Genomic DNA, 65,449 nt, shown 5'->3' with positions numbered 1-65,449 from the left:
AAATTAAAACCACAATGAGATATCACCTCACACCTGTTGGAATGGCTATTATCAAAAAGACAAGAGATAGCAAGTGTTGGTGAGGATATGGAAGAAAGGGAATGCTTGTGCATTGTGGGTGGGACTCTAACTAGCACAGCCACTATAAGCAGCAGTGTGGAGATTCCTCAAAAACTTGAAATAGAACTATCGTATGATCCAGTAATTTCACTTTCGGTTGTATATCCAAAGAAAATGAAATCAGTATATTGAAGAGGTATTTGTACTTCCATGTTCATTGCAGCATTATTCACAGTAGCCAAGATATGGAAGCAACCTAAGTGTCCATTGACAGATGAATATATAGGGAAATGTGGGATATACACAAAGGATTACTAGTCAGCCTTTAAAAAGAAGGAAATCCTGTTGTTGGTGACACCGTGGATAACTATAGAGGACATTTTGCTAAATGAAATAAGCCAGGCACAAAAAGACAAATACTGCACAATCTTACTTACATGTGGAATCTGAAAAAGTTGGCCTTGTAGGAGCAGAGAGAAGAAAGTGGTCTTGGAAGGCTGGGGGTTGGGGGCAGAGTAGCGAGATGTTAGTCAGAGGATACTGTTGGGAAAATAGAATAGTTTGGTCAGGGCCCTTGCCTCGGGTCCAGCTGGGTGTGGTTCAGCATCCTTTGTAAGCAAATTGTGTGTGTGTGTGTGTGTGTGGAGTTAGTGCGCATGTGCACCAATGAATCCTTTTAGTTTTGTTGCTATTCTTGTGTTCTTGAGACAGAGAGAGAGAGAGAGACAGAGAGAGTTAGTTTTGTGAAGCAGGTGGGCGGGCATCGGCCTTGGGCATCTGCCCCGCACAGCCATGCTTTCCAACCTATGGCTCCAAGGACCTTTTGGCTGGTTACCTAGCTCATAGACCTGCGTGAAGGTGTCTGGTGACCCAGCCCGGCATATGAAGGATTTGTGACCCAGTCTGGACAATGGGCTTGAGGGGTCTGTGAGCTCCAGACCCAGCCCTAGCTCAACAATCGGCCCAGTCGGCAGGATTACCGGCAGGTAAAAGAGCACGACAACTAGCGTGGTCGCCTAGCTTTACAATTGGCATCACGAACAGGATTAAGAGCTAGACAATGGATGCTGTGAGGATTCCAGGCCACAGCCGTGGCACAACAGATACCAAATTTCAGTTAGGAGAAATAAGATCAGGAACTCTATTGTACAATATGGTGACTATAGTTAACAACAATGTATGGTGTTCTTGAAAATTGCAAGTAGATTTTAAGTGTTCTCGCCACACACACAAAAAGGTAAGTATGTGAGGAAATGATATGTTAAGTAGCTTGATTTAGCATTTCATAATATACACATATATCAAAACATAGTGTTGTATACCATAAATATATGCAATTGTTTTATTAGCTAAAAAATGTATTGAGCATGTACTCTGTGCCAGATCTTCTTTTTAGTGTATTAACTATCTTGTTCTTAATAATATCCCCACTATTTGGCACTATTATTTTCCCACTTCTCCATATGAAGAAATGGGGGCACACAGATGTCAAGTAACTTGCCCAAAGTCACCAGAAGAGGGGTGGGAGAGATGAGATTCAAAGGGGGTGTCCTGGACCCAGAGTTTGTGCTCTGACCACTTGGCTGTCCGTCCTTTGAGGGGCCATGTTTTGATGAAGTCAGTGCTTCCTCCCAGGGCAGCAGGGAATGTGTGGGTGTGTTTGGGTTTTCATTGTGAATGAGGGTGCTGCTGGCATTTGCTGCTTCTCATGGGCATGAGGTGGTCACCCAGTGAATACTGTCCTGCCCCAAATGCCAATGGCCTGGCTGAGAAACACCGGTCGTGTCTTATCCTGTCTCAGGTGGCCTGTATGGGGGAGCTCCCATAATGACATCCCTGCAATACATGTTCACGCAGATAGTTTCTTTTTCTCTCTCTCTTCTTTCCCTCCCTCTCTTTCTCCGTATTTCTTTCCTTTTTCTCTCTTCTCTGAGAGAAGAGGTGAAACGCACATAACATACAGTTAGCCACTTCGTACAATTCAGTGACATTTAGTGTATACACCATGTTGTGGAGCCATCACTTCTATCTAGTTCCAAAACTTTTTTCATCACCCCAGAAAAACACCCTGTACCCATGAACTAATCACTCTCTAGTCCCCTTCACTTAATCCCCTGGCAACCACTGATCTGCTTTCAGTCTCAATGGCTTTGCCTATTCTGGACATTTCATATAGAATGTTACAGTAGGTGACCTTTTGTGTCTGGCTTCTTTCACTTGGGGTAATGTTTGTGAGGTTCATTCAAGTTGTAGCAATTCGACAACTACCAACTACCATGTAATATCAGTACTTTGTTTCTTTTTGTGGTTGGATGACATTACATGTATGCATATATCAGGCAGATAATTTCCTATTTTGTAAATATAGGTGTTGTCCTGCTAAATTCATGCAGTCCCATCTAGTTTGTTTTCTCCCTGGCCATGTGGGGAGGTGGCAGTGGGCCTGGGCATTTTGGCTGCAGAACCCTACTTTTTCTTCTGGAAGATGTTCCTTTTTCTTAAGCAGTCAGTCACAATGACCACTCTGATTTATTGTCCAAAACTGTGCTACTTTTCCACTAACTTCCATTATGAAGTAAGAATGCAAGTGTTGGAAAAAACCCCAAGTTCAGAGACTTGGTGAGGAAGGCTGGACGGTGGTCAGCGGGTGCTGCTGGGCCTCTAGGGGTCACAGAACCCCATTTTACCAGGACAGAAGCGTAGCGGTAGGACAGATGCGCCACTCACAGCACTTTGCCCCCTTCTTTTAAAATCACCCACAGTTTCTGTGTCCCCTCCCAAGGCTTTAGGAATTTTTCCTAGCCCTTGGGATTTCACCCACCTGCTTTCCCATGTAGTTAGTGGCTTCTGCAGCAGCTGTGTCACTCTGAGGATGACTCACGCTCTCTGAACGCATCCTCAGTGGGTACTCAGGGACCTGTTGCAGCACCTTTATCACTTCCAGGATTTGGTGAGTCCAATTCGGGGAGAACAAGTAATGCCCAGACTTTGGATTTTTTTCTTTATGTCCGTGTAGCAGCAAACTACAAATGAGCATGTGTGATTCCCCCTTGTGAAGACCTTTAATAATTTAGCAGTCGAGAATGATTATGGGGAACATTAGCTCAAAGAGAAAATAAATATATAATTGCTCTCTTAGTTTGGAGATAAAACGGTACTTCAGAAAGTTTGTGGAAAAATAGAGTTAAAAGATAATATGAATCTTTCCATGAAATTTTTGAAGTATCCTGATATAAGGACGTTTTGTTTGGGATGTATATGCTCTTGCAAACAAATGTGAAGGAGAAACATTGAAACTAGAACACTTAAACCTTCGGAAGCACTGGAAGGGTTTGAGAGAGAGGGGCGAGATTCCGGTTAATGCTGGGTAGTGCATGGCCGTCAGGTAGAAAAGAGGTCTTTACAGTCCCGTTCTTCCACGTTCCTTCGAAAAGCCAGGTCTTTGGGGAGAAGGAAGTGGGGACCTCCGATGTTGATGCATTGTGACAGTGCCCTTCCCCCTCCCACGTGGCTGTGCTACTTGGCTGGCATCAGTGAAGTCCCATGTAGGGCAGCAGATGGGCACCCCCTAGCTTACTCCATGGTGTCCTCTTGGGGGTAATAGCACCCAGTAGTTTTAGGGGACTCTCCTTCCCCTGGGTATGGTTGGGTGCTGCCTCTGGGGTCCCTCAGGTGCTGACCTTGTCATGAACGTGACCCCATTCCAACCCCCATCCTGCTTCCTGCCCCTGCTCAGCCTGCAGCCCATGAACCAACTGGTACCTGCTCAGGGTACACACACACACACAGACAGAGACAGACAGACAGACACACACACACACAAAGACAGACAGACACAGAGAGAGAGAGACAGACAGACAGACACACACACACACACAAATACAGACAGACACACAGATAGAGACAGACAGAAACACACACAGAGAGAGAGAGACACACACACAGATCTCAAGTGAAATGAGTAAAACACTTGCTTGTAAGAAGCAGAGACCCTGTGTTCCTTGTTCACCGTCATGGGACTCTAGGTCCCAGAAATGTTATTGGTGGCATGATTTTTAATTCATTTAACAGTTAAAGATGGTAACAGTGAAGTTTAAGAAAAGAATCATTCTGGTGAAAACTGTAGAGAGGACAGGTGGTTAAGAGGTGGGATCTGCAGGTTTTGATAATGCTGAATTCTGTTTACTAATGTAATGTGAGAAGTCCACTTAGAGAAGATGGTGGAGTGGTCACACTTGCCTTGACTTCCTCATCAGGAGCAGTTGTAGTGAAGGAGGTCCTGGCCTCATATCGTGCCCCCCTCCCAGCATTACCTAGCTTTCCACTTGGACACACGCCCCTCTCTCACAGGTTGTGTGATTTGGGGAAAGCCAGCCAGTCACCTCGCCATAGGGGTTGTCTCATAACCCCTAGAGGAAGCCACTCCAGGCATGGCAGCCCTCTGGCCATGGGAGTTGGTTCAGGAATAGTCAAGGAGATGTGAGGGTTTTTTGGGTACTCCTGGGAAAGACGCTTTCGTACTTATTTGAGAGATCTGTCGGAGGGGCACACCTCTCATTTTGGACAGGGTGGAGTTTGAATGTGAAGCTAGCCCTGGTGTCACCATGAAGGAAGCCAGCCCGAGGATGAATTGACCCACAGAGGCAGAGCAGAGAGCCACTAAGCTTTGAGGACATCCTTGAGCCACAGAGTCAAACCTTTCCTGAAGCCTGCCCCAAATCTGGCCTCCCCAACTCCTTAAGGTAGTACGTCTCCTTTACCATTCAGGTAAATGGAACTTGGTTTTCTGTTTCTTGCAACCAAAAGCACCCAGTTAGCATAAGTAGCCACTCCTGTTTCAGTTGCAGAGTCAAAAATGCTCACACTGGCTTCAGGTGCAGAGGCTGGAATCCAGGTGCTGGGGTGACGCTGTCAGGAATCCCCAGCTCTGCTCTCCTCATGCTCAGACAGCTCCTGTCCCTCTCATGGCCTTCAGAGCTCCAGGTGCATGTCCAACAGCTCAGAAACCATGTAGGAGGAGTGTGACCCTCTTTGCTTTCCAGCCTGGCCCAGGCCACCCTCACTGACCCAGCTGGCCATTGCCCTTCCTTGAAGTGGTCACTGGGGCCAGGGACAAGGATTGGCCCTGTCCAGTTGGTGTCTTCTGGGGCAGGGTCACCAACCAGAACCACGTGGTTTGGGGTGAGGGAGTGGGTGACTGCTGAAGAATAACTGGGGTGATGTAGCTCAGAGAAGGGACAACAGAGGCTGGGCAGACAAAAGCTTTGCCTAATGTTCTGGATCAGTGCAGTGACTGAAGGGGAGGAGAACCCAGGAAGCACAGGTCGGGCATTTCTGCCTTAAGTGGGAAGTTGGGTGAGTTCCTTCCCTTGCTGTGAGTTTGATCGGAAGATTGGCAATACCTTTGCATTTCTGCGTAGAGACTTGCTGCCTGATTCCAAAAGAAAATGTTACCTATGTAAGGGACCAATGTCTGGGTAAAGAGATTAGGGGTCATTGACGCCTATTCCTCACTGCTTCTGGAGATGGCTGCAAGTCTGAGAAATCTGGGCCTGTTTTCTAACTAAGGCTAGTCTCAGAAAATTGAGCAACTGTTGGGCATCTGCCTCGCAGTTGGAGCCGTGCAGTCACCTCTGCCCCCTTCTCTCTCCTCAGGGGTCAAGAGTCTCCCGCAACCTCCTGTTAGTGCGCATAATTTTTATTTACCTTTTTGCACTGAGTTTTGATAGTACCTCTTCTTACAAGTTACTTCTCTGCATACTCTACCTTACAACATCAAGGCTGACCACATTTGCACCCCATTCTCTCTCTCGAGTTGAGAAAGGTTCCTGACAAGATTGTGACTGTGGCCATAAACAAATAGTGCAGGAGACTCTGATGGCCACCCTTTGCTTCATAATCATGCCCGTGTGTAACACATGCAAACCTCTCTCTTTCTTCTGACACTGTCTGTGGACTTACTGTGAGTGTTCGGACATCATGGGAGACCCAGGCCCTCAGTTTCTCTCCCCACCCACTCTTGGCAGCCGTGGGAGGGTACTTGACTCAAGCTTTTCTTGGCCCTTCAGTGATCTCAGGCCCTATAGTCCAGATTGTAATTGGCCCCTGAGGAATTCACCATATCCATCTTCCCATTTACTTGGAAATGGAGAAGTAAGTGGACAAGTGGCTCTCAGGACCCACTGTGGGACCCTGGTTCCTGACACACTGCCTGACTCACAGAGGGGGCTTCCTCTACATACAGTACCTGTCAAATGGCTCTCTTCTAAAAGATGACGATCTGGCACGGTAGACCCCTGCAGAATTTGTGCACCCTAATCTTCCACCAAGGACATCCTTTGGGTGACTGACCATGTCACACTTATACTTCAGTGGGAAGCAAGGAGTCCCACAAGCCAGCAGACTCAGCCATCCCATGGGCAGAGCACAGGCATAGGGGGAGTCAAGGCATGGTTACATCCATTGCCACAGGACTGGGCGACCCGCCCACACATTTAACTGTTGGAGCTACACCCCCATTTCTGCTTTCTCAGCTAACTTCTTGTGTGCCATTCCAGCTGCAGCACCTCCTAAATGCACCCCACAAGAGATAACCTTCCTTGTTTTGAGCACTGTCTCATTTCTTAGCTAATCACTGTCCTGGAGGTTGGACCACTGTGATGGCCTGAGTTCATCAGGAGTCGCCCCTGGGGTGGCAGTGGAGCAACTCAGAATCCTGGCAGAGGAGGAGCAGCCACCAGAAGTCTCTGCCACGCACACCTTTACCTAGGAAGAAACATTTTTGCACTTGCTTACAGTTTGTATTTTTGTCTTAGGAGATTGTCTGTGTTCATATCCTCTGCTCATTTGGCCCTATTCCTCCCTTCGTTTCCTGCCTTCTCCCTTCCAACCTTTTCCACCTTACATTCCCCCGCCCCTCATCCCTCCCATCCTGGGACATCTTCTCTGCCCACAGACACCTGCTTCTTAGCATGTCCTTGTGCAGAGCAATTAGGTTCTCACTCTGCCTTCTTGCCACCCTGCAGCTCATCCTGAGAGAACCAAGTAAAGGTAGTTGGTAAGCCAAAGGCTTTCCATTGCAGAAAACCACCATGTCATTCCCCGGGGAAGCGACAACAGCCCTGGCCCCTTGAGCTTTAATGGTGATGTGTAACATTTTTCCATGTGCCACTATGCACTGGGACCCTCCTGCCCTTCTGTCTTCTATGGCACACTCTGAGCTCTTTGAGAACAGGAATGGCCCAGCTTATGTTGAATTCTTAGTGCTTAGCCACGGGGTCGGCCCCTTTTGACCCTATTTTAACATGTGGTTGAAAAGCAGAATCTGGGTGCATCACAGGAATTCCTATTCCATCTAGCTTTGGGGCATCGAAGGTTCCTGGGATGGGGACAGCAGGTGACAACTCGCTTCCTCCCGCCCTGCGCTGAGCTGACTCCTGGAACCCCGCGCTCGGGTCCTGACCCCGCGTGTTGAGAGGGGCGGGGCGGGGGGCGGACGGGGAGGCGCCCGGGGCCGCAGCCGACGTGGGGCCGCAGCCGACGTGGGGTCGCGCGCGCGCGCGGACGGACGGGCAGAGTCGGCGGCGGCTCCCGGAGGTGGTGGCTTCACTTTCCAGGACTCAGGAGCGGCCAGGGCGGTAGCCGCGGGCAGCGGGCTCGGGAGTCGGAGCTACAAGGCCGGGCGCGGCAGCGGCGGCTCTGAGGGTGAGTCCGGGCGGGCGTGGCGGGGCGCTCGGGTGCGGTGTGCGTGGGTCCGGCTTTCGGTGACGAGACGGTCGGCGGGGACGTTCTGTTTCGGGGCCCCTCGCGCTTCAGCCGCCGTCTCTGCCCTGGCGACGTGTGGAGTCCGCGACATGCGCGGACACCCGTCCCTCCCTCAGGAGCGCGCTCGGCCGCACCCGCGCCCCGGCCGCGGGCGTCCTCCTCGCAGGCGTCCCTCGCACCCCGACCTGCTCTCCCCGCCGCCGGCTCTGCCGACACCGCAGGCGCCGGCTTCTCCCCTTGCAGGCCCCTCGGCGCCGGCTTCCCCGCGCCGCCTCCCGCGAGCCTCCCGCCCCCGGTTCTCGCCCTTTCTACCCCTCCCCCTCCCGTCCCCTGCTGCCTGCTCCCTCCCGGCCTCCTTCCCTCTCCTACCCCTTCCGCTCTCAGTTCCCCATCCTTCTCTTCCCTCCAGCCCCTTCCCTCTCCCAGCCGCATCCTGGAACTCAGTCTCTGCAAAAGTGCGGGATAAATGTCGCCGTGGAAAGTGCCCGGCTGGCTCTGTCGCTGCTCTCCCGACGGCGTGGTTGCTGCACATGGAGTCTCTCCTGGAGAGCGCCGGTCCGGCTGCGCCGCGTCCCAGTGGCCGGCCCGGGGAAGACCTTGCGGGGTCTATTTATATATGTCCTGGTGTGTGTGTGTGGGGGGGGGGTTGTGTTGGTCTTTTGTGATGCCTGGCGCTTGTGACAGTTGGGAACCGAAGCCCATTTCTCTCTGGTCTCTTCCCTGCAGCCCCCACCGGCCTGGTTTGGAACTGGATTCTGTCTGTTCTCTGCCTCCCCCGCCCCCCTCCTCTCCTAACGTTTTGATCCCTTTGACCGTTACTATTTCTAACGAAGATAAAGCGCGGCTTCGCGTGTGGGTGTGGGTGTGGGTGTGGGTGTTCGTGTTCTCCCCACGACCAGCCACAAATGTCCAATTCATCTTCTCTCGATGAAGCTAAGCCCGCCTGAGAAAGACCATCCCGTGGTCGCTGGCTGTTGTTCCTAGTTGCGTGTTTTCAGGATTCTTCGTTTTGTGCTGTGTTTCCTGGAGAGTTTACTCAGATGTTTTTATACGAAAGGAAGTGCTAGGAGTTACCCCCACATGATCTCGCGGTTCGGAAAGATTTTTAGCTCTTCTTAAGTTTTAATCCCTGACCCTTTAAAACGTATGTTTCTGAGTATGTGATGATTCAGCCTGGACCTTGGGAATCTAAATATTTGTCTTTCCTCAGACGGTTTGGATACTCCGTGGCTCTGGAGCTTTGTATGCGGGAGGATGCAGAAGATGAAGGCTTTCATATGTAATGCCTATCCCATGCTGTCCCCCCAGGACACAGCGCCCTTTCCTCCCAAATCTGGTGTTTCACTGTTATTTCCCGCATAAATAGCTTTACAGTTAAAAGCTGAATATTGCTGGATGTTGTGCACATAAGTTGTTTTGCTTTACGTTTTAGAGATTAGAAAAGTGAGGAGGAAGACAGCAAGATACAGATGACAGAGTCAAACGTTTTCCTGTTATAAAAGCCCAAACGAGCACTTCCTTTTGCAGTTTTATACGATCTAAGGCTTATCTGCATCGTAATCTGGATTTATGGAGTGACTATATTTGCTTTTATGTCATCAGTGATATTTATGGCCAGGGCATTTCATTTTTATGGAACATGTGAGTTTCATTCATTCTGTGTGGCTGATTTCTGGGACTGTAATTACAACATAGAGCACATAGCTAATACAGCTTAGACAATTCGTGTTGAAGGAACAGTATTTGAACTCATACCTTACTATTTTATGTTTAGAAACTAGGTTTTACTTTGAATATGAAGTAAAAACATTAATTTATATATCTCAGTATCTTTCAAACTATCATTGGAGAGTGGCCCTGTGTTTATAATCCTGAGATTTGTTTATCTTCCCTCTATATTAGATAATTACTGTTTAGGAATTAATTTTAAAATGTTAATTTAGAAGATAACGTTTAAAGAGTTTTAATTCAGGAACTTTTCTTCATTTATATTTTCGAGAAAACACCCAGTTTGTACTTATAACTAATTAAAATTATTTATAGGCTACTTTTTCTTCATAATAATCTGTCGCTCTGGAGTGGTACAATCATTTTTTTTCACACTTTTTCTGTAATTGGGCATTCAAAAAACAAAACCAGCACAAATTCCCTTTGTTTTTGATATTTGAAAAATACATATGAAAACTTTATTTCTAAAAGCTTCTATAGTGGTTATCAGCGGCCTCAGATGAATTTATCATTTGTAGTTGAAGATTTGGATGAGATAAGTCATCTTAGGTTAAGAGTGGTAATACGTTTTTCTTGATTTTGAAACTATCGAAATTATGCTTCCATGTGGGCATTTTTAATAGTATTTTTAGTAGTTCTGTAGTGAGACTAATTTTTACTTTATTCTTCCTCTGGTGCTCTGGAGTAGTTTATGAAATTGGGTTTCAGATTATGGTTCACATTACATCATTGGGTAGTCTTTTAAGTAATTGTGTCATCACAGCGTTTTTAGATTGTATGAGGATGTAAGTACACATTTATAATGAGAAGAATGTGTAACTTTATAACTAATGGGACACAAAGCTGAAACTCTAGGCATAGTTTATTAAATTATGGAGTATTAAACTGAAGCTGCAACCTCAGTATAAAAAAACTTTATTTCATTTAAGCTCCTATATATTTGTCATGTAATGGATTGCTTCTGGTTTAAGATGTACACAATGATTCCTCAGTCATTTCACATTTCTTAAACTATTGCTGGCAGCATTTTGCTGTATATGAGCACCTTTCCCTGAGAATTGTTCTTTCTCACTCTCACGCACATGTGCTTTAACACATTTTGAGGTACATACCTACATGGTTTTAAACCTCTGATAAATTTTAACTGAAAGGAGTAAGGTGAGAAAAGCCAATGTTGAATCCTGGAATGAGAATTTAAAGTGAAATAGAAATGAAAAAAAAGCAAAAAATATGTTAGGACTTTTAGAGCTAAGTGTGAAACATACCGATATTAAATTTCAGTATTCTATGAAGTGACTTTCGTGCTCATAAAAGATGTCGCAGCTGTGGAGACTGATGCTGTCCATTCGCAGCATAGGTAGAAACGTCTTTAGATTTCCCATCAGTGTGTTTCAGAGCTGTTTGGGGCCGACCTATTTTTGTCTGGCATGGGGGAAGGGAGCCGTAGGGGTTTAGAGGGTGTTGGTATGCGTGGTGTCTCGGTGAAGGCATTCAGTATTTGCTGTTGACTCTTCACCTCTCTTCACCTCTCTTCACTGCCTTGTGTCTGAAACTCTTTCGTATGTTTTGTCTAGTTTTATTTGTTTAGGTGGGAGGGTAAATCATCTGGCTGTTGATACTTTATCTTGGCTGGAAGCAGACGTTTCCTTCATCCTTTTTTACTGAAGACTTTTTTCAAAGCCTGCGCTTTATCTGCCTTGCCATGTCAGATGTGTCAGCAGGCGCTCCGGTGCGTGTGCAGATGGAGCCAGTACAGAATGTGGAAACATGTATGACTTACCACGCCTTTCTTCAGAGCTGTGCTCCTTGTTGCCATTGCCAACTTGAACCTGTTTTTAGGGTTTTAAGTAATGCTCTGTTTGGGGTACGTAGTATTCTTTTCCTGCTTGTACTATGGGAAGCTTCACACTGGCTTAGGGAAGGGTGTGAGTGGACTGAAGCAAGATTCTCCTTAAGGGACCCTCTGGCAAGTCAGAAAATGAAGACAGAGCGTGATGCCTGCCCTACTTACCTTCTCCCTTTGCTCCAGGAATGACTTAAGCTTGGAAAGAGCCAATCTTAGAAAGTCATGGGTCTGGATTGGTATGTAGCAAACAGGAGGAAACGACCATGATGCCAAGGTCAGTGCCTTGTGGTGCCTCTGACCCAGGAGAAGGCAGTTGAACCAGGAAGGCTTTAGTTCTTCAGGCACTCACTCGTAGGCCTTCCTGCACAACTTCCATTGGTGGAAGCAGCCTGAGCAGGAGATTGGCAGTGACCGTAGAGCAGCAAGGAGGGGAGCTGCAAGCAGGGACAGAGGGAGGTGGAGCATGTGTGTTTCCAGGAAGGTCATTTTGAATTCTTTTTTTCCCCCAAATTAATTTATTATTATTATTACATTCTAAGATGTTGTGGAGCAGTTGGGGGAGATTGGGAGAGGGGAAAGGGAAAGGGATAGGATGGGAGGAGGAGGAGGGAGGGAGGGGGCGTGGTCAAGGCCCATGGCACCCACCTCATTCTAGCAGGGGAGCTCAGGGGGCCTCTGGTGGCAGCATGGTCCTGGCTGGACTGGATGTGGACTTTGGGGGGAACATGGTGTGGCTGAGGCCCCCCCACCCCAGCTTGGGAGCCTGGGCATATCCGGTGTTGCTGGGCTGGATGAGGGCTTGAGGGGACAGTGCTCAGGCCCTGGGCCCTCCCCTTCCTGGCTTGGGAACCCTTGGGAGTTGGGGGTTTCTGGTCCTTCTAGGTTTTCTAGGTGTTCTTTGGTGGTGGTAGACTGTTACTGGTTAATATCAGGACTTTGGTGTGTGGGTTTTTTGTGTTTTCTTTCAGTTCTGTGTTGGATTATTAGCTGCCCCCACCACTTAAACTCTGAACTGGAAATTTTGGTTGTCCTTTAGTTACTTCTAAAATGGGGGAACTTCCTGTGAGAACCAGCACTTGAGCCCTGTGGTTGAGCTAAATTGCTGCTTTGCTGCTGGTTCTCTGGGGAAGGCTTTCTGTGCAGCTCACCTTTTTTTTTTTTTTTTTTAAACTTTTATTTTGTCGATATACATTGTGGTTGATTATTGTTGCCCCTTACCAAAACCTGCCTCCCTCCTCCCTCTCCTCCCTCCCCCCTAACAATGTCCTTTCTGTTTGCTTGTCATATCAACTTCAAGTAATTGTGGTTGTTATATCCCCCCCCCCGGGTTTTTTGTGTGTGTGTGTGTGAATTTATGTATTAATTTTTAGCTCCCACCAATAAGTGAGAACATGTGGTATTTCTCTTTCTGTGCCTGACTCATTTCACTTAATATAATTCTCTCCAGGTCCATCCATGTTGTTGCAAACGGCAGTATTTCATTCGTTTTTATAGCTGAGTAGTATTCCATTGTGTAGATGTACCACATTTTCCGTATCCACTCATCCGATGATGGACATTTGGGTTGGTTCCAACTCTTGGCTATTGTAAAGAGTGCTGCAGTGAACATTGGGGAACAGGTATACCTTTGACTTGATGATTTCCATTTCTCTGGGTATATTCCCAGCAGTGGGATAGCTGAGTCATATGGTAGATCTATCTGCAATTGTTTGAGGAACCTCCATACCATTTTCCATAGAGGCTGCACCATTTTGCAGTCCCACCAACAATGTATAAGAGTTCCTTTTTCTCCACAACCTCGCCAGCATTTATCGTTCAGAGTCTTTTGGATTTTAGCCATCCTAACTGGGGTGAGATGGTATCTCAGTGTGGTTTTGATTTGCATTTCCCGGATGCTGAGTGATGTTGAGCATTTTTTCATATGTCTGTGGGCCATTTGTATGTCTTCCTTAGAGAAATGCCTACTTAGCTCTTTTGCCCATTTTTTAATTGGGTTGCTTGTTTTTTTCTTGTAAAGTTGCTTGAGTTCCTTATATATTCTGGATATTAATCCTTTGTCAGATGTATATTTTGCAAATATTTTCTCCCACTCTGTTGGTTGTCTTTTAACTCTGTTAATTGTTTTTTTTGCTGTGCAGACGCTCTTTAGTTTGATATAATCCCATTTGTTTATTTTTCCTTTGGTTGCCCGTGCTTTTGCGGTCATATTCATGAAGTCTGTGTCCAGTTCTATTTCCTGAAGTGTTTCTCCTATGTTTTCTTTAAGAAGTTTTATTGTTTCAGGGTGTATATTTAAATCCTTAATCCATTTTGAGTTGATTTTAGTATATGGTGAGAGGTATGGATCTAGTTTCATTCTCCTGCATATGGATATCCAGTTATCCCAGCACCATTTGCTGAAGAGGCAGTCTCTTCCCCAGTGAATAGGCTTGGTGCCTTTGTCAAAGATTAGATGGCTGTAGGTGTGTGGGTTGATTTCTGGATTCTCTATTCTATTCCATTGATCAGTGTGTCAGTTTTTATGCCAGTACCATACTGTTTTGGTTATTATAGCTTTGTAGTATAGCTTAAAGTCGGGTAATGTTATGCCTCCAGCTTTATTTTTTTTGCTCAGCATTGCTTTGGCTACGCGTGGTCTTTTATTATTCCATATAAATGTCTGGATAGTTCTTTCCATTTCTGAGAAAAATGTCTTTGGAATTTTGATGGGGATTGCATTGAATTTGTATATCACTTTGGGTAGTATGGACATTTTCACTATGTTGATTCTTCCAATCCAAGAGCATGGGATATCTTTCCATCTTCTTGTAGCCTCTCTAATTTCTCTCAGCAGTGGTTTGTAGTTCTCATTATAGAGATTTTTCACATCCTTTGTTAACTCAATTCCTAAGTATTTCATTTTTTTGGTGGCTATTGTAAATGGGCAGGCTTTCTTGATTTCTCGTTCGTGCAGCTCAACTTTTAATGGTTGACCTTGTATGTACTTTCAGGTCTTGTGAGGTATCCAGTACACTTGGGTTGTGTGGAAACTCTGGTCTGGGCCTGAGACTGTTCAGCACCCCCTGCAGTTCTGTATTCCTGACCAGTCTCCACTGGGTGGTCTTGCAGTGATTGGAGGGTAGATCAGCTGTCCTTGTTTTCTCCCAGTGTTCCCGAAGTGGGCCTGTCTCCCCCACTGTCCGCACTCCAATCACTTCCCATGGGGCGGGCCACGCATTGGTCCCTCTGGCGTGGCGGTAACTCACCAGCCTCTGAGTGGCTCCTTTTTTCAGTTGTCTGTGGCCCCTCACTCCTATATGGGTCCAAGGGAACCCTGTCAGTGGTCTTGCTGTCCTGGGGGCCACCAAAGCCCTCTTCTCCCCTGCTGCCTCCAAGCAACTTCATCCAAAGGGCATAGCTGCAGCTTTGTGTGGTCCCCAGGGCCTGCCTCATAATGTTCGGCGCAGTCCTTTCTTTCTCTCATCGTGGCTTCTGCCACCTTCATGGTCTCTCCTCCTCTTCCCCTGAGCTCTCACGGTCCCAGGTTGGCAGTCATTGCTTCTTAATAGTTGTAAATTGGTGGACTGTGAGAGGGTGATGCTGGGGACCATCTATTCTGCCATCTTGATCAGAAGTCTCATTTTGAATTCTTATAGGGCTAACTCCTCTATTCTAAACTTTTGTCTTGCTCCCTCTGGGGTTGTGGGCCCAGGGCCAGTTTGAGAGGTGTGACCTGTGCTACTTCAGTGAGAACCTCCCTGTTGCACAAAGCATGGGTCTCACACACCCGGTGATGTAGGCACTCAGGCAGCATCTGAGTCATCAGATTTTTCTCAGAGATCTTACACTTTGCTTTTCTAACCAATGTTGATTTTCTCTTTTCCTGGACATCCTCTCTTCTTTCTCAGTTAAATCCTGCTTTCCTCTCATTCTCATGCTACCTGGAAATCTTCTTTAACCAGACTCTTTGCAGGCAGTTTGTCATGCGTGTGCCACAAGGAATGGAATGCCGTTGCTGGCTGGTGGTTTCTTTCCTGGGTGTGTGTGAAAGAAAGGTGGAGACTGGTCAGCCCTCGTCATTTCAGCAGACCTGTGTCACCATCTCCTTCCTTAACTGACCCCCCATCCGCCCCTCACACAAACTGTGTTTCTTCCTCTGCTCGTCTTATTTTAATAAAGGAAATGGCTAGGGGAGGAGCTGAGTCTGAAATAACCTGCTGAGTGATGTTTTGTTACTGGGGTCTGTTGGACTCCCCTTAACCTCTTTGGGTTAGTGGATTCTCACTAAGTGCCATCTCAGAGCAGCACTGCTGGCCTGTATTCCTGTATTTAGTAATGTGTCCATGGCCGCGCAGAGCTGTGGGGTTGTTCGACGTAAACCTTTTCTGGCCTTCAGTGGGCCAGATAATTTGTATTTGCAAATGCTTTCTAGAAAGGAAACAGCCTTTCCTAGTAATTAGTTGAAATGTGAGTATCAGTCAATTCCATTTTTTTGTCCCACTTTTACAGATGAGCACATTGAGGCTGAAGGAAGTGGAGTGAATTGCCCAAGGTCACAGTGGGGGAGTGGAGCTGGGCTGCGCCCTCTGCTTGCTGCACTCTCTGTGCTGCCTCCCACATTCATCTTCACCTTTTATATTTCATGTAGTTCTTGCATAGCCATGAGTCCCCTTAAAGTCCCCAGATCTTGGCACGAGGATAAAGTGACCATGTATATCCTCCTGCTCCTGGAGGGACTGGGGACTTGTATTCCTCGTGTTATTGTGTGTGTGTGTGTGTGTGTGGAAAGTGAATTCATGCATGTCATTCAAAAGCCACACATTTTATTTTTATTTTTTCTTAAGGATGAAGAGTGAGGAAGAAATCAAACTGGAGATAAATATGCTGAAGAAATATTCTCATCATAGGAATATTGCAACATCTTATGGTGCTTTCATTAAAAAGAGCCCCCCAGAACATGATGACCAACTCTGGGTAGGTAGGTATTTTCTGAGCATTTTTTGGACTTTCCTCTGGGGTTGCACTATAAGGACTTTCTAAGGGGTGGGAGAGAAAAGCAAAGAGGGGTCAGTAGCTGGTAGATTCTAAAGGCTTCCTTGGCCTTTATCTCTCAGTTGAAAATACATCAAATGTTTATTTTAATGTTGATTTTGCGTTGCATGGATAAAAGGTTAACTTAATGTTTCAGGAATAAAATGGCATCTTGTAGAAGGAATATGACCTAACTGTAAGGTAATTAGGAACTGGAAAGCAATACATAAAAACATTATTTATGGGAACTAATTAATATGAAAGCTCAGTAAATTTAATTTTTCTTTACTACCTGGAAGTGAGAGATAGATGTTATTAAGAAAACAGACTTCTGTCAGTAATTTGTTAATAATATTAATAATACTAGTTAATTAAAAATAGTATATTCCGGGGAAATTTCTGGAATTGACATGTTCAACCTTATGGTTTTTTGAACATATTTATATTCGAGGTGATGACACTTAGATACTGTCAGATCTGTGGTTATTACATTAGTTATGCTCAATGTATTGGATTTATAAAGCAGGAAGATAGATACTTTTCTAATGGTTTTCTTTTAAAGGCCCTTCCAGAAAATGTTTGCAAAATTGAGAAAGTAGAAGGGAAAAAAAATTACCCTTATTTCTATTGCCCAAATCCAATCATAGTTAAAATTTTAGAATAGTTCAATTCGGTTCATTTTCTAGGTAATTTATAAATACAAGGATGCTTCAAAAAGTTCGTGGAAAGATTCATATTATTTTTTAAGTCTGTTTTTCCATGAAGTTTTGAAGTACCCTCACTGAGTCGTGATCATATTGTTCAAACATTTAGATATTGTCAATATTGCATTTTAAAAAATGCGTAACTGCTTACAAATAGCGTTCTTTCTTTTGCGTTAAACCCAGTCAATGTATAATAGTTTGAGGATCATAATATGTGAAAAATAGAACATCCCTGAGGCAAAGTCAGAAAGAATGGTAGGGTGTATTTGAGTCAGATTTCTCATTATCGGGCAGTGACGAGGTACACATGGTCCTCCCTTGCCCGTCTGCTTGTGAAAGAGCGCGAGCACTCAGGAACCGCCGCACTGGGAGCTTCTGCAGAACTTCAGACACTCTGAATCTCCTGGGCCAAATGTGCACTGTGAATACAATGGACTGGGAAATGAGCTTCAGTAATTTGGATGCCTCCCAAATGATCACATGCCCAGGCCTTTAGGAAAGGGGAAGGTGGGGGATTAGACTGTTTTTTCCTAACTTTTCTTGGATGTACACTGAAATCTGGGATGTGTTAGTCACAACGTGTCTTGTCTCCCTGTAGCTTGTTATGGAGTTCTGTGGAATGGGATCCACCACAGACTTTGTGAAGAACACCAGGGGGCACACGTTCAGAGAAGACTGGATCGCACCCATCTCCAGGGAGATCCTGAGGGTAAGGAGAGTGCACAGCTGCACTGTGCCTGCCTGTGTTTTGTGCTTCCGTTTTCATTTTCCTACCCCCAGTATTTCTGTGCATCAGTTACACCTGTACAGATATTTTCTTTTTGACAGTTGTGGGCTCTGTGTAGCTAGGCAAGTTGTTAAGCTACATCATGGTTTGACTCTGGTGGATATCTAAAGGTAGATTTGAACAAGAATACTTTTTCTGTGTTTCCATGAATTTATCTTCCAGGTCATCATGACATACCTAATGACAACTTTTCTTTGGAATTAAAAAGTGTAAAAGAGTAGAGGGGAAGAGAAATAATCTCTAACTACTGTTTTAATAGGAATCCTGTGTATAAGCTTATAAATCAATACTAATGGTGCCAAATACTGATTTTCAAAATTAACTTCTGGACTTTCGCATTAGGTGTTAGAATCTGTTGCAGTGTTTATGAAGAAAAGTTTTAATGTTTAATGTTGTTGACAGCCAATTGAAAAGCTAGCTAACTATCCTAGAGTAAGTTTCTGAACTGCTGTTTTAGCGCCTTTCTAATAAATAGTTCCTTTCAGTAGTGAAGCCATCCTGACAGTTCAGGCGGAACGTTTTTCGGGTTTCGTATTTCAAAGGTGCATGTGAGTTTCCGGTTGGTCTGTTTCTTTTGTTCTGCCATCACAGTTTTTCTTTCTACTTCAGCCCGAAATTACACACTTAAATTGCTTGATTGCATTTTATTTACCTAGCACATTTTATAAATAAAGACTACGGAATTAAACTGAAGTCCAATTCTTATGCTTCTCTCACTAATATAAAAAATCTTGTGAGTCATTTTATTTTTTATTTATAGGTAAAGTTACCCCACTTTTTATATTTAAAACTCATAGAGGGCTGCGGGTTTTAAAATTGCCATCTAGAATTCCTAGAGAAATGTTTAATTTCTTTTTATTTAGATATTTTAAAGAGACACTTCCCTTTAAAAGACTAGTTGTGGGGCGGGGTATAGGGTGGTGGGAGAACATCTTTTTATAATCACACGCAAGCATCATTATTAAAATATCAGGTTCTCATCTTTTATGCTTATTATTGGAAGCAGAGCCTGAAAGTGGGAAACTAAGCATCCTTCCCTGTATTACTACAAAGGAAGAATTCAGTAAATGGGCACATGTATTTATCATGTTAGTAACTAAAACAGCCTGGCAGGCAGGATAGAACAGTGGTTAAGAGGTTCCGCACTTTATTAAGCCAGACTTAGGTGTGAGTCCTGCCTCTGCCACTTATCTGCTGCCCACCCTGTAGTGTTTACCTTTTTCTTAGGACTTATTTTTCTCATCACATTTTAGATACTACTCCTGTGAAATTACTGTTGTCAGAAGAGTTAAGTGAGCTTAGTGTACACGAATCATTTAATGTAATGAGGGTACAGAGCTAGCTCTCAGTAACTATTAGTTGTCATTATTCTGTTTTAACACACACACACACACACACACACACACAGACACACACGCACACACACATGCTTTTCTTGTATATAATTTCAGTATCTGATTTTTCATGAAGAGAACTAGCTTTTTAACATAATGTCCTAGATTTTAAATGGATTTCGGCTTTCAAAGGCATTAAAGATAATTTCCATGTTTTTGTATACCCAGGCAAGGATTATTAACTTATTATTAATATCATATGCAATATGTATATTTAAACCTTTTGCTATCATTGATGTTGGGCAAGATTTATAAGAAGCCTGGGTGGTTGAGGCCCTGAGTCAACTTGAGTATGGTAGGTGAACGGACATCTTTTTGAGATGCAGCAAATCTTTTCCACCTCAGTAGCATCTGGATCAAGAGCTTCCTTCACCTACGTTTCATGTAAAATGGGACTTTTTCCTATAACTAAAGATTAAATTAACTAGAAACAAACAGATGCCTCAGAGAGAGTTAAGTATTTTTCACTAGTGTGTGTTTATTATTGGAGTTACTAAGAGTTGGTTTTGGTAAAGGGAAAGCAAGATGGTAAGATGGAAGTGAGGTCTCACAGGAAGGGAAGGCAGCCACCCCCACGAGGATTACCTGGGGCATCAAAAACAGTTGTGGGTGGCTCTTTCGGTAGCAGCAAAACCTTTGCTCATTTCTCAGTAGATGTTAGATTTAGACACTATGTTAAGATCCTCAAAAGGGTGAGGGTTGTGAGCACGTAAGCCTCAGATCAGTAGAAATGCTGTCTTGGGCCAGGACACTGAAATCCTCTGGACCAAAAGGTTTACCAGCAAAGCCAGCCTGTTCCTTCCGGCGCACTTCCCTGTTCACATTCTACAGAGCAGTTTTCTCGTTGTGGTAGAAGCCAACATTTCATATTGAGTACGGGAACTTAGAGCTTGCCACAACCAATAGTGGGAGACAGTCTTGACTGCTCCTTTGCTCTGTCTACAAATGAAAGAGTTCCAGGAAACAATTCTTGAGCTTTTCAGCATTGACTCTTTTGTCCTAGGATGAGGTATTTACTGAGTATTTGGACTTGACATTCCTGCTAAGGAGGCATAATTGTGGCCTAACTTCTGGCATGGGAGTAGTGGAGCACACACACACTACCAGGCACTTCTTACAGGAAAACGTATGCACCTTTTAGAATAATCATAACTCAAGCTAACATTGTTGTAGAGCTGTTAGACACACTTAAGAGGGTTTCTGTAGTGATCCTTTAGAAGTATGGACAGGGAAATTGACATCGTTTCATACATTTACTGCTGGTAATGAGCAACACTGCATGTGGGCCACATTTGTTTGAGAAGATGTGGGTGCTCATGTTTGTTGCTAAGATAATCCTGTAAAAGTGTAAGAAGGTTTGTGCAAGTTAGAGAACAAAAATGAAATGAAGTAATAGAAGTAGGAATGACAAAAGAATTAGGGAAGGTCCATTTTTTTGTCTTTTCTTTTGCTGTTTGAACTTATGCCATGCTGAAAGGAAGGACCTTCTTCTCAACTGTAGCACTTCCTAACTACAGCACCGTGTGTTTTTAGTGCTTTTCCCCCTAGTCAGTGCTTTGTGGTATAACACTGCATGTCCTGTGTTGTGAAAAATAGCCATCCAATAAGCTCTACTCTTTTACAGGCAGACTAGTAAATGAATATCAGAAACCTCCTGTGTTAGAAAAATTAGTGTTGTAGAGCAGCTACTGTATTTAACTCATATCCTACAAAGTAATGATAACAACAGTAAAACTCCACAAGAAAAGTTAAGCAGGAAAATCAAATAAACCCTTCCTTCTAATCTGCCCTTTTTGGATTGAGACATTTCAGAGTAAGCAGGTTGCTGTGTCTTAAGGAGGCACGCTATAGATTTGGCTTCTCTAGCTAAGAATAGAACAAGTAAATGAGTTGTGAAAATGAGGAATTGCTGTCTTTTGGACCATATTTGGATGCAACATGTGTTTTTCGTCTTCCACCACCTCTCAGGAGAGACAGGCTCTTGGGCCTCATTCCAGATAGAAGGTCATCACAACGTGCTATATGCCCAGTAGGGTTTGTTTCCTTGGGAAAGAAAGATAGTTTATTTGAACACAAGGCTCTTTTGACAGCAGAATCCTTTTACGCTTTGGTGGAGGCGGGATTGATCAGCACTTAGCAGTTTGTCGCTATGCAGTGGGAAGACTAGCCAGTGTTGCAGAGGCAGATTTTAAACCCCTCTCTAGCCCTTTGCTTTCCCCCTGAGATGTGTCTAATTCAAATATGCCCACGGGGTCACCCACTGAAAGATAGATGTTTAGCGTGGGAAAGGAACCACCCTGTGTAGAAATAGCACAAATTATAGCAGAGGAACTGCAGGTGGTAATCTAAAGTGTCATAAGGCACAGCTAGAAAGTGGTAATGTTGCTCACACGGGGAACCTAACCCTGTTGGAATTGTGGGGAGTTGGGGTGGGGGGGCTTCTTTCATTGTGCGTGGTTAATATTGGTGATGTCTCGCTGGGAATGTACTAAGAATAAATTTTATGTTCTAAATGTGAATTCACAGAAACTTTTGGCCCATGTATGCACTCTGTTATAAAAGGTGTGTTCCTGGCTGTTTACCCTTACAGCAACAAAGAACTAAAGTTTAGATCTGTCTTTCCTATTCAGGGACTGACACATCCTCACATTCATCATGTGATTCTCTGGGATATCAAGGGCCAGAATGTACTGCTGACCGAGAATGCAGAGGTGAAACTTGGTATGTGATAGACTTGCAGCATGATCTCATACTTGCCCTGGCACAAACCGTTGACACTCAGTGCACCCACGTTTTCTGTTTCTACTCCACGCAGGAATGTGGGAAGTGGGCTAATTGCTTAGCCTGGCTCCAACTTCCCTTCTCCTGTGCTTCTGTCTGTTGCTCTGTTCTCTGTATAGCCTCCAGACTGATTTTAAAAATCAGACGATACCACTTTCCTGCTTAACAACACTTACTGGCTTTTTATTTTACTTTGGATAAAATCCACAGTTCATACCCTGGCCCATAAAAAGCCAGATAGGATCTGGCCCCTGTTGACTTTCCTACCTCATTTTGTGTCCCTCTTCCTGTCTTTGTCATGTCTTTTTTTTTTTTTTTTAACTTCTTGGAACTTGTTTCAGGGCCTTTGTATGTACTGTTCCCTATTGGGGAACACTTGGCCTCAGTTTTGAAGTTCCAATTTTTTCATCATTTTCGGGGGCCTTCTCTGACCCTCTGATCTGTCTTGGAACCCCTGCTTGTTTCTTACGTAGAATCGTTCACAACTTACCGTTATATGGTTATTTATTGACTTGTATTTCTGTCTCCTTTAACAGAATATAACTTCTAGAAGTGCACTGACCAGAATTCTTATCCAGCACTACACTCAAAGTGCCTTGAGTTCAGTAGGTGCTCGATAAATTTCTGCGTGGGTAGGTCATTGCAGCCCATTGTGTCTTCCCAAAGATGATTTTATGATGGTTCTTTTGTATTTCCCATTTCCCTTAGCTGAGTTTTGTTCCCATTTCACTTTCGTGTAATGATTCTGTCAAAATTTTAAACAGAATTATGGTCAAAGGGGGTCATGAATTTGAACTACAATGTATATTGAGAAGTTAAAATAAAAAAACAAAATTTTAAACAGAATTAGCGTTTATTTTTTTTCCAGTAAGCCATCACACACAAAATATTTCTTTATACTTGTTCTTAAAAGGATCTGGTCCATCTTTCTTTCAAAAACCTTAGGTATAGTAATTGTACTTTAAACATAAAATCTTCATCATTTCCTTCTTACATACTGTCTGCATTGATTGGTCATTTGTGGAGGAATAGTCTGCCCAGTTGGAAACTTCCAAAGCACTAAAGTTGTTCTCATACCTAACGACTCAGTGTGTTCCCTGCACTGACCTCACGGTGCTGGTCCCGTGATAGTCCCTGTCATCACTTAGCGATTGGTTGCTGTTGTCATCCATGTTGCTGGTAAGCTTGCTTAGGTTTTATCGGCTGACTGCATGGCCTGTGCATCTCTGTCTCAAGAGGACCATTCAATGAGCTCACCCCCAGCAGGTTGTGTGCTGCGCATGTTCTATGCACAGAAACAGAGTCTGTGACCCCTGTGAATCATCTCAGCAGTTCACGAGTCCTTTTGCCTGACCTCTTCCACCTTTGTAATTTTCTGCTGGGGTAATGCCAGTGTGTGCAGTGCTGATGTTGGCAGGTACTGAACTGGCAAACATTCCGTTAGAGATCGTGGGTTTCCTGACAACTCTGCTGCCCATCCTTGAACTTTCCTCAAGACCACCACCACCATTAAATTTGGTTGGGTGTAGAAGTTCTGAAAAATCGGCAGAAGTTCCAATTGCTTCTGGGGTACTCTTTGTGTATTTGCAATTTAGCATGATTCTGTTTATTTAACGTAGTACCATGTTCTCTCCCAGAAAACCTTTGTGGGTTTCTTTGTATGGTTAATAGGCTGCTTAAGTACCCAAGTCCAGCGGGTCTCAGTCAGTTCTCCTGAACTACAGGCTTTTTAGGACTTGATCTTGTTTGTGGCAGGTGTGTTCTCTGAGAGCACTGAAGATCTCCATTCATTGAAAAGGCCTTCTGCTGCTGGTCACTGTTTGGGGAGCTCAGGGAGGCAGCTGGGTCCAGGCCTCCCAGGAGCTTCCAGACTGGTAGAGGGTTTTGCAGTCTTGGTGACTCTGCTCTGGAAGGGGCACTCCTTTCCTGTGTTGCCTGCCTTGAGGAGAATCATATATTCATGAAGCACTGCTGTTTCCGTTTACTATGAAGACACCTCCTCCTCACATTTTTTTCTTTTATATCTGGTTTGTTAATTAATTGCGTTCCACTTTTCTTTTTCTCCTGCAGTTGATTTTGGTGTGAGCGCTCAGCTAGACAGGACAGTTGGGCAGAGAAATACATTCAGAAGCACCCCCTTCTGGATGGCTCCTGAGGTCATTGCCTGTGACGAGAACCCAGATGCCACCTATGACTACAGAGTAAGAGGGACCTGCCGGTGGGCCTTTGCTGAGACACTGACTTCCGAGGGACACGGGCTTTGTTTACAAATCGCACACTTTTTATCCATACTTACTTTCTCAGTGAGGAAGACATGGGCACCCTATTGTGGGTGCAAATTATGCAGGACAGTGTTTAGATGCCGTCTTTTTTGTCTGTTTGCATCAGCTTTGTTCTCATCTCTAAAGAATACTCTGGTTTCAGGGCAGTCTGGGCCACTTTGTTGTGCTTAGATCTTTTCATCATGAGTAAAATGCTTCTGCATATGTTTGCTGTCCTTTTTAACTTGAAGAATATATTAGAATCAATTATTTGTTCTTTTAAAAATATTGTCAGAACGTATAGTAGTAGCTCCATCTATGTGGAATTTTTGAGTATTCTTGTTAAAGGGCTTTATAGCTTTGATTCTGTACACGAATATGTTTAAATTATTAGAGTGACCTCTAGGGACTTGAATCAGTAATGCACTTTTTTGATCCAGATGTAAAAACCATGTTTGATAATCGGACTCAGGTTGACTATGCTTACAAAAAACTGTTTAAAAAATAATTAAACCCTTACTTGTAATTAAATGAGCCAGAGTGGTTAGTGTACCTGTTAATGATTTTCAGAATTGAGTTCATGTCTCAACAGTCTCCCAGTGTATTTATTAGAAGTATGTGATTAATGAGGCTTAATTTAAGGCTATAGTGCAGAGAAATTTTTATTTTTTGTTTTTATATGCTGAAGTGTTTAAAAATAGATTATAGACTTTGTGACTTTCCATTCTTTAATATAACATTACATATCTCTAAAATTTGAAAACATTTTCCAACACACTCAAAATATTATCATACCTCAATAAATAAGAATATTTCCTTAATACAACGTCCGTAATGAGACCTTGCTGTTTTGTTTAAGCTAATATCCAGTACAGGAAAAAGCAATGTATTTGGTTGTTTGGCCAATCAGTCTCTTTTAATCTAGAACCTCCCACTCACAACACCCCCCCCCCCCCCCCGTTTGTTTTCATGAGGCTGACTTGCTGAAGAGGCTGGGCCTGTTGTAAAATGTTCTACCCTCTACATTTGTCTGAGTACTTCTCTGTAGTGTCATTTAGCTTGTTTCCTGTGAACTGGGAAGGCTCAGTTAGTATTAAGGGAAACCTTCTCAGCAAGATCCCCTCACAGGAAATGGGGGTGTCTCGTGTTGCCTTACACCCCAGGGTATGTGCAGCCCTGATTATGCCACCACTGCCACTGCCACTTTGGGTTGCTGGGTTAAGGTGGTAAACACCTTTGCACTTGTATAGCATAGAAAATTTCAGAAAAATAAGGGAGAAATTTGTAGGCCTGTTCTTATTCTTGTATTCAAACATGTGTCTGAACTTTGTAACCTAATTATAGGTTATTTAGAAAATACACTGAGCAACTTTAAGTCTTAGCAGTTGGAACTTCTAAAATTAAAAGAGAAATATATCTACATAGCCTGCTTTTTAAAAAGCCATTAGTTTTAAATTTGGACTTTTATATGAAAATGTGGAGTATAAGTAATAGTCACTCTTGAAAATTATGTTCTGTGAATTGACTGAGTCTTAAAGTATCTCAGTATCGAAGAGTAAAGGGAAATGGAACCTTTTAACGTAAATTCTGCTGTGGATTCTTTTCTGTCTGATGTTGACGTTCATTGGCACTGGTGTGGAGACGTGGATAAGGCTCAAAGGGAGCAGTAGGGAAGCCCACCTTGCCTTCTGCCCGCAGTGTACACGGGGTCACCACTTTCTTTATATGTCATGAACTTTTTTTATGCATATGGCAGGTTGTGTACAGTTGGTGAGGCTCACTTCACTGTTCTTTCTCTTTTCTGTAGGTTTGAAATTTCTAATGAAAGTTTGAGAAAAAATAAATACTTTAAATTAGGCATATTTAGCTAGAAGCTTGCTTTCTACATAGTTCCCTTAAAAGAAGACTTTGTCATATAGACAGGTGTCTTTCCAACAAAGCCCAAGCATCTGTCTCTATACAATTGTTGTTCTAGAATTTTACCTTACATTTGAAAAAATGCTCATCATAAGCAGACTGTTATGTTTTTTACTGTTGTGGGATTTGATCTATATACAACATTTTTGACTTTTTTGGTCTTTTCTATCAAAAACTGACCTTCCTATGAAACTTGAAAGTACTCTACCAAACCGTTTTATAAAACTGATATTGTGGCTATTTGTTGATAGCTAAAATAAAGAACTCGTCATTCTTTCCTGTTTCCTTCCCATCTTCCTTTTTTCCTTTTTTGCCTTACTCTCTTTTCTCTATTCATGCACTAGGATTTGACTGCACTGGCCAAAGAGCTTCGAGCAGTGGAAGATGTGCGGCCACCTCAGAGCATGACGGATTACTCCTCGTCCAGTGAGGAGTCGGGGATGACAGACGAGGAGAACGAAGCTGTGGAACAGGAAGGGGCTGGTGAGTCCACCTCTGGACCCGAGGACACCAGAGCAACGTCAGTCCAGGGCGTATCTTAGAGAGGGTGTAACCCACTGAGCCTTCTTTCCACTGGGAGCCAGAACGTTTTCTCTAAGCCTGTCACTTGACTCCACAAGCATTTACGATTTAGTTGTCACATATTCAGCAGCAGACAGTCCTTGTGTTGTCCCCTTCTCTTCATTTGTGTGTGTGCATATCAGTGTCTTCCTCAGCAGCCCACTGCTTGCTTTACTTTTTCCCTTTGCTTTGAGAATATGCTAAAAGGATATTTCACTTTGGTATAACTACTTGAATTAACCATAAACATTTATTCTTTTTGCTCAAAAACAGACTGCACTGGAAGGCAATTATTTGTTGAAGGGAAAAAGCTGAGCACTTGCTTTCCTTGAGAAATCTTTATACCTGTAGCCTCATCTCATGACTTCGTTAAGGTGAAAAGTCTAAACGATATTCTCAGCTCATGGATTAGGGTCCTTTACTTCTGGATTTTGTCTCCATAGGTCATCTCTGAATTGGAGCAATGGTGAAACGGAGCCTGTGAAAACCATGATCGTCCATGACAATGTAGAGAGTGAACTGGCCATGACCCCATCCAAGGAGGGCACTCTGATTGTCCGCCAGGTACCTTTGTCTTCTCTCTGTTGTCAGAGGCTGAGCTTCTCCTGTAGTCATTAACCCACTTGCTCATTCACTCACTCATGCTGTGTCTACATCACCATCTGTTTTCGTGTTAACAGGAGCTGAGGGGCGAGTGCCCAGGGACAGGGAGGCAGGTGTGTGCTGCATGCCCAGAAGGTAGCGCCAAGTCTTCCACCCCACATTGCTGCTCCTCTGCATGTCTGCGGCAGCCCTCACGCAAGCACCACGCTGAGTCTCACGGTCTCTGTCTGAGTGGTAGACGAGCCACAGGGCATCCTTAAACAGCCATGTGAGGGTGGAAGCAGGCATGAAGGCTGTGGCAGAGTGGCCACAGTGGCCCTGCTGGGAGTGCTCAGCTGTGAGCATCTGCAGTGCTACATCAGGAGTAGATGGGCAGACAGGACAAGACTCGTCACAGCCCCGCAGACTCGGAGAGCATTAGTCTCTCTTCTGTGTTCCAAAATGCTAGTCTCCTCACTTGTTGAATAATTAAATGTATGCCACCCAGATGTGCTTAGTCTGGATTGCTAAGTTTTATGACTGTCTGTTCATTTCTTATCTTACGCTTCATTAAAAGATACGGTTCTTATTTCAGTAGAACAGGGCACCAGCTAGTGTTTTGGCCTTTGCCCGGAGTGTATTTCATGCCATGGCAATGCATTCAGATGGAAAGTAGGAACATGGAAAAGACTGGGATTCAAAGAAGCCACAGGGTACTTTCCAGAGCTCTAGACAGAAAGAAAAGAAAAAGAGTAGTGGTTTTGGTCACAGAAGTTAGTGTGATAGATAAACCGATTAAACTCTCAGTGCTTCAGTCATGCAGCTACCAAACTTTGAATTCTGTTGGCTCAACTTAGATGTTTGGCAAGGAAGCGTGAGCAATTCAGGCTATTTTTTTTGTTTTTTCCTTGGTAATTTAACAGAGTTTGAAAAGTCACACAGCGCCTTAAACAAAAGCAGTTATCAGCAGATCGTAGGCAATTTCAGCAGTGCTTGAGCGAGGCAAGTGTGCCTGTTTTTTCTGCAGAGTACAGTTGACCAAAAGCGTTCCAGCCATCATGACAGCAATGGCTTTGCTGGTCGCATTCACCTCTTGCCATATCTGTTACAGCAAAACCATTCCTCCTCCACTTCCTCCTCCTCATTCTCCAGCCAGCTGACACCCCCCATGTCCCCACAGACACCCCAGGACAAGCTCACTGCTAATGAGGTATGTCTCGCACCACAGCTGGCTGCTTTCCTGGGGTTAGACCAGCACTGCCTAGGAGCTAGTTTGCAAAAGAGACCTTTCCAACACCCTCACCCCTTTCCTACCCACCCTGCTGTCTTCTGTCACTTCCCCTTTTCCCCAATCCCCAAGTAACATGTTTCAGATCTGCATACAAATCCCCTAACCCTAGGTCAATTTCCCTCCAACTAGCCAGTTCATTGTTTACTTTTCTGTAGATGAGTGTAGTTGCACGGCTTTCTTCAGTTTATTTTTTAAAATCCTAAGTAAAATGATTGCTCTGTTCTCAGACCCATTTGGCATGAAATTCTTGAAATCATTTGTGGAATTTGCCTTTTTCATTCTTTTTATCCAATAAATAAAATGTAGGAAAATTTATTTAAGCAGACTTTGCCTTTGTGGGCATACTTGTTATCCTGTACAGGAATCTCTTTCAAACAGGGCTGGATTTTTATTTCCCTTCTTTTTGGGGGGGCGGTTGTTGGTTGGTTGGTTACTCTTACTTGTTTTTCACCAAGGCTGTCAAAATAATTTCTTTCCTTGAAATTTGCAATCACTCAGAGTTAGAGGAGCAGCCAAATGCTTTTTGGGGAGACCTAGAAAATCAGGATGTTGAGCAAGAAGGACAAAGGTCTGAGCCTGCTTTTAATTTAAAATTTCCTGTGGGAAATTCTATGTGCTTGTTCAAAGGCTTGGCTGTGGTGCTCTGTCAGGGCCTGGCTGGGTGATTGTTTGTTCAAGTTCGGTGACAGAGCACACCATGAACACCCTGTACTTAATTAAACAGGGGTTTGACTTCACAGGAAGCTTGGTTTAAATGCCTCTAACAGTTGAGGGAGGTTGACATGCAGCTTCAGCCAATCTTGTTAATATAAGTACTTAGTTGACTGCGCACTCCTACTTTAGTTCTCTTGTTAGGAAGAATCAGAAAAATCCTCTCCTGAGGAGCAGGAGCAAGTCAGCTGCATCCTGGGTAGGCTTGGCATAGGATTGCCAGCGGCTAGGTTGGCCACTGGCTCATAGGACAGGGAGGGGATCCTGCCAAGTGGCAGATGTGTCAGGCAGGGAGCTGAGGAGGGTGTGGGCTTTACGGCATGGTGACTTTCAGGTGTGTATGGAGGGAGTGAAATGGTACAGGACAAAAGCACTTGATTGGACTTGTTCTTTTTTTCTTCTGAGATTTATATATCTGCCTACACTCACATTCCTCTTTAAATTCATAATTTAAATTTTGCTCCATTTTGCTGTAATGTACGGTATTTTACTATAACCTGTTACTCACTAAAATGGAAACTTTATTTACTTTTCTGTTTGTTTTGTTTTTATTTTTTTTATTTTTCATGTTTACAACAAAACATTTATTTTATATAACTGAATCATCAGATATGCAACATCCTGCAATAAAAACTTAATGGACCCAACTCTACCTTCTGAATGGACCAATTTTATGATCCTCCTGGAAAGCTTTGTGTTGGGTTTAGTTTTTTTTTCTTTTCACACGGATTTTATTTTATTTATTTTAATTTTTTTTAACTTTTATTGTTTTGTTTTTAATTGTCATTACATTTCCACTTAACAATTTGTTTCACTTCCTTCATGTTTTTTTGTCTTAAGTTACATTAGTAACCAAACACTAGTGATCCTAAAAGATCAAAAGGGTACACCTTAGTTTGTCATTTGCACCTTTCACTAATGAACCCCTGTGTGGTACGGGATTAATGGTGATGCACCTAAAACAATGGCAGCCAAAGCTTCTGTAGCTTTCTGGCAAGAGGCTTAATTTAAAATAAATAAAATTAAATTAAGATTTCCCAATATCCAACATAGATTAATTGGGCTATTTTGGGTAGGACATCAAATTCAGAAATTGGTGAATTGGGACCAAGACATTTGAGACCTCCTTTAGGAATTTTTATTCTGATTATTTATTTCATTAAATCTAAGAGCTTGAAGTGTAGATTTTATTGGGAGCTCGCAGCATCGCTGTCCTAGGTGAGCGACATCTCTGAAGGAGGTGTGGCTCCTGCAGTGTTCCAAGTGGGGCAACCTGCCAGGGGAGTGCTGGGCCCATGTGGAGGCCCCCTGCAGGGCATTTTTAGGGAGTGATGCAGGAGGGCTTTGTACTGGGAAGTAGTGCAGTATAGAAGTGGATTGAAATGTTTTTTTATGTTCATGTTTAAAATGTCATTTGTATTAATGAAATTGAAATTTACGTTGCAGACTCAGTCCGCTAGTAGCACACTCCAGAAACACAAATCTTCCTCCTCCTTTGATCTTGTATAGACCCCAGATTCCTGTAGATTTCTCCATCTAGTGGGAAAACAGTGACTTCTGTGGGTAAGTACAGTAGCAACAGGAAATCAGGGGCCGTCCCCTGGTTTACTTGGGAGAGTATGGTGTTGGTAACACCAAGGCCGTGGGTTCGGATCCCATATAGAGATGGCCGGTTCCCTCACTTCAGAGAGCGTGGTGCCGACAACACCAAGTCAAGGGTCAAGATCCCCTTACTGGTCATCTTTTTTAAAAAAAAAAAAAAAGAAAGAAAGCAGCTGACAAACAGGACTCAGTCATGTTGCATTGCTCTTTCAACGGCTTAGGCACGGCATGATGGTTGTTCACAGGTGCAGGCCTTGGCTAGAGAAACCTTACATCCCACTGGCATTGCCTAACTTGCAATGAGCTGCATCGTCAATGACCTATTTCCATATACATCTCTTACAGATTTCTTCTCCTTGACAAAGTGTCAGTTATGGCATATGAGTATTTACCTGAGGAATAGTGGGGAGGGGGACAGGCATGGTATGTGTGTGTACAGAAAATAATTTCAAGTGTACTGTGTTTCAATAGGATTTTCCTGTGTTGGAATTAGACTGGAAGCCATAAAGCAAGAACCTACCCAGAAGGGCTCAGTGGTCAGTGTGAATCCAACCAACACAAGGCCACAGAGTGACACCGCAGAGATTCATAAATAGAAGAAGAGGTTTAACTCTGAGATTCTGTGTGCTGCCTTTTGGGGTAGGTGTCTTGCTGCTACTCTGACTCTTTTCATTTTTATTCTGAAGTGTGGGTTAGTCTTTTAGAGAAGTACTACCTTGAATAGTTGGGGGATTTTGTGAAGGGTTGGTGAGAGACAGGATGGGAGACTTCTGTGATGCCCACCCTCATGCCTCTTGCTGTCGGCTCAGCGGTGCATGAATAGAATGGTGTGGTACGTGTGTGTGCTTGCACCTGTGTCTGTAGTCAGATGTTGGAGGAGGAGAGTAAAAAGATGGGTCAGAAAGTTGGTCCATACAGGGAGAATGAAGAAGTACACTGAGATGCTTTTCTTTAAATGTTTCCATTTCACTTTTTCTTGCCTTTTGTGACTTTGGCATAACATCTAAATTAAAAGCTGTCTGCAGTTGACCAAAGAATCGGCAGAAAGGGACAGTTGAGCTGACTTTGCCTGTTGAAGACCTGTGGTTTTTGTGTAGCATCTTCCAAACTTAAGACACCATGGGAGGGTGTTGATAGAATTCTGCCTTCTTGCATCCTGAAGCTTGCCTTTCTGTCTTCCCTGCCCTTTGCCTTCCTCGCTTCCAGACAGACCCTGCTCCTTTCTTCGTATATTTTGGATACAAGGCTTTGATCAGATACATGTTTTGCAAATATTTTCTCCCAATCTGTGGCTTATCTGTTTATTTTCTTTAACAGTGAGTGTCTCTTGCAGAACAGAAGTTTAAAATTTTAAAGAAGTCCAACTTACCAGTTTTTTATTTCATGGATTGTGCTTTTGGTGTAGTATCTAAAATGTCATTGCCAAATCTGAGGTCGCATAGATTTTCTCCCGTGTTGTATCCCAGAAGCTTTATAGATTTGCATTCTACATTTAGGTCTACAGTCTGTTTGAGTTGATTTTTGTGAGTTTAGAAGTCTGTATATAAATTCATTTTCTTTTGCATGTGGATATCTAATTGTTCTAGCAGCATTTCTTGAAAAGATTGTCCTTTCTCCATTGAATTGCCTTTGCTCCCTTGTCAAAGATTAGTTCACTGCATTTGTGTGGGTCTCTCTCTGGTCTCTCTGTTTTGATACATTGATCTGTTTGTCTGTTCTTTTGAAGTCAGGTCCTATCAATCTTCCAACTTTTTTTTTTTTTTTTCAATATTGTATTGTCTATGTTGAGTCTTTGGCCTCTTTACATAAACTTTAGAGTCAGTTTATTGATATGAAAGAAAATAACTTGCTGCAATTTTGATTGGAAGTGCATTGATCACATTGGGAAGAAATGATAATCTTGAGTCTTCCTCTCTGCGAACATGGAATATCTTTCTGTTTATTTAATTCTTTGTTTTCTTTCATCAGAGTTTTGTAGTTTTCAAGTAGATCTTGAAAGGGCTTTTTTGTTAAACTTATACTGATTTTGGCTTTTTTAGTGCTAATGTAAATAGCATTGTGTTTTTAATTTCAAATTCTAACTGTTTGTTCCTGGTATATAGGAAAGGGATTGACTTTTATATATTAGGCTTGCGTCCGGCAGCTTCATTATAATTGCTTATTAGTTCCAGGAGTTTTATTGCTCATTCTTTGAGATTTTCTGCCAAGGCAATCATGTCTTCTGCGAACAGAGATAGTTTTATTTTTTTCCTCTCAGTCCTTCTACCTTTTATTTATTTGTTTATTTTCTTGTCTTATGCATTAGCTTAGGAGACCCAGTATGATCTTTCATAGGAGTTGTGAGAGGGGACATCTTTCCCTTATTTCCAATCTTAGGGGAAAATCATTTTGATTCTCACCATTAGGTATGGTGTTAGCTAGCTGTAAGTTTTTTGTAGATGTTCTTTATCACATTGGGGCAATTCCTCTCTATTCCTATTTTCCTGGGAGTTTTTATCATGACTGGGTGTTGGGTTTTGTCAGACACTTTTTCTGCATCTGTTGATATGATTGTAGGATTTTTCTTCTCTGTCTTGTTGATGTGAGTGTCTGGCTGCTTTTGCTCAGTATCATTTTGTTGTTGCTTGTAGCCATAGTTTGCTCTTCATTCCTATTAATGAGGACAGCACAGTTATTCATTCATTCTACTGTTGACATAGACATTTATGTTGTTTCCCTTTTGGGGCTGTTATGAATAATGCTGCTGTGAACATTCCCATTCATGGATTTGGGGGCTCATACACATTCATTTGTATTAGGAGAGAAATTGCAGGATCATATGTAGGGTACGCACGTGTCCTAGAAATGTTCTAACAGTTTATCACACTAGCTTACAAAGTTTCTAGTTGCTCCACATCTTGCCTACCTTTGATATGGTCAGTATTCTAGGTATTCTAACAGGTGCATGAAATTGTATCTCTTTATGGTTTTAGTATGCATTCACTGTTCAGTATGCAAAGCAAGCACTTTTTAAAAATGTATCTGTGAGATCACTTCTTTTGTGAAGTGCCTGTTCCAGTGACTTGCAACTTTTTCTATTGGGTTATCTCTCTATTTGATTTATAGGCATTATTTCATATTCTAGATGTGAATCCTTTGTCAGCTTTTTAAGTGCCACACATCTCCAGTTTGTGACTGGCCTTTCTCTAGATTCCTGCATTGGGTGATTAATGTAACCCTTCTGTGCTTATCTTTCTAATGGGATATAGCAGCTACTCTAGAGGGTTTTGAGAAGGTGGCATGATACATGTGAAAGCATCTTATAAGCTCTCTTGCTTGTATTGTTGTGCAGGTTTTTGTATTTCTTTCTGGATTATCGATCCTATCCATCTACATAAGTGTGAGTTCATTATTCTTTTAAAACCTTTCCTTCTAGCCTGGGCCAGCACTCAGTGATAATTTTGTAGGGGTTTCAATAGTCCACATGAATAGCCTGAATTGATTTTCCATTAAAACTTTGATACTAAATGGTTGCCTCAGGGGAAATAATATTTACCATTGTAGAAGTTTCTTTTGGTTACTGTTGTTATGAATGATGATATCTGCTTTTGAATCTGCATGTAACATATATGTATTTATTTGATAGGCGTAAAGGATAAGTTATGTGTCTACTATTTGTCCTGGTTAAGAAATAAAATACTTCACCATGATCTAGAAGTTGAGAAGAAGCAGGGATGGACAACTGTAGGGGATTTGGAAGGATGTGTACACTATAAAGTTGGTAAGTTCAAGGAGGGTCCTAAGTGTTTGTTTTTCCAGTGTCTAATTAGGGTAGTTTAAAATCCATGTGTTCTTTGACGCTTATATTAGTAAACTTGTTTCTGAAACATGTGACTCTTTTCTGGTATTCTGTTTCTAAGGCATCTTCTATTCTTAAGGTCTCATCTAGACATTGCCTGTGTGCACGTATAAGCATAACATCGTTGTTCCTGCAGCTTCCTCTGTCTTCAGTCTCCCTGACACCATTCATCTTGCAAAAGAGTCTTTTCACCCTTCTCTTTTGACAGTCCACTCTCTTCTCCTCTGTAAAATGTGGTGCAAAGTAATCTCTCTTTAAGGAAGCCTTGTCAAATGAAAGCCAGCTGACCTGAACTCCTTGTTTACACACCAGGCTTATTCTCCATTTAGAGGACTGTGGGTCCTTGGCAATCACTGATAGAACATTTGAGAGTTCGACCCAAAGCATTACATAGCTTGTCATTTTGAATTAGGTGCACTCTGCAAAGCTACTGTGCTCTTACTAGTAAATGACTGCAGCTGGCCAGTCAGTGTTTCCTGGCAACTATCTATCTATCTATCTATCTATCTATCTATCTATCTATCTATCTATCTATCTATCTATTTTTTCTTTTGGCATGCATGCAGTGATTCTCATGAACAATCTTACAGAAACAAAATCAAAACAAATTTCCTATTGAAAAAATCAAAATACTGGTGCTAATGTTGGAAATAAAGGGGAAATAATGGACCTTAGCCAAATAAAAGCTTTATGGGAAAGATGTTGTATCGTAGTTGAATTTGTAAGAGCTACTGAATGTTGATTTCTGCATGCGTGTTTTCCTTTTTCTGTGTTTATGAAGTATGTACTGTAGTTAGTTCCTCTGCTCCCAGGGTATTATAATCCTTGACATTGTCTTGTTTATGACGTCTGTCTTCAATCCTCAGCTCACTGACTAATAATAATTATGGGAGCAACCTCAGTATTTGGAATGATTCTGAGTGATACTGGAAAGTAGTACTATCTCCTTGGGATTTGGGGGTTAGGATTTTCTGTGTTGTGTTTCTGTGAAGTATTTGTATTTGTTGAGGTATAGCTAAAATTATCTAAGGCTAAATTTAATGGACCATCTCATAACAGCTGAAATGTACATGATTAGAGGATTCCACAGAGGAAGCTAGAGGTGAGTGTGTTAGATTGTGTGTACTGGGCTTTTCATCAGCACAAAACTGTCATTCTTACAGAATGAATCCCAAGTATTTCCTGGAGGTAAGCATGGGTAATAGCGTCTATTCATTATCTTTGTGGTTACCACCAAGAACCGGGTGCTATTTAAATGTATATTTTGATTAATAAAATTAAGTAAACCTTAGAATTTAGTTCCTCAGTGGCACTAGGACATTCTAAGTGCCCAGCAGCCACATTTGTATATTGGCAATTATATCAGTAGTGCAGACATAAAGCATTTCCATTATCATGGAAAATTCTATTAAACAGCACTGGTTTGGACAACCTCTTATAATCCTTTATTTCTTAATATTAATGCCAGTGATTTATTTGAATGACAATATGTGGAATTTAACAAGGAGAGTTTTCAAGTTTACGAGTCATCTCACACACAAAGAATCAAGTAGCAGTGTGAAGTTAGAGAGCTTACGAAGGAACCAGTGGATTTGCATGTAAGCCACGTGTGGTCAGGGATCCTCAGAGTGGCTGTTTTGATTAGCAGAGTTGCCTGGCTGTGAAGGAACTGAAACAGCTGTGGAAAGGAAACAGTTTTTGTTGTTATTTTTTTAAGTGGTTGAAATGAGATTTATTTTATTACTGCACGTCTGGTGCAGAACGTTTTGTAGCATCCTAGAAATGACTGACTTTGTATGTCAGGAAGAGGTCTGGAGTGATACTTGGACTTGTGCACCGACATTTCTTTCTCTTGATAGAATTTCCTGACTATTTTGTTGTCACCTTCTGTGTTCCTCTGTCTTTGTGAGGCCCGTGCAGGACTTGGGGAAAGCTGCACAGAAGACCTTGACCTCTTTTCTGTGGTTCAGGAGCCTCTTGGCTGATTGGTTCTGCCATTGTTCTTTTGAAGTAATGTTGAGCCCTTGAGACATTAGGATGATATGCCTGGTGTTGTCCTTGACTATCAACACTTGGCATGTATGAGGGCTATGAACATTAATGACAGTACTCATTGATGGTGTCCAGCATGTTTGAGTTGAGCCCAGTACAACATCAAAAGAGATGGGAACAGCATGGAGCATACATTAAAGAATTGGGAACGGAAACTGTGTGACTTGATCTCTCTCTGCATTTTTTCCACTGCTAGTTTAGATGAATCAATAGAAGGCATATTTATATAGTTTACAGAAGACAACTTAAACAATTTAGAATTCCTGTTGGTAGTGACCTGTGCTTCTTGCTTTTTATGTTTTTTTCCCCCAGTAAAATATGAAAGAATCAAATTTCTGGTAATTGCTTTGAAGAGTTCTGTGGAAATCTATGCGTGGGCACCCAAGCCATGTCACAAATTTATGGCTTTAAGGTAAGAACATCAAGTGCATTTAAAAGTAGTATCAGCCATGCAACTGTGACCAAGAGCCAGGGAGTAAGTTTAAAGAGTCTATATAGTTCAAATCCATAATATGAAAGCTAATGATAATATAAGAGCTAGTGTAGCATCTAACTTTATCATAAGAGGTCATTTTTAGTGTAATAAGCTTAGTTAACTGCTTTCCAAGCCCTCAGAGTGTCAAAGGGAGTGAGCTGGATGTTGGGCAGACACTTTGATTGATGTGCCAATATGGTAACACAGGAAAAGACAAAACAACAACACTTCCACTCTCCATTTAAAAAGCAGACCTTCACAGTAAGTCGTGGATTTGTATCAAGATTTAGATGTGTTTTTGATAACAAAAAAGTGTCCAACAACAGGCAGTTTTAAGGTGTACCTATTCAGTAGAGTACTAGTTAAAAATTAAATTACAGAAATTCTTAATGATATACATTAAATGGAAAAAGCAAGTTAAAAGTATGTGTAATATGATACCATGTTTGTTTAAATTAAGAAACTGTACATAACATCCAAACTAACGTATAAACTCAGATGGTTTTGCCATTTTGCCTGTACACAGTTTTAGGAAAGGAAGTGAATGGACACTTTGTTTTAAAATTAGGATTGTTTCCATTTGTGACTTTACACATACACGTGTAATTGTGGTTGTAAACCTACCTCACTTTGATTGGTGGTTAGGTTTCTAAAGAGTTGCAAATAAAACAATTTTTTAAGTAAAATTAGTGGTCTTTAATGTGTTTAAGTAAAGTTCTTTAGCAGATCTCCCCGCAAACCTATAGAAAATAGCAGTCATTTTCTGTGGGTATTTTAAATGTCTTTTTGATAATTTTAAATGTGTACTAAATACAACTTTATGAAATTCTTAAGTAAAATTGACATTACTCTGACATCGAATATTACAAATAACTTAATTACATCATTTCTAATACTAAAGATAAAACCTTAGTCATAGCTCCTAGGGCCATTTTAGTGCAGGGCAAAAAATTAAGAATTTTCATCCAAAATTCTTATTTTTTTAATTTAAATTCTTGTATGGTTATTTTTAGAAATAGTTTGAGTATGTCTTATTGAAAGGATAAGTTTGAGTTACTCAGAAAATTTACATTTTTGTATTGCTTATTGCTTGATTCACCAGTAAAGCAGGATAAATGGGCTTACTGTACTTATTTTAAAAAATAAACCTAAGTATATTGAAGAAAGGTAATTGGTTCTCAAATTACATTAACCTCTGAGATCTGGACTTAATATTGTTTATGTCCCGGGTAGCATAGTAATTACTTTTACAAATACTACCTTATTTAAAGCTACAGTCAGCCTTCTATATTTGTGGATTTACTCAACCAACCATGGATAGAAAATATTTGAAAAAAATTACATCTGTACCAAACACATACAGACTTTTTTTCTTGTCATTATTGCCTAAGCAATATAGTATACAACTATTTACATGGTATTTACATTGTGTTAGGTATTATAAGTAATCTAGAGGTGATTTAAAGTGTACGGGAGGATGCTACACCATTTTATATCAGGGACTCGGGCATCCTTGTATTTTGGTAACTGGGAGGTCCTGGAAGCCGTCCCTTATGGATACCAAGGGACAACTATATTCTGTTTCGTCATCATCCCAGTCTTGTGAGCTGTGGATGTTGATATTAATGAAAACCTGCGGCTGTCCAGTATAGTGCAGCACAGCTATCACCTGTCTGTATGGTCAAAAATTAATTCAGAAGCCTTTGTAGCTCAAGTAGTTACTAGGACGGTAACACTGATAGAATTCTCAGTGTGCGACTCCTCCTCTTGCTCTGATGCCTGCATGTGCGAAGTTGAATGGTATGCTGTAGAAAGTCCAGTTGTTTTATTTTATATGTTTTTCTGATCAAGACATACAATAAGATAATAAGTGACAGAGCAGAATTCTTAGGCTGGATAGGGGAGATATGGGACATAACTTCTGGGAGGAGTGTCTTCCCGATGCTAATTAACAGTCAAAAGCATAGTAAAGACTAATTTTATAACATATCTTTTGCCTTATGGTTGTTGGCAGTGTGGTTCCATAATCGAATAGCTGAGTCTAGCTTGATCCAGCTTGTCTAGTGTGATCTGTGAGAAATAAGTTCAGCTTCATCATACTGCTTTTTTCTTGGTGACTTCTTTGTAGTCATTTGGAGAATTGGTACATAAGCCATTACTGGTGGATCTCACTGTGGAGGAAGGTCAGAGGTTGAAAGTGATCTATGGATCCTGTGCTGGACTTCATGCTGTTGATGTGGATTTAGGATCACACATAAGAAAGAACCCACACCCTGTGGTTGATTGACTGGCTTCATTTTGTTTGGACTTTTTTCTTTACTCTGCTTAGTGAGGCAACATAAGCAGGGATTCTTCATTTCCCCTTGGTGTGGGGGTGAGTATTTAAATGATGTGTCATTTCCAATAGCTCCATGCTGTGAGACCAGTGGAAATCCACTCTCCCCACTCTGTGAAGCCCTCCTGAGAACCTCTTAGCCCCTGCTTTGACTAACATGGGATGGATTTGGGGCAGGTGCTGGCAGGCCAGAACACCCATGGGGTGGGAGTGATTCTCAAATGGAGCCCACTGTCCAGATATGTTTCAGGGGCCTCAGAAAATGAGTCAGAGTATAAAGGTAGACTGGGGATGTATGTCGTATGGCTGTTCCAAAACATTATCTAATTGCTGTATTTATCGTCAGGGATATGGTACGGGTGCATTCACCAAGACAGTCTTACTGAGCACTTTCACAGGGCTGGACATAGCCACAAACCTGCTTTTCTGCACTTTGTTCCTCTTTTCTAGATCCAATGTAGCATCAAACCCCATGCGGACATCATCCTCCCCAACACGGATGAGATGGAGCTTCTGGTGTGCTATGAAGATGAGGGGGTTTATGTGAATATATGTGGAAGGATCACCAAGGATGTGGTTCTGCAGTGGGGAGAGGTGCCCACATCTGTAGGTATGTAGAACTCAGGCAGTGTTTGTGAAAGTGGAGCCTTCTCTAAGACTGCATATATTTATCATACTAATTTTACCTGTGGTTTAACTCTTCTGGTCATGTAGCAGAGTGGTTGGCAATAGATAGTGGAAAGTTCAGTTGCAGACCATGGAAATAGTTATTGGTCTATTTTAGAACAAAATCCAATTATTTTATATTTTTTGAAACTCAACAGTCTCTCATTTAATTTAACTTAAGATATCTGGAGAAAACAGGACAGGTGTTTTTGCTGACCAATCTGTGGAAAGGAAAGGGAGACAGAAAGGGAAGCGATTTGCTCTTGGGAGTGGCAGGGCCACAGCCAGGCACACAGCCTCATACACAGTCTTCTGCTATGCATTTGAGAATAAGGGCTGATGTTTGAAATTTTCATAGGTTTACATTCATATCCCAAAACTATTTTTGTTTTATTACAATTAAGTCACGTCTGTCCACTCATCATTTCTTTTTTTTTTTAGCTTATAAATTTTATTGTATTTATAAACCTAGCAAACATAAATCACTTTTTTTTTCTTTTTTTTTTTTTTTTAATTTTATTTTGTCGACATACATTGTGGCTGATTATTGCTCCCCATCACCAAAACCTCCCTCCCTTCTCCCTCCCCCCCTCGCCCCCAACAATGTCCTTTCTGTTTGCTTGTTGTATCAACTTCAAGTAATTGTGGTTGTTATATCTTCTCCCCTCCCCCCGGTTTTGTGTGTGTGTGTGTGTGTGTGTGTGTGTGTGTGTGTGAATTTATATATTAATTTTTAGCTCCCACCAATAAGTGAGAACATGTGGTATTTCTCTTTCTGTGCCTGACTTGTTTCACTTAATATAATTCTCTCGAGGTCCATCCATGTTGTTGCAAATGGCAGTATTTCATTCGTTTTTATAGCTGAGTAGTATTCCATTGTGTAGATGTACCACATTTTCCGTATCCACTCATCTGATGATGGACATTTGGGCTGGTTCCAGCTCTTGGCTATTGTAAAGAGTGCTGCGATGAACATTGGGGAACAGATATACCTTCGACTTGATGATTTCCATTCCTCTGGGTATATTCCCAACAGTGGGATAGCTGGGTCGTATGGTAGATCTATCTGCAATTGTTTGAGGAACCTCCATACCATTTTCCATAGAGGCTGCACCATTTTGCAGTCCCACCAACAATGTATGAGAGTTCCTTTTTCTCCGCAACCTCGCCAGCATTTATCGTTCAGAGTCTTTTGGATTTGAGCCATCCTAACTGGGGTGAGATGGTATCTCAGTGTGGTTTTGATTTGCATTTCCCGGATGCTGAGTGATGTTGAGCATTTTTTCATATGTCTGTTGGCCATTTGTATATCTTCCTTAGAGAAATGCCTACTTAGCTCTTTTGCCCATTTTTTAATTGGGTTGCTTGTTTTCTTCTTGTAGAGTTGTTTGAGTTCCTTATATATTCTGGATATTAATCCTTTGTCAGATGTATATTTTGCAAATATTTTCTCCCACTCTGTTGGTTGTCTTTTAACTCTGTTAATTGTTTCTTTTGCTGTGCAGAAGCTTTTTAGTTTGATATAATCCCATTTGTTTATTTTTCCTTTGGTTGCCCGTTCTTTTGGGGTCGTATTCATAAAGTCTGTGCCCAGTCCTATTTCCTGAAGTGTTTCTCCTATGTTTTCTTTAAGAAGTTTTATTGTTTCAGGGTGTATATTTAAATCCTTAATCCATTTTGAGTTGATTTTAGTATACGGTGAGAGGTATGGATCTAGTTTCATTCTCCTGCATATGGATATCCAGTTATCCCAGCACCATTTGCTGAAGAGGCAGTCCCTTCCCCAGTGAATAGGCTTGGTGCCTTTGTCAAAGATCAGATGGCAGTAAGTGTGTGGGTTGATTTCTGGATTCTCTATTCTATTCCATTGGTCAGTGTGTCTGTTTTTATGCCAGTACCATACTGTTTTGGTTATTATAGCTTTGTAGTATAGCTTAAAGTCAGGTAGTGTTATGCCTCCAGCTTTATTTATTTTGCTGAGCATTGCTTTGGCTATGCGTGGTCTTTTATTGTTCCATATGAATGACTGGATAGTTCTTTCCATTTCTGAGAAAAATGTCTTTGGAATTTTGATGGGGATTGCATTGAATTTGTATATCACTTTGGGTAGTATGGACATTTTCACTATGTTGATTCTTCCAATCCAAGAGCATGGGATATCTTTCCATCTTCTTGTATCCTCTCTCGTTTCTCTCAGCAGTGGTTTGTAGTTCTTATTATAGAGATTTTTCACCTCCTTGGTTAACTCAATTCCTAAGTATTTTATTTTTTTGGTGGCTATTGTAAATGGGCAGGCTTTCTTGATTTCTCGTTCTGCATGTTCACTATTGGAGAAAAGAAATGCTACAGATTTTTGTGTGTTGATTTTGTATCCTGCTACTGTGCTGAAATCATTTATCAATTCCAACAGTTTTTTTGTGGAGGTTTTGGGCTGTTCGATATATAGGATCATGTCATCTGCAGACAAGGACAGTTTGACTTCATCTTTTACAATCTGGATGCCCTTTATTTCCTTCTCTTCTCTGATTGCTCTGGCTAGTACTTCCAACACTATGTTGAATAGGAGTGGTGAGAGTGGGCATCCTTGTCTATTTCCTGTTCTTAAAGGAATTCCCCATTCAGGATGATATTGGCAGTGGGTTTGTCATATATGGCTTTAATTATGTTGAGATACTTTCCCTCTATACGTAACTTATAGAGGGTCTTTGTCATGAATGAGTGCTGAACTTTATCAAATGCTTTTTCAGCATCTATAGAGATGATCATATGGTCCTTGTGTTTGACTTTATTAATATGGTTTATCAAATTTATTGATTTGCGTATGTTGAACCAACCTTGCATCCCTGGGATGAATCCCACTTGATCGTGGTGAATAATTTTCCGTATGTGTTGCTGTATTCTGTTTGCTAGTATTTTAGTGAGGATTTTTGCATCTATATTCATCAAGGATATCGGCCTGTAGTTTTCTTTTTTGGTTATATCTTTACCTGGTTTTGGTATCAGGATGATGTTTGCTCCATAGAATGAGTTTGGGAGATTTGCATCCCTTTCAATCTTTTGGAATAGTTTGTAAAGAATCGGTGTCAATTCCTCTTTGAATGTTTGGTGAAATTCTGATGTGAATTCATCTGCTCCTGGGCTTTTCTTTGTTGGGAGCCTTCTGATAACAGCTTCAATCTCCTTTATTGTTATTGGTCTGTTCAAATTTTCTACGTCTTCATGGTTCAGTTTTGGGAGCTTGTGTGTGTCCAGAAATTTATCCATTTCCTCCAGATTTTCAAATTTGTTGGCATATAGTTGTTTATAGTAGTCTCGAATGATTCCTTGTATTTCAGATGAATCAGTTGTAATATCGCCTTTTTCATTTCTAATTTTTGTTATTTGAGTCTTCTCTAATGGTTTGTCAAATGCTAATGGTTTGTCAATTTTATTTATCTTTTCAAAAAACCAACTTTTTGACTCGTTGATCTTTTGAATTGTTTTTTGGTTTTGAATTTCATTCAGTTCTGCTCTGATCTTAATGATTTCTTTCCGTCTGCTAACTTTAGGTTTGGATTGTTCTTGTTTTTCTAGTTCTTTAAGGTGAAGTGTTAGGTTGTTCACTTGCCATCTTTCCATTCTTCTGAAGTGAGCGTTTAATGCAATAAATTTCCCCCTCAATACTGCTTTTGCAGTATCCCACAGGTTTTGGTATGATGTATCATTGTTTTCATTAGTTTCAAGAAATTTTTTGATTTCCTGCTTGATTTCTTCTTGGACCCATATGTCATTAAGTAGAATGCTGTTTAATTTCCATGTGTTTGTATAGTTTCCAGAGTTTCGTTTGTTATTAATTTCTAGTTTTAATCCATTGTGGTCTGAGAAGATACATGGGATAATTCCAGTTTTTTTGAATTTATTGAGACTTGATTTGTGACCTAATATGTGATCTATCCTGGAGAATGATCCATGTGCTGATGAGAAGAATGAATATTCTGAAGTTGTTGGGTGGAATGTTCTGTAGATATCTGCCAATTCCAATTGGTCTAGAGTCTTGTTTAGATCTTGTGTTTCTCTACTGATTCTTTGCCTAGATGATCTGTCTAATATTGACAGTGGGGTGTTCAGGTCCCCTGCTATTATGGTATTAGTGTCTATTTCCTTCTTTAGGTCTAATAGAGTTTGTTTTATAAATCTGGCTGCTCCAACATTGGGTGCATACATATTTATGATTGTTATGTCTTCTTGATGGATCAGTCCTTTTATCATTAAGTAGTGTCCCTCATTGTCTCTTTTTATGGTTTTTAGTTTAAAGTCTATTTTGTCAGATATAAGAATAGCCACTCCAGCTCGTTTTTCTTTTCTGTTTGCATGGTAAATCTTTTTCCATCCTTTCACTCTTAGTCTGTGTGAATCTTTATGGGTGAGGTGGGTCTCTTGTAGGCAGCATATAGTTGGGTCCTCCTTTTTGATCCAGTCAGCCAGTCTGTGTCTTTTGACTGGGGAATTTAAGCCTTTTACATTAAGAGTTGTTATTGAAAGGTGTTGATTTATTCCTAGCATTTTATTGGTTGTTTGGTTGTCTTAGGTGTCTTTTGTTCCTTGCTTTCTGATTTACTGTTTGGTTTCTGTGTTTGTTGGTTCCTTAGGTTGTAGATAGTGTTTTTGTTTGCTTGTTTTCTCTTTATGAAGGCCATTTTTATTATACTAGTGGGTATTGATTTTTCTTGGGTTTTTATGGCAGTGGTAGTTATTTTTCAGGAACCAAACCCAGTACTCCCTTGAGGATTTCTTGTAAGGGTGGTCTTGTGGTAGTGAACTCTCGCAGTTTTTGTTTGTCTGAGAAATATACTATTTGCCCCTCATTTCGGAAGGATAGCCTTGCAGGGTAGAGTATTCTTGGCTGGCAATCTTTGTCTTTTAGTATTTTGAAAATATCATCCCATTCCTTTCTAGCTTTTAAGGTTTGTGATGAAAAGTCTGATGTTAACCTGATTGGGGCTCCCTTATAGGTGATTTGACGCTTCTCTCTTGCAGCTTTTAAGATTCTCTCTGTCTCTGAGTTTTGCCAATTTGACTATGACATGTCTTGGAGAAGGCCTTTTTGGGTTGAATACATTTGGAGATCGTTGAGCTTCCTGGATCTGTAGATCTGTGATTTTTCCTATACCTGGGAAGTTTTCTGCCACTATTTTTTTGAATATGTTTTCAATGGAATCTCCATTTTCCTCCCCTTCTGGAATACCCATGACTCGGATATTTGATCGCTTGAGGTTGTCTGATATCTCTCTCAGATTTTCTTCCATGTCCTTGATTCTTTTTTCTTTCTTTTTGTCTGCTTGTGTTATTTCAAACAGCCCATCTTCAAGTTCAGAGGTTCTCTCTTCAACTTCGACAAGCCTGCTGGTTAAACCCTCCGTTGTGTTTTTTATTTCACTGAATAACTTCTTTAGTTCAGCAAGTTCTGCTACATTTTTTTTCAGGACATTGATTTCCTTGTACATTTCCTCTTTCAGATCCTGTATACTTTTCCTCATTTCATCATGATGTCTAGCTGAGTTTTCTTGTATCTCATTCAGTTTCCTTAGAATTATCACTCGAAATTCCTTGTCAGTCATTTCAAGGGCTTCTTGTTCTATAGGATCTAGCGTTTGAGATTTATTAACTTTTGGTGGTGTACTTTCTTGATTTTTTGTATTTCTGGTATCTTTTTTTTGGTGTTTATTCATTGTTGCAGGGAGTTTCACAGTCCACTGGTTTGAGAATAATGACTAACTAGGATGTTGCTGTGGTTGCCACTTTCGTATGGCTGCCTCCGTGACTGCTCAGTTGGCCTCTAGTGCCTTGTGTGTGTGGTTGCCTCGGGTCTTGGGCTTCTCCGGGGAGCCGCCTTTCTGGTCAGCTTGGGCTCTGCTGGGCTGGTGGATCACGTACCACAGGGTGTGTGATCGCTGTTGAGCTTTCACTTCCTGTGCAGGACTTCTCCCTGTTCCGTGTGCTCTGGCCCAGGCTGTTAGATCGTGCAGTGGCGACCCCACCAGGTGTGTCGTTTCTGTTGAGTCTCCGCCTCCCTGGCCGCTCGTCTCCCCACTCTGTGCGCACTGTGCTGCGCTGGGGCATGTCTTCTGCGTCCCTCTTCTATCAGCTGGGCCTTCAAGACCCTGCTCGGCACCGCCTCGCCCAGGAAGTCTACCAGGTTTCTGCTAGGCACAGACGACCGGTCTCTCTGGGTGCCTTTGTAGCACTATGTAGATCTTTCTCGAGTCTTGTTCACCTTTGTATCACCCCCGGTATAAACCGAGTCTAGCACCCACCTGCAGCCTGCTCTCCAGCAGGTTCAAGTGGACCTGGGAACTCTCCTACCACACTATTCCCAACCAGAAATTCGTTAGGCTTTTTTCCAAACTGGAGGCCGCAGAGATGGTATCTGCCTCCCAGTAACAGGGAGTTTACCTGGGGCCGGAGTCTAGGGTGTGGTGGAGTGACAGTCGGCCCGCCCGTACTTTCTTGCCCTCCCGACACTGGTCTGGGACGCCCCCCGCCACCAGCCCCGCCAGAGAACCGCGGAGGGAGTGGGAGGGGAGGCCGGTCCGCAGGCTCCAGAAAGCCCCGCGCCAGGCCAAGCAAGTTTGAGGGCTCAGTGATGGCCGAGGGGGCGGGGCTGCCCGCACCTGGGAAAATGGAGGCAGCACCGTGCAGTGAGTGGCCTGGTGGTGCAGGCGGGAGCCGCGTGGGCATCCACCCCCCTGAACAGAGCTGTGCCAGGGATCACTCACAGTGCTGTGCCAGGTCGGGCGCTCACTCTGTCTCTGGTTTGCCGCCTTCCCCGATCTCAGCCGCTGCCGCCTCGGGCTGTTCAGTCGAGGCGCGGCTCGGGCACTCCCAGGAATCTTCAATGCCGGCCTGAAACCTCGAATCCTGAATAGGGCAGCTGGCCGCCTTCAGCGCGGCCCCGGTCTCCGGGATCCTGGCTGCATCCACAGCAGCCCTGGCACCGTGTTCCCTGTTTCGAGACTCGCTTTTGCAGCTAAGAAACAGTTCTTTTCCTGCTCCACACTTCAAAGCTGTTGCCTGTAAATGAGGCAGCCTCTCCTGCCGGGGGCAAAGTGGCAGTCACCCCCCACGACCGTCCAGGAGCAGCGGTCCTCCCTTAAGAGATGGCGAGAGTAATGTCCACAAGTTTCCCGGCTGCCTGAGGCCCAGTGGCCTCCTTTTCCACCTCAGCTACTCCACGCCAGCCTCCGCAGCCGCCGCCATCTTGAACCGCCGATCAAAGTTGTCTTAAAGTTCTCTTTTTTACTTCCCATTAACTTCCAGATCTAGGCAAATGCTGAACAATAGAAGAGCTGCTCTGATGACATATGCTGGCTCTGAAATATCATCTGTTTTTCCCTGGGAAGAATGACTCTATTTCTTTGAGCCATAGTTTTGTTTTCTGTTTCTAGGAGTTGGCCACAGAGATTGAAGAAACTCAGCATACTCTAGATCAGGTTTTTACTGAAAAATATTTTTATTTTTTTCTTGAAAAAGTTATGGAATAAAAAAAGGGAATTCATGGTCACAAAGTAAATTGTTTCAGTTGCAAACATTGCCTCAAATATTTTCTCAAGGCTCATAGAGAATTAGTTTGTAGCAGTAGAATGACTCAAAAAAGTCAATATCTAGTAGATTTTTAATAGAGTTTCGCTAATCTAGGTAATACATTCTTCTGTTAGTGGAAATGTGTGATTACACAGTAAAAGTCATTGATTAGCCTTGTTTAAAAATGTAAGCTCATCGAGCTTAATAATAGGCTTTTCTGACTTCTAAGAATTTATCCCCAAACAATTAAAAGCATATATGCACAAACTAATCATCCTAGTGTTCTGTATATTAATAGTAGAAAATTGGGGAAAAAACTGTGTATCCATTAATTCAAGGCTGTTTCAATAAATTACTGTAACAAGAATAATGAAACACTTTGAAGTGATTTCAATTGATATATTATTATTGATATGGGAGGATGTTTGTGGTATAGTTTTAATTGAAAAAAACTATAGAATAGCAGTATAGTATAATTTCTATATTGAAATTTTAATAAATTTCCCTTATTAAATTGGTGACAAGCTCATGAGTGATTTTAAATTTCATCTCTTTGATTTCTGTATTTTCTAATTATCTGCAATGGATATGTATTACTTGTAATACGGTACATCAGAATGTTATGCACATACTCTAATCTTATCAATCAAATATTTCAGTTAATAGAAAGTTTCAAGATATATTAGATATTGGTTCATTGGCTTTTTCATTTAACCACACATTATGAACATCTTTTCACATTAGTACATATTTATCAACCTCATTCTTTAAAAGCTATATTCTGTTTTATTGCTTAAATGTTCAGTAATTTAGCCTATTCTGTCTTGGTGGACAATATTGTTGTTTTAATGCTATAATAAAACTACTTGTATAAATACCTTTCCATACTTGTAGGAGTATTTCATAAATTTCTCACAGTGAAATTGCTAGACCAGAAGCAATACTAATATACTGATAGAAAAAAATTAGAGTTTGCTTTTTTTTTTTTTTTTTTGCCAAATATCCCTTTAAAATTCTATCAATTTTTACCCATATCATCAGGGTATGATTGTTGTCATTTCCCTAGATCCTCAAAAACACAGGTTATAATCCATAGCTGTGCTCTTCAAAATGGATAGATACCATTTGAATTTACATTAATTAAAATTCCATACAACTAAAAATTCAGTTTCTCGGTCACTGGTCATATTTCAAGTACTCAATAGCCACCTGTGGCTAGTGGCTACTATAGTGGAGACATAATACTACTAGACTTTAAACTATACTACAAAGCTATAATAACCAAAACAGCATGGTACTGCCATAAAAACAGACACACTGATCAATGGAATAGAATAGAGAATCCAGAAATCAACCCACACACCTACAGCCATCTGATCTTTGACAAAGGCACCAAGCCTATACACTGGGGAAGAGACTGCCTCTTTAGCAAGTGGTGCTGAGAGAACTGGATATCCATATGCAGGAGAATGAAACTAGACCCATACCTCTCACCATATACCAAAATCAACTCAAAATGGATTAAAGAATTAAATATAAACCCTGAAACAATAAAACTACTCAAAGAAAACATAGGAGAAACACTTCAGGAAGTAGGACTGGGCACAGACTTCATGAATATGACCCCAAAAGCATGGGCAACCAAAGGAAAAATAAACAAATGGGATTATATCAAACTAAAAAGCTTCTGCACAGCAAAAGAAACAACAGAGTTAAAAGACAACCAACAGAGTGCAGAAAATATTTGCAAAATATACATCTGACAAAGGATTAATATCCAGAATATGCAAGGAACTGAAACAACTTTACAACAACAAAAAACAAGTAACCCAATTAAAAAATGTGCAAAAGAGCTAAATAGGCATTTCTCAAAGGAAGATGTACAAATGGTCAAAAGACACATGAAAAAATGCTCAACATCAATCAGCATTCAGGAAACACAAATCAAAACCACACTGAGATACCATCTCACCCCAGTTATGCCTAATATCCAAAAGACTGTGAATGATAAATGCTGGCGAGGTTGCAGAGAAAAAGGAACTCTCATACATTGTTGGTGGGACTGCAAAATGGTGCAGCATCTATGGAAAATGGTATGGAGGTTCCTCAAACAATTGCAGATAGATCTGCCATACGACCCAGCTATCCCACTGTTGGGAATATACCCAGAGGAATGGAAATCATGAAGTCAAAGGTATACCTGTTTCCCAATGTTCATTGCAGCACTCTTTATAATAGCTAAGAGTTGGAATCAGCTGAAATGTCCATCATGAGATGAGTGGATATGGAAAATATGGTATATCTACACAATGGAATACTACTCAGCTATAAAAAAGAATGAAATACTGCCATTTGCAACAACATGGATGGACCTAGAGAGAATTACATTAAGTGAAACAAGTCAGGCACAGAAAGAGAAATATCACATGTTCTCACTTATTTGTGGGAGCTAAAAATAAATAAATAGATAAGTACGCAAACAACCCGGGGGCAGGGGGGAAAGAAGACACAACAATCACAATTCCTTGAAGTTGATATGACGAGTGAACAGATACGAGGTTGTTGGGAGGGAGGGGGGAGGGAGGTTTTGGTGATGGGCCACGATAATCAACCACATTGTATATTGACAAAATAAAATAAAACTAAAAAAAATTTTTTTTTAAATAATGCAAATCTAATCTATTATGTTAGAAGTAAGGATAATGGTTGTTCTTGGGAAGGGGGTTAGAACTGGAAGGGGGGCCTCCAGGATGCTAGTAATATTCTGTTTCTTCATCTGGGTGTGAAAAATTATTAAGCTATATATTTACAATTGCTTGCCTTGAAATCAATAAAAATTCCAAAAATTAAGGAAACTCCTAAAAATTAGAATTTACAAGAAACGTAGAACTTCTAAACTATGGACGGAGGTGAAAATGCACGAGTGATCAGCCCAATGATAAGTGAAAAAGGAAACACCACAGAAGGAAAAGGATGGTAAATCCAGCACAAAAAGTGATGTGGCAAAAATAAGTTCACACGGCAATAATTCCAAAACATTTAATGGCTCAAATTTATCTCTTAAAAGAAATCCCAGATACAGTTCAGTTTTAAGGATTATTTATATAATTTATGAAAGACTCATTTAAACAAAATAACACGAAAGACTTAAGATAGTAAATGAAAAATAACCTCTGAAACAGGTAAATACTAATAAAAAGAAATCTGAAATATTAATATTTCATAGCAAAAAAAGTAGATTCAAAAGGACAAAAAGGAACATTTCAGATTTATGAAGGGAATAATGTACCAAGCAGGAAAAGTCAGCTGTAACTTCAAAATATGTAAATAGAGAAATTGAGAAATCCGTGGTCATATCAGGAAACTTCCATACTGGCTCTTTCAGACAGGAAATATACTTTCTATTCAAATACAAATGGAATATTTACAAAATATAATTACATACTACATAATTTTATCAAATCTTGTAAATAAATGAAATTTAAAAACCCTTTACTAAAGATAAGCAGCCAAATTATTGTACAATTATAGGTATCTGTATCAGTCATGAGTGAACAGTTTACTCCCATATTAATTACATGGTTTTTCTGTCATAACCACCATCTAGTTTACTAAAGGATAAAATTATACAAGACTGTGATAAAGCTCAGGGCTGCCCGTGTAAAAGAAATGAACTATGTGAGTGAAATGAATGATGACCCAGGTCTCACTAGTTTATTAATAAGTAGCCGTGTGACAGGATCTTGGACTCGGCTGGTCTTCATATCAATCTTAGTAATCTCTAAATTCAATAACTTTCAACATGTACACTCTGGGGCAGAAGAGAGGAATGTCAGTATTGCATTGTGAAAGCTGTTTAGGCGTGGTCGATGCTAATGTGAGCTAATCCCCACATTACCCAGCCTTGCTGCACATACAAACGGCTCAGGCAGCACATGTGTGCAACTCACAGTACCCGCCCCACACTGACTGCTTTCCCCGTGTGTGCCTGTGCTGCAGTAGGGACAACGGAGGCCCTTATAACTGGTGACAACATAAGTAACAGTGTGTGGAGCAGCAGCAGGCCTTGAGGCTAACTCTACACTGGCAGAAGCACACTACAATTCTTCTGCTTTGCCAAGAAACGTTGCCTAATATTAAAGACAAGTCGAGTCTAAGTTTGGGTCCTTTTTTGAGGCAAGAGGAAGAATCTTATAAGAAATTTTCCCTAAAAAGAGACAGTTGTTCAGTTGCAAAAGGAGCCTTTATTTATTGAGATAATAAACCACTCATTCATGTTCACTGAACATGTTTTCAATTGAACAGAATAATCTGGAACAGTATGTTCTAAAACAAATTCATCCATTTTCTACAAGGCATGCATCTTTTGCCAGCCTTCATCTCTTTCTCCCAAGGATATAGTGCATTTGATGTACAACAACTTTACAGAAAATTTGAATAGCCAATTGGATATTAATCATTAAATTTTTTATCCCTAACCATACAAACGTCACGAGAGAGACATTTTGTATACATAAGTAATGTTGTGCTGTTTAGGAAGCCAATGCCTTATCCATTAGGCGACTGGGGCAATGTTGTGCTGTTTAGTGTTTAACAGTTGGAGGGAAAAAAATGATGGTTTGTAAGTCAGCTGGTTTCTGTGGTGTAAGTACTCCCTCGGTGACTGATTTCAAGCTACCAACATGATCCCTAAAAGAGTAACATTCAGCTCTCATAAGTCTCATAAGTCAGTGCAAGCCAGTTTCAGCACACCCGTGAGGGGAAAATGCTCCTGAAGCATCAAAATTGAATGGATGAAAGTATCGGCATCTTGCTCATCTGATCATGCAGTTTATAGCATATGATTTATGGTAAATGTAATCTTCCATATCCTATTCAATCATTTTTTTAGTTAGGCAAAAATTTCTGCAACAGATATATCATCCTTTTATACCATCAGGCCTCAGAGAGAGAGAGTTGAATATAATTGGACAAGAAAAAAAATCAATGATACAGTACTAGGTAACTGCAGAATATAGACAGATTTTACAGAAATATCTTAAGGGCTCTTTTGAAAGCAGAGCCTAAAGACAATAGGTAGGTCTTTGTGTTGGTTTGTTATTTTTTGTTGTTTTTTAAAATGTGAAGTAGATAATAACCATTCTCTTTACACTCCATTCAGCTCTGAAAAAAGCTTTCCAAGTTGTATTCTAGAAATGCTACATTAAAGTCATGCTGAGAGCTTTTCCTTTCAAAGCTTTTATAGATGTTAGGAGATGTCATTCAGTTGCACTTCTGACCTGTGATACTCCAAAAAGCTTTGTATGATTTTCAAATAGGAGAAATGATCTTACTAACATTTTCTCCCAACCTAAAAATGGGTTCTTTTAAATAGGGAAACTAGAGGGCATGAAGCCTCATTTTCCCCCTAACTAATTGTGCCATTTAATTGCTATTCAAATTTTTTAAATAAGGCATCATTTTTAAAAAGTTGGTCAATTTTGTTCTATTCAGTTTTATACATTTTATCAAACAAAACACACACACACACACACACACACAGAGAGAAACGTGGAAATATACAAGGGCACTTCAAAAAGTTCATGTAAAGATTCATATTATTTTTTAATTCTATTTTTCCACAAACTCTTTGAAGTACCCTCATACTAGATATTTTTCTATCCACAACATTAACTCTCCAAAGAAATTACAGCTTTTAAATATAAAATTTTAAGAATGAAAGAAATTCAGATGCTGCCTCAAATGTTAATTGACCCTGGCAGTTCAACAGACACTGCCATGGGATTTTGTAGTTAGGACTGGATTCCACCTACAGAAAGAACAGAGCGAGCTCAGGGATAACAACCACAGTAATGATGACTAACACATATGGAACACTTTCACATTACTTCACACCGGAAATTTTAAATTGCATTTTTTAAAGTTAATGAATTAAGGTTATATTTTACTAGTAAGAATAGCCTGCAGTATTGGTAGGATTAATTATCTAAATAAAGTAAAATTCAAGTAATGGGTGTTTATCTTTTGCTATTAATAGTGCCTTTTATTCAACTAATTTGTCATCATGTTCTAACACCTTTCCTGTCAGTGTATAAAAAGACTTCACGAAAGTGATTGCTTTACTTTTAAATGCTTGCTGCCATAATTTTGGTTATGTAATACTTGAGAATCTATTCAATTGATTCCACAAACATGAATGAAGTTCTTATCATGTGTCAAATACTATGCGAAGTCTAGAAGAAAACCTGGGCATCAAAAACACTTGGGTTCGGTGTTATGAAATATTTATATATCTTTTCTCCCACGGCATGATCTAAACCAGAGTCTATTGCTCCAAATCAGTCATTCCAAGGCATAACTTAAAATGACGAGCATCAACTATTCACCTGAGCATGATATATTAACTAGAAATATGTATTTTTAAAGTACGATTAAGTTACAAATGGACCGGAAGGGTCAAACTGCTTTAGTTTTGCTGAAATATATTTAACTGAATACCAATAAAATCAATAATATCACTAAAATATCACAGCTTCCAGACAAATGATCATCATTGACCTTTTTTTCCTTATTTCTGGGCTTAATCATTCAGGGAATTCTATTTCTACCATAGTCCAAATGCTGTTCATAAATAAATAACAGAAAAAACTAGTTAAGTACGAGGATAATAACAACAGTTTTCAAACTGGATATAACCAGTTCATGTCAGCAGTTTTCAAGCTGGATATAACCCCGAGGCTACCTAACACTTCCCCTGGGGTATAGGAACAAAGAGAGCTTTCAGGAAATAAGACCATTTAAAATGGTTCCCTCTCACAATTACCCTCCCTCTGCTTCTGGAAAGAAAGGAAATTGCCTTAGAGATGTAAAAACCTCTCGGGCGCCAAAGACACTATTTGAAAGTTGGTGTAGGTGTTCAGAAAGACTGGGTAACAAATCACTTCTTGCAATCAGGGTGTTCAGAAAGACTGGGTAACAAATCATTTCTTGCAACTGCTTGTCTTAAAAAAATTTAAAAAGAGCTAATCTAATTGTCAAATGATAGATTATTTAAAACACAGATGCTCTTTGACTTACGATGCAATTACAACCTGATAAATCCATCATAAATTGAAAATATTGTAAGGCAAAAATGCATTTAATACAAGTAACCTAGCAAACATCATAGCTTAGCCTAGACTACCTTAAACTTGCTGAGAACACTTACATTAGCCCACAGGTGGGCAAAAACATCTAACACAAAGCCTGTTTTATAATACAGTGTTGAATATCTTTTGTAATTTACTGAATACTGTACTGAAAGTGAAAAACAGATTGTTTATACAGGTACTCAAAGACAATTTCTACTGAACGCATGTCACTTTTGCACCATCCTGAAGTCAAAAAATCATAAGCCAAACCATTATAAGTTGGGAACCGTCTGTACTATTGATAAGAGAGTGTATTAGTCAGGGTTCTCCAGAGAAATGGAACCAATAGGAGATTAGAAATAGAGATGAGAGAGAGAGATTTATTGTAAGGAATTGGCTCACACAATAGGGCTGACAAGTGTGAAATTTGTAAGGCTGGCTTGTAGGCTAGAAATTCAGGTACAAGTTGAGTTGTAGTCTTGAGTCCAAAATCTGTAGAGTGGGCCAGCAGGCTGAAAACTCAGGCAGGATATCTATGTTGCAGATTTGAGGCAGAATTGCTTCTTTTTTGGAAACCTGTCTTTGCTTTTAAGGCCTTCAACTGACTCGATGAGGCCCACCCACATTATGGAGGTTAATCTCCTTCACTCAAGGTCTACTGGTTGTAAATGTTAATCACCTCCACAGATACCATCACAGCAAGATCTAGACTCATATTTGACCAAATAACTGGGCAGCATAGGCTAGCCAAGTCGATGCACAATCATCACAGAGATCATATATAATTTTTGCATGTGACTCAAGTCTAAAGAATGGAGTGACATTGTTGTAATGAAACTTCCATTTCCACCTGCTTACTTAAGTGAATAAAATTGTTCCATCTGTAAAGATGAAAAATAGAGCAGAATTGATGTTCAAACCTGTCTAGCAATAGGTAATTTTCATCCATGTCTACATAAGCTAATTGGCAGAACGTTTCCATTTATCCTCCTAAAAATGCATTTGCTTCATAATTATGTATCAAAATTTATAATACGTTTATTCCATTTAGTTTAATTTTATACTAATAACTGCTGTAAAACTCAGTCCAAAAGCAATGCTAGACACTTGTATTAGTCAGTGTTCTCCAGAGAGACAGAATCAATAGGATACATTATAATTATATGAGAGGAATTTATTAGGGGAATTATCTCATGTGACTATGAAGAAAAGTCCCACGATAGGCCGTCTATAAACTGGATGCCGGTAGCGTGGCTCAGTCCAAGTCCGAAGGCCTCAGAACCAGGAAGACTGATGGTGTCCTTGGTGTAAGTCCTGGAACCCAAAAGCTGAAGAGTTTCAAGCTCTGATGACCACAGACAGGAGAGAAGAGTGTGTCCCAGCTCCAGTGGATCGAGAGAGCTTCACCTCTTTCCTCTGTCTTTTGTTCTTTCCGGACCCCCAGTGGATTGGATGGTTCCCACCCACACTGAGGGTGGGTCTTTCCCACGCATGCCACTCAGACTCTCATACTGATCTCTGCTGGAAACACCCTCATGGACACACCTAAAAAGATTGCTTTACCACGTTTCTCAGCATTCCTTCATCTAACCAAGTTGACACCTAGAATTAACCTCCACAATCCTATAAACACAATTTAAAAAAAAAATTCGTTCCCAAATGGGTGCTCATATATTTATTGCAGAGTAACATAATGATTAATAAAAAAATTTTAAGTATAAAAATATATTAAATTAGGATACAATTCTGTGGAGGAAGTTGGAATGGAAATAAAAAGTATGAAAAAACCTAGAAGAGAAATTTCTGATGTGAAAAGCTTAGTCATCTACTTTTGAATGGATTATAGTTACTGACATATTGCTATGATTGTTCAGGTCATACTGAATGCTTTTTAAAAGCTTCATTTTTAAAGGTCAATGTTTATATTACACTGATAATTGTTTATAATTATAATGAGAAATATTAAATGTCCTTATATTTATAATTGTTTATAATTATAATAAGAAATTTTAAATGTCCATTTAAATGTTCAAGAGTATATACAGTTTTTCAAAATTCCTCAAGCAGGTGTATAAGAAAAAAATGGTAAAAGACTATTGTCATACACAATATGTCTTAAGAACACAGAAGACCCCTAAAACCTCTACCATCCAAAGGGGCCCCAGGAGTCCAACCTCCCAGCCAGGACACCCCAACATTCACTTTCCCAAAAGAGAAATGATAGGAGACAGTAGGGGATGGGGTCAAAGAAGGAGGCATGACAAGGATCCCTGGTCCAGGGCAACCTCAGAAGGCTCTGCCCCCTGCCACCCCCTCCCCACCCCCGGCAAGCCCCCAGCCCCACCAGTGCCCACCTTGGTCCGCTGCATCCTGGGCGCTGAAGGAAACTGTTGCTGGTCTCCCCAGTGCCCAGCAGAGGCAAATGGGACTGCTCGGCCCGGTTGGCAGCTGCCTCATGTTTGCTGGACCCGGATGTGATTGTCACCGGTGGCTTCTCTCCCGCCCCCTGCCCACCCCGCCCTCCCTGCCGGCTTCTCCTGCTCCAGCCTCCCTCTCCCTCTCCCTCTCCCTCTCCTCTCTCTCTCTCTCTCTCTCTCTCTCTCTCTCTCTCTCACACACACACACACACACACACACACACACACACACACACACACACACACTCACACACATCTGTCTTGCATATTTTTGGTCCCCATCCTGGGCTCTCTGTGTATGTGGTTCCTAATCCTGGCCTCTCAGCCTGTCCCTGTCCCTCTACCTGGCTTTCCTGGACTCCCCTGCTCCTGTCACTGGGTGTCTCTCTCTGTGCCTCCCCTGATGTCTGTCTCTTTCTCTAACACACAACTGTCTTCTCCCCCCCGACTTCTTGGTCACCAGGGAAGGGTGGGGATAGTGGGGGTGCAGGGAGATGGGCCCGGGGGAAAGGGGGCCTCCGGGAGGAGTTCCTGCTCCAAGGAGCGGGAGGGGCCGCAGTCAGCCCAGAGAGCCTCCCGCAGGCATTTTCCAGAGCCAGTCAGCCCTTCCCCTCCCTGCAGCTCTAGCCCTATCTGGCCGCCCCTCCTCACAGATACCAGGTGTTGTGATCTCCCTGAGGGGCCCGGGGCCTGTACCTGGCATCTGGAGCGTCCTCCCCTTGAGACCTTGCCCCAGGTGCTAGTCTGCAATGGCCTTGCAGATGAGGACTCGCCTTCAGGGAGAGGGACAGCCACTGGGGCCACATCACCAGGGTGACACTCAGGGTTTCTTCCACGTCTTACATCTGTCCCCCGACCCTTAACTACTCCCTTTCACCCCACACAGGTCCTTGCAGTATGGGAGTCCTCCCCAAGTGCCGTTGTCCTGCCTGGGATGGAGGTTGAAACTACAGGGTAGCTAAGGGACCTCGCCAGATATCCTGGGGGGAGATGATGGTGAAGGAAGGGAGTGAGGGCCCCTGGGTGTCCTTGGGAGATGGGGGCTCATGGGCATTTGCTCAGCCTCCAGGGAAACCACCGAGGAGCCAGGGGCCTGAAACCTCTGCCAAGTTTCTCTTTTTGGTGCCCATAGGAGCCATCCTGTGCCATTGGTTCCCATGGAAACAGAGCCCTGCGACACCCCCTGCCTTGTAGCATGCATAGAGCACTTGCTAGCACTTACTCACAAAATTCATATTTAAATCATCTTTATTTACAAATTACTACCCTGAGAATTATAATTCCATTAAGCTTCAATTTGAGCAAAAAAAGTAGTTACTTAAAATGAAAATGAGGGATAAGTCAAAACTATTTATGAAGAGAGTCCAAAAATATCATCAGGTTTCTTGCTGTGCTTCTGGATTTCAGGACCAGGCTCATTTGAGCGTAGAATCGACCCTGAAGGGAACTCACCCCTACTTTCAGCATGTGGGGGTGGAGGTGAAAATCCAGCTCCTGGAGGAACATAAGGAGGAAAACCCCTCAGTGAATAGACATTTCTCATTGCAAATGGAGGTGGTGGCTGGACAGGAAAAACCCTTGGTAGAAAATAATTTCGAGGAGCTCCATACATGCTTCCTGGAGGAGGTGGAGGAAAAGGAGGTTCTCTTCTCATGAATGGACCCCTCATATCCACTGGAAACAATGGACCTCTGATTGCAGGAAAAGGTGGAGGAGCAAAGCCAGGGCCACTTGCTTCCCTTTCAGCAGGCACAGATGAATGAGGCACATTTACATTACCAAGGTCGCCTTTGGTATCATTTCTCCTGGATTCCATTTGTGAGGGCTTTGGCCCATCCACTTTATCCAAAGAAGGCAGGTTAAAACTTCTGAGATCTGCTGGTCCAGACGGTCCACCAGGATTAGAATCAAATCCGTCTTGCCTTTGTGGAAGAAGAGCTGGATCAGAACATGGGTGGCCTAGTGGAGGGATCGTCATCCTCTGGTGCTGTTCCCACGCAGGTGACAGGAACCCAGAAGGTGCTCCATGAGAATCAGTTAACGTGTCACAGCCCGATTCTCCTCTTTCATTGGTCATCTGATGGTCCAGAGTATTCTCTGGGCCTCTTGAGCCTCTTCCTCCTCCTCGCCCTGGAGTCAAAGGTGCGAGTGTGAGTGGAGAGAGAAAAGCTCTCATTTCGGATGAAGGTCGACCCACTGGTGAGGTACCACAAGGGGAATGCTCTCCGCCAAATGCTGTATTTGGAACATCAAGTGCAGAAGGATCTTTTTTGAGAAGTTCAAATTTAAACTCTTTTTCAGCTAATTTTTGTCTCTTGTAAACATTTACTTTCCTTAAATACCTGAGGTGTCTTTCAGCAGTCTCAGCTGCCACCCAACTGCCATGCGCTTCTTTCTCATAGGCCGTCAACTGCCCTTGATAAGAACGAACGCTTCTCTCCAATTCTCCTTCCACATCTCCGGCTCGCCTTCTGTAGGTCTCCAGTTCCTCACCTGCATGGCTCATCTTCTCTTCTACTTTGGAAAGTTCCTCCTCCTTCTTTAACCGGTCCTTTTCCTCTGCTATTAACTTCCTGTGGAGTTTCATTCCATTTTCTTGATACAGTTCAGTCATTACTTGAAGTTTCTGCCGAAGCTTCTGATTTTCACTTTCCAACTGTGTGTTTTCTGACTGTAAAGATGCTCGTTCAGTCTGGAGATTTGTAATATGCTCTGTAAGCTCTTCCTTTCTTTTATCTACTTCAGACAACCGAGTTTGAATTTGGTTTCTTTCTCCTTCTAGGGTTTTTAAAGAAGCATGTAACTTAGCAGCGTGAATCAGTTTCTTCAAAGCTCCTTCTGGTGGGTCATCTAAGCGAGCACCATTTTGTGATTCACTCTTCATCTGCAATTCCAAGTCATCAGCCATCATGTCTTCTCCAAGCACAGCAGCCCAGTCTTTCATCTTGAGCAAGCGTTCAGTCAGAGACTTGATGTGATTTTCTTTCTCACTCAGAACTTGTTCTGCCTGGACTCTGGAGTCTTCAAATATTATTTTCTGTTTATGAAGTTCACTCACTTGTTCTTTCAATACTTCCGCTTCTTGTAAAAGCTGTTTCTGGCTTTCCTGAAGTTGGGAATTTTCATTCAAGGCATCTTTTATTGCCACCTTCAGATGTTCTTCATTCATTTGAAAGATTTTGGAGATTATTTTGGCTTCAGCTACTTGTGACTGGATGGATTTCGATTCATCTTCTAAGGACTGTATCCTTTTTGAAATATCTGCCATCAATTCATCTTGCTCACAATGTTTAGATTTCTGTTCTTTTAATTCTTTTGCTAGAAAGACTATTTCATCCTCAAGTTTAGATTTGGACCTGCTCAGCTTTTCATAGGTTGCCTCCAAGCTTTGTGCTTCTGTTGACCCCTTCTCAAAGCTGGCATCCTTCACAGCTGACTCTAAGCCTTCATACTCCTCTTGAACAACGCTGAGTTTGTCAATTAGTTTACATTTTTCTTCAATTAGTCCAGAAAGCTCTTCAGCAAGCTTTTTCTCTCTTCTTACATAAAGCCGGCTTCTCACCGATCGAACACTTCTCCACAAAAACAAGAGAATCAAAAATCCAGTAAGAGCCGCACATGTCACCAGTTCCCATGGAAAACCAGGGCCCGGTCTCAGGTCTTCAGGCCATGCTGCCACAGTCCTGCACAGCTTTCCCAGGACCAGCCCCAAGTACGACTGAGGGGCAGCCCTGTGCACCTCCATTGTCTCTCAGGCTGCTCCGGCTGTGGCCACGGTAGCTACGGCCTGGCCAGGCCACAACCAGCACCTGAGACAGCTCTGCGTTCTGTCAGGAACGTGAACCAGCCCCGGCGAGAGCAGCAGACAGGGCGCAGCTGGCCCTGCCGGGAGCCAGGGAGCACTGGCGCCCACTGGCCTCAGGCGTCCCCCACGCACACCATGGTAACCAGGCCCCCTTTGTGATGTCACTTCCACCACGTGGTTCCGAGCCCCCCACCCCACGGGCCTGTGACAAGCGCTGTCCTCGCCAACCCCCACCTCGGCTCAGTTTCGGTGGGCCACCACTGGATTTGAATCCATGTTTATAACGTGTGATGATCAAGTGTGGGTAAGTAGCAAACTCATCACCCAAATATTGTCATTTATTTTTATTGGGAAAATTCAAAATCCTCTCTTTTAGCTATTTCAAAGTATATAATATATTGGTGCTAACTCTAGTCACCTTACAAAGCTATAGATCACTAGAAATGGTGCCTCCTGTCCAGCTGCAACTTTGTATCTGTAACCTCTGCCTTTCCCCTCCGCCCCCTGCCCTTCCCAGCCTCTAGTAACCACTATTCTGCTCTCTACTTCTGAGATCAACTCTTCTTTTGGCAAGTTTTTAAAGGAAATTTTGTGATTTTAATGTCTTTCAAAAGAGCATCCTGCCTTAGATACCTGCTAAGGAACAAAAGTGTTTTCTTTGGACTAACTTTGCCAAAATAGCCATAGAATGTGGCAATGGGAAGAGGCCTGAGACACTCTGGGCTTCAGCTGGCCCAACGCTTTCTTTATAGGTAATGGAACAAAGGTCTACAGTAAGTCCACTACCTGTACGGGGGTTTTTAGCTATTTAGTTGCAGAAGAGTGTTGTATTTCGACTTCTGCTGAATGTCAGTGAAATGCTCTTTGTTTTAAAAAACACTTTATTGAGAAATATTTTATATATCATGTAATCCACCCATTTCAGGTATGCAATTCAATGAGTTCTAGTAAGTTTGTCAAGTTGTGCAGCCATCACCACAAATCAGTTTTAGAACATTTTCACCGCACCAATAAGATCGCCTGTACCCATTTATTCTTTTTAAAAAAAAATTTTATTGGTTATGAATATTCATGGGATACAAAGTTGATTGTCACCATTCATGCCGAAACTGTGATGGCCAGATTCATACTGGCCGCAGGCCTGTTACATTTATTGTATCACATTTATTGACTTTCATATGTTGAACCATCCTTGTATCCCTGGGATGAATCCCACTTCATTATGGTGGGTAATTTTTTTCATGTGTTGCTGTATTCTGATTGCTAATATTTTGAGGATTTTTGCATCTGTATCCATCAAGGATATTGGCCTGTAATTTTCTTTTTTTGTTGGACAGAAACAGGAAAATATAATAACCTTCCTTAAAAACAAAGAAACAAATAAAACTTTGATCCAAAATCAGGTAGAAGTAAGTTAGTAGATAGAAGATATGAACTGTAACTCTCCCTTGCTAATTTCTCCATAATTACATTCCCTTAGATCCTAAATAAATCTAGTTTTTTGGTAGGAAAAATAACCTTTTTAAAGTCTGGGAATGTTTCATAAATTTGAGTCCCACTCCATTAATTTGCATGCCACATTAATTTGGCCTATAATAATTGATAATTTTAAATCAGAATGGATCACACACAGGTGAAAAATATTGTAAATCATAGAAATCTATCATAGATGGTAAAACCCCAATAGGCCACCTCATGCCCATGAATAGCACAGCAAGATGAGAAAGAAAAGTTACAGAGGGAGATCTTAACTCTCTCCTGTCTTGAATTTTGTTAGATTGAAAAATAAACGTTGGGCAGTGGCCTCACCTAACACCACAATGTCAAGGTATCACTATTAATGCAGCCAGACTTTTTTTAAAAAGTGGAAAAATTATGAAGCTCAAAGACCACAAAAGTAGAGACCAGAAATACCACCCTCTTTTCAGTCCTATCTCTGAAATTAACTTGATATGTACGATGAGGAAGTTGGTTGACCTCTGACCATAAGTTATGTGTCTGAGAGCAAAGAGAAAAATGTTACACAGTTGCTTTCAGTCACTCAGTAATTTTCCTGTTTGTCCATCTGCATTCAAGAGAGGACTGTGCAGAAGAATGTTGTGATAAACTAGTCAGACAAGTTGTATAGGTAGCAGTAGTAATAATGGTGACAAATGATCTCATTGTAGGTGACGATCACATGGGAATTAGCTTGAGCAAAGGGTAGGATGGAATTGGGATTTCCTGAGATGAGAAAAAATTTGAGAAAATTAGCCCTAAAGTTAGAAAGTGAATCAAGAATTTGGTTTTGAATTTAATGGCTGTAAAAGGCCTTTTAGATATCCAAATACAAAAGTTCAGTAAGTGAATGTATGAGTCCAAGATTATAGAGAAATCAAAATAATAATTACGTGTTTATTGAGTCACGTTATAAGATACTTAAAACATAATCGAGTCCAGTTGATTAAACAAGTATAATAAATATGATAAAATTATGAGAATGTGAAAATGATAAAGACATGTGGCAAATAAAAATTAGGACAAAAAGCACCAAGGCAATGAGAGTTCTTAGAGTGGTGATTTTTTTTTTCTGTTTTCTATAATGTAACACGTTGTAATTTAAAAGCCACAATTATAGTTTACCTGGAATACAGTTTTCCCCTCACCGACACTCCCTCCCATTTGTTTGTGCTCAGTTCTAATCAATACAAAGGAAATACTTAAAAAGAGAAAGGAAGAAAGGAGAGAAGGAAGGAGGGAAGGAAGGAAGGAAGGAGGGAAGGAGGGAAGGAGGGAAGGAAGGAAGGAGGGAAGGAAGGAAGGAGGGAAGGAAGGAGGGAAGGAGGGAAGGAAGGAAGGAGGGAAGGAAGGAAGGAAAGAGGGAAAGAGGGAGAGAGAGAGAGAAAGAAAGAAAGAGAGAGAGAAAGAAGAAGAAGAAGAAATACCGGGCATGCATCCTGCAGCCCAACACTTTCCACATCATTCTGGATTAGAACTTTCAACTGCTCTTACACCAAATCCAAAGTCTTTTACGTAGTGAAAAAGCTGCTTCATCTGTTCTCTTCTGACCACTTTCGCGCACTGCATCTCCCTGCCTCCCTGTCTGTTTAATTCTGGTTTTGTTGACCTTCTTTCCCTGGTGCTTCAAGGACCGTCTTCCTTTCTCAATGAACTTGAACCCCTGGTCCTTTGTGGACTTGCCCCACCTGCTTCCTTTATCCTATTGTCAGCTTTCAAGACTTCCAAATTCTCACTCCCCAGAGGATTTCTCCCACCACCTCCTGAGATATAGTCTGCACTTCAGTGACACAAACTCTTATTTTATACACCTTATTATAATTATAACTAAATCACCTATGTAATTATCTGCATAAATACTGATTGTCCTTTGAGATGGGCAGGTTCATGAGGGCTGTCTCTGCATCTAATTTACTCTTTTTGATGCAGCACCTAGTAAAGTGCTTTGCACATTAATAAATTGCCAATAATTTGGAATCCACCCGGGAGAAAAGAGGAGAAACAACGCGCCATTTCAATGTAATGTCAAGAATGGATGAAAGAGAGGGGATTAAAGAGATAAGATGGGGGGTGCGGAGGATTTCCAGATGTCTCAGTCTAAAAAATGCAGTGGAGGTAACGTATAAATGAATATTTTATTATGTTTATTGAAATTGCCCTGAGAATGGCAGTGGTCCTTACAGAGAATGAGCAGTGACAATAACCACATTGTGTTTTGATGTCTTAAATGAGGTCCTAATTTTCCCCATGAGAAGGTTTTAGGAAGCATGTACATTTTTATTACTTTTATTAAAGTGGCTTCATTAGGTGTGTTTTGGGAGTAAAATATCTGTAAAAATAATATGGTACAAAGGTCATAGGCTTCAGGGTTTTCTTTCCGTGAGTATCATTAATAGGTCAACATTGGAACAGTCATAGTAATGATCTTAATTTCAGCTTTTGCCATGTGCTGAAATTTCAGCTTCATCTCATGTTCTTTCAAAATTAAAATCCCATGACTTGAATGGTTTTTATCTTTTATCTCTAGTTTAGTTACCCCTTAATATCAGGAATTTTGTACATTAATGTTATTTTTTTCTAGTTGTTAATTTGTAGTTATATTTATTCCTCGTGTAAGGGGTATTTTTTTGTTTGTTCTTTTCATTTTTGTTTTTTTGTTTTTCGGTAATGATATG

At 41.5% G+C, this 65,449-nt stretch overlaps 1 protein-coding gene and 1 pseudogene across 1 annotated transcript; one reads left to right on the top strand and one right to left on the bottom strand.

The window, feature by feature from the left end:
- The first annotated feature begins 7,913 nt into the window (after positions 1 to 7,913).
- On the top strand, positions 7,914 to 40,317 carry LOC134362637 (mitogen-activated protein kinase kinase kinase kinase 4-like; annotated as a pseudogene).
- Positions 40,318 to 58,848: 18,531 nt separating this feature from the next.
- On the bottom strand, positions 58,849 to 61,217 carry LOC134363415 (melanoma inhibitory activity protein 2-like). The gene is given in 2 exon segments (XM_063079023.1): positions 58,849 to 58,874; positions 58,877 to 61,217. Coding segments are annotated over 2 exon segments (2,367 nt in total).
- Between the last annotated feature and the right edge of the window lie 4,232 nt (positions 61,218 to 65,449).

Source organism: Cynocephalus volans, chromosome 14 (genome assembly GCF_027409185.1).
Source record: "Cynocephalus volans isolate mCynVol1 chromosome 14, mCynVol1.pri, whole genome shotgun sequence".
Lineage (NCBI taxonomy): Eukaryota > Metazoa > Chordata > Mammalia > Dermoptera > Cynocephalidae > Cynocephalus > Cynocephalus volans.
The sequence above is the reverse complement of the archived record's forward strand: the minus strand, read 5'-3'. Positions and strand labels throughout refer to the sequence as shown.